Genomic DNA, 70587 nt, shown 5'->3' with positions numbered 1-70587 from the left:
AGACTGTAAAAGGCAAAACAGGTCTGTTATATTTATAGTACTTCCTAGAATTCAGCTTCGATCTCATGTGTGATTGCTGAGCAATGACAGCAGAAGTTGATGATTATGCGAATGGTTAGTTATGCTGGCCCACATGTGGTGGATTCGCAGGGGAGAAACTATGGGCTTTCAGTATCTGATGCGGAGAGTTTAATATTGCTTCTTGTCTGTGTACCCACTGGGGATTGCAGTGGGGGCCTGATGCATAGGAGAAGTGCTAAAGCTATCGCTGCTTGACCTTTGTATGACTTAACTCGAATAGTGAGAGAGCAGCCTTTGTTTCACTTTCCTGCTGTTATGCCTGGTCAGCTGTTAACACTACCTAATTCAAATGACAGCTTACTAGATTTAATTATCCTAGAAAAACAAAGAAAGGCAGGACAGAGACACTGGAAGTTGGAAAATGGCATTTATTTTTCGCTCCAAGATATGTATCATCTATGGCTGGCTATCATTGTATCCTTCTGAAATGGAGTTTAGAATTTTAAAAATACATGGTCTAACTCAAATGTCAAGCCTGTACAGCATTAGTATAGCACAGTGCCTTTGGAAAGTAAAATGATGTGTGCATAAGTTGTAGGAACCAAATTTTACAAACAAAAAAGTTATTGAGTGTAATGGTCTCTCTTGTTACTGTCTGCTTGATAATCTTTTTTTCCCCCACAGTATCAAGCAATACTGAAGGAGCTTTTTTTTCTTGGGGGAGGAAAAAGTGATCTTGCAAAGCTATGCTTTTTGTGTTAGACTACATGATAAATTTGTCATTTTGTATTAGAGTTTTACTATGCCAAAATACAGCCTAGTCAGAAAACTTCATGTTTCAAATCTGGCTTTGTAATTTTATTTGTGTTAACTTTTGCTCATGAGTATTCTCCCTGGAGTCAATGGTAGGAATCCAGCATTAATGAAATCATTTGTTGCTTATTTTTACTTCTCTGGTAAATTTTGTGACCCTTCAAGCAAAAGACTCAAGAAAAGAAACAATCTTCTTTGCTTCTGCACCGGAGCCAGTTCTAAAGAAATGAAATGTTCCTGTATCCTATTGTTAAAAGTATGATACAATCGGGCAAGGAGTATTCATGGGGTATTAAGAAGGTTGCTTGTATATTTCAAATTTTTAAACATAGATGGCACTAGGCATTAAAGCTGGTTTTGGTGGAAGACTTATCTAATGCTGTAACTAGTTGCATCTGCCAGTAAGCTTAAAAGAATCTTTGATAACTCAATTTATCACATGCACAAAAATACTGGATTGATAGAAAAACTAGTAAGTTGTCATTAAAGTCTAGAAATAAAACTATAACAGTAAATACACAATATAAATAATATAGTAAAAATATTTTGCTACTGAAAATCAATAAAACAACTTCAAAAGAATTCAACAGAAACATTCAGGAGGGGTGCAAAAATTGCCCACTTGGAAACATAGGTTTCCTTTTTCCAAAATTGTTGCTTCATATTTTGTATAAAGTTCACAGAGGATTTAGATGAAGTTTATTTTCTGAGGCGCAAGAATTGCTCAGCCCTCTCCCCTCTCCTACTGATATTACTGTAAATTTTATACCATATTTTGTTCTTTTGTAGCAGTGATCAGAAAACATCCATCCTTTTTTCAGACACTGACCATTCCTGCTTGTTTGTGCAAAGTATTTTCTCAAGATGTTTCAAAAACGAAGGTCCCAACTTTAAACAACTTCATAACATTAAATAATCTTGAATAGGCATTTTACTGTGTGTGGTTTGTTCCTCCTCTGTAATATAAAATGATTGTTGTTGACTAAATCTTAAATCGGGGAGAAAAAAAACCCAGGAACATCCTAACAGATTCCCCCCTCCCCCCGGCCCGCCGCGCCCCATGGGGTATGGTCAGTGATGTTAGCGCAGTTCTGGGCTAGAGCTTCAGTAGGATTTGGGGGGTTCGTTTTCTTGGGTTTTTTGGTGTGTTTTTCTTCTGGTGTTTATTTTGGGGTGGGTTTTGTTTAGTTGTCTTTTTAAATTTTTGGTGTGGAACGACTGAGATGTTTTGTCAGCTCTTGTCTCGCAGACAAAGTAGTGCCTGTTGTTTGTGCTGTTAATCTGTGGCATTTGAAGTAGTTTATTTTTAAATGACCTTAAGCTGTGCAGTAGCACCATCTACTTTATTGCTGCCAGTATAGAGAATTCAGAGTGTTTTTCACTAGAGTGCATTATATTAAAGGTCCAGAATTCTAAAGTCAATAAAAAGTAACAGAATTTGAGAGAAAAATAATTCTTTTTTTAAATCCAAAAGCACTGTGTCCAGAGAAAAAGGTGCATCCAGATAATTCCTTTACAAGTAAGATGTGACATTAATCTCTTCCTGTTCCATGTTATCTTACTTTGACAGTAGGATGAGAACGACAACTTCAGCACATTAGGGTTAATCATGCAGGTCTAAAGACCTTCTTTGGGAATCTCAAAGTGGAAATGTTGATTTACTGAATGGAAGCTTTTTGAACATGTTCCGATTTTGGTCATTTGTCCAAACCAAATATCAAGTCCACGAGATGTATACAACCAATACAGGTGGTTGCTGTAACATTTTTCCCCCTGAAAATTTGTTTTTCAGGTGTGTAAAAGGTCTTACTTAAAGGGCCTTATTTTCTTGAAGTGCTTGACTTTCTTCCCTGGTGGAAAATTATTACAAAGGAAAACTCAATCAGACTTTGACTCATTTTTAACTCATTTTGACTCATTTTTTTAATTCTAAGACTGTTTTTCAAAGGAGAAGAGTAATTTTCCAGAAGAGTCCATAGAAAACCTTTTGAACAGCACCAGTGGTTTCTCTGACTTGGGTTTTAGATGCATATTTGCAATTTTATATGGGCTGTAGAATTAGGCTAACAAAACAGTATGCTGGCTATAGCTTTTCTCCTGATCTTAAATATTTTATGAATGACATATGCAGTTTATCGGTTAAATGTCTTTCTCAAATATGATAGAGGTCAGTTGCCTTGTTCTTCTGTGATTACGTAAGTGATCTTAATTTAAAAATCCATGTACATCTTCAGAGAAGGAGGAGGGGAAGATGAAGTCAAAGGACTGACAGCTTATATAGCGTGCTCAAAAATTAAAAAAGTAGAAACACTGGATAGATAGATCTTTAAAGAGTATTAATGGAGACATTTTTATCAACACAGTGACAGTCTTCTATCTAACCAACTGTAAACTAATTGTCTCAAAGGCACTTGGTTGACAATGGCCATGAGCAAAAGAGTTTCTCAGAGAAACTTAGTACAAACTATTTCTAAAAGTATTGTTGGCTCAAAAGCGACTGTGGAAAAGTATAAAGGAAATGTATTTCTGGAAGAAAACTCTAGTTTCGGCTCCCACTCGGATTATTTTACCCTTCAGTACATGTAGGGTCCCACATGGTATAATTTTTCCATCCTTTTAACATTTAGACTCGGGGATCTTCTCCAATTATTTGCTTTCTGGCGTGATTCGGTATTTTTCTCTTATTTTCATTTCTTAAGCTGAAACAAAGTTATTGTGCCACTTATGGGGATAGGCTGAGTGCAATAAATGTATGTACACCTTAAAGAAATTCTAGTGGAAATCTAGTGGTTTTTTGTCTTTTAAACGTCTCCTTTCCTGTGCAGTGGTTCTAGTGGAGGAAAGGGAGCTCAAATACTTTGGTTCTGGGAATTTTTTCTTCCTTTGAAAACCCTGTAACTTGTATAACACATGCACTTTTAGTCCCACCATTATACAGTAAAGAGGCAAAAATTATTGATTTCCTGTTTTGCTACCAGTAGTTCTTTGTCCAGAAGCATATACTATTAATTATGAATACTGTTGGTAGAGATTGGTGGGTTTTGGTTGGCCTTTTTTTTCCTAGTATAGGAGGCTTAGATTCTTTTCCTTCCCTGGCTGTTAGATTTAGGTCGTCTTCTAGGTAAAACCTGCAGTGAATGTCCAAGTAATTAATCTTTAGCCTATACTGGGATAAACCTCCTTACTCTAGTTGTATTTCAGAGTTCTTTCCTGGCTTATGTTTGTTTTTTTTTTAACAGAAAACTTTTTTTTCCCCATTTAGCCTTACTTGTGCCTTTACTTCAGATAACATGGTCATCTTGTGTTAAGCAAAGGATGGCGCAATCTTAACATGATTCTGAAGGTTGTGCATGTGGTCAAGCTGAGGTGAAGCATTTAATGGAAAGTTCCATGGGACAATGAAGCAGACCTCAAGTAAAACCACAGTCTAAATGTACTAGTAGCAATCTATCTTCAATATTACTGGTTGCTTATCTACCTGTAATAATACAAGAAATTCTTTGGGTTGGTAACTGTGTTCCCAAAACTGCAAGGTACCACTAGCCAACAGCAACTTTCCTGTTAATCATGTTTCTATTAATTACATATGACTGGACTGAGAAATTCAGCTTGTTTTAATCATTAGTGACTTCTCTCACACTGTTTTAAAAACACAACTGTTTTGTATTTCCGAAAATGAATGAATTTTAGAAGCTTAAGATTTTTCCATCTTGTTAGTTCTCAGTAAGTCTTGTTTCTAGGAGAGCATGCGTAACTTGGAGTTTTTATACTAAACTGTGTTGATACCTTCTTCGACAAGTACAATAGGGGTGATAAGAATTCACCAGAGAGGAAGTGTACAAAATGTTTTTTCCTTGTATATAGCGCTCAGGCTTCTGGCTTGTTCATACAGCTCCAAACAGCTTCTGTAGGTGTTGCGTGCTCCCATCTGAAGCTAATAATAGGTTCTCTTTATTCAGTGTAATGATCTCATGGAAATCTGACGTCTGTTTCCTGACTCTTTAGCCTGTAAAATTGCAACCTGCAGGTTGTGCCGACGCTGTGGTCGGCAGGAGCCCCCCGGGCCGCAAGGTGGCCGCGCCGGGCAGGCAGCAGCAGCAGAGCGGGGGTTTGCAGCAAATATTGACAGTCAGCTAAAAAGTTTGTGAAGGTTTGTTGTCCTGTTGAAACATAGTTTTCTTTAACAAGTAGATTTTTTTTTTTTTTTTTGCCACTCCATTACTGACAGCTTTCTATCTTTTCTTGAGGGGCAGCTTTCTTTTACTAGGTCTGCTAAATTACCCCATATATTTTTGATTACTTAAGTCCAGAAGAGCTGCCTTATTGTTTGAGGTCATGTCACTTAAGAATTTAAAACAATAATGCTGTTAGATAGTTATTTCTCTATGTTAAAATAAATGTTAAAGCCCCTTAAAAAGAAAATACGGAATACCATAGATCTGAGAATTACTGTGTGATAAGGTCTCAGGGGAGACCTTATTGCTCTCTACAGCTACCTGAAAGGAGGTTGTAGTGAGGTTGGTGTTGGTCTCTTCTCCCAGGTAATGAGTGATAGGACTAGAGGAAACAGCCTCAAGTTTCACCAGGGCAGGCTTGGTAAAAAAATTTTTCCTAATATCCAGTCTAAAAGGGTTGTCAAGCCCTGGAAACAGGCTGCCCAGGGAAGTGGTGGAGTCACCATCCCTGGAGGTATTTAAGAGACATATAGATGTGGTGCTTAGGGACATGGCTTAGTGGTGGACATAGCAATGTTGGGTTAATGTTGGGTTGGACTCTATCTTAAAGGTCTTTTCCAACCGTTTCCTAAATGATTCTATGATAATCTTATGTCTAAATTTGTCTTCTGTTCTCCTTAAAGTCTAAATAGCACAGACTATATTTACACACTGATAATATATGTGTTCATATATATATTGTCCTTCAATTTCCACTTGCAGATCTCTGCAGTGTTAGATCTTGTCAGCATGGCAGTTCATTGTTATGTTCCTAAGTTCCGTTACATCCCTAAGTTCCTCTAGGGAACATTGTCTGTAAGCCAAGGAATACGTATATCCCAGCACAAGTGTACCAGTGGCTAAAATTACGCTGTTATTAAATCTCTTACTTGTCTGTATGTGAAGAATTAGTAACAGCCGTATGAATTTTTGTGTTTAACAAAATAGAAATTGTGATCTACGAAGTGGAATCGAGTGGGGTGTTAGTACTGTGTCTTTCAGCATTGTCCTAAGAAAGATCTTTCAGTACTAGTGTTGAAAATGTGAGAAAAGCATCAAATCTCTGACAGGCACTTTCAGTTTGGGACGCCTGCTTGCAGGGGCATGAGGGTGGGGAGAAAAGCAGTGAGGAATCGGGATGTAAGGAAGCTGTTCAGTCTGTACGAAGTGTTGGATTTTGAGATTCTCAGCTCACAAAATAAAGATTGATTGTAGAGACTACAAGAAAGGCTAGAGACAGAGCAAGACTCCTTTGTGATTTTTTTTTTTTTTTCTGATACTTCTGTGCTTGAAATTCAGCCACGAACAGCAGGAAACTCTGACCAATTATTTAACGCACAACCCTCTACTGGAGTATCTAGATCATTAATAAAATTTAAGCTGTGCCTCAGTTCAAACATTAATTTCATTGCCTGTAAAGTATGTGATATAACCAATCTACAGGTATATTGATTTCTTCAGAATTCTGTCTAGGTTTGAATCATTTAGCCGTATGTAATTGTTAACGTTGTTATCAGGAACATACTTGGAAGAATTTGTGTCTACCACAAATTACCTCTGAACGTCCCTTTCGAAACAGAAGAGTTCTTGGCTCTTCTTTGAACCCCAAAAGCTTTTCTACAATAGTTTTCCCTGAAAGCAAACCCACTGCATTGTCAGGAATTTGTATTTCTGTAGGGTTATCTCTAATTTACACCAACAAATTCTGTAAATGGCTTCTTGTCCTCAAACCTCTTTCAGATGGTAAAAGATGTGATTTTTGACTTGTCTACTCAACCTAGAACAGTCTCAGGTTTTACAGATAATGAGTTGCAAAGTTATATATAAGTGCCTGAATGGTTTCCTGAGCTTCCTCCTGCCCTGTCCGTGATTCAGCCTGGTGGGTGGTCTGTCAGCTGCTGAAGTTCATCATGAAGAATTAGACGAAGCAGTGTGAGAGTTCCCATCACATAGTGGCTGCAGAGCTCTCTAGTATGTAGTCATTACAGAAGCTACAAGCTGCTGTCAGTGTCTTTTCAGTCCTTTCCAGCAGAATAGCCTAGCGTGACTTCCAGTTCAGCAAGGTCACCTTAAACGTTTGCTACAAATGGTGGAACTTCTGTGAAAGCTGAACTCGCACTTTAAAAGATGTACTGAATTGACGTGTAAATCCTAGTCTAAACTCTTGTGAAGTCACCCATTGATTTAATTGGGTTTGGGCTACGATTCTTAATCTTGTGGCAGCTATTAGGGTGCATGGTTTTTAAAAACAAAAAGCCAAAAAACCCCACCAAACCCTCACAAACCCACCCATGGAAAACCACAAACAAACAAAAAAAACCTCTTGAAAACTTGGCTTTGTATCACTCTACCACCCCCGGACATTTCCAGGGCTCACCTCCCATAAATTTTTGCATGCTAAAATATAGAGTTGCTGCAGTGTGTTCTCCCAGAAAGCTATATTTCCAGTTTGCATCTCTTAAGAGGTTTTTTTTTATTTTCTTTGAATTTGTCAACTTTGATCAATATTGATGATGATAAAACTGAGAGAACTGTTGCTGCAGGTGCATTTATATTTTCAGTCACACTTTACTTCTGCCTCTGTGCACCTATTTGGCAAGCAGTAGCTCATTTTCAAGAGACACTGATGGCTTAAGACCGGGTTATTCCCACGGCCGCAGAGCAGCAGTTGAAGACTGCTTTGTTTCAGAGCACTGGAGGCAGTTGCTTGGTGACAGGCAGAGCTTAACATGTTTGAACTGCCTAAAGGGATGAGCTGACTCTAAAGAACTGCAAAAATTACAAAACTCAATAAGCAAACAGGGCCTGGCCCCAAGCCTACATTTCAAAGAGGCTGTGTGACCTATCAGCTAGTGCTAGGATGCAGCGTGGGAATTCCTACGTTGTACGAAAGGACAAAATTAGGAAGGCCTTTTCGCATCCAGTGAGGATACCCAGAGGGCACGCATATATTGCAGAAAGTATATGTAACATGTCATGAAAGTATGGAAAAAACCCAACTGGCTGCTTTCCTGGATGCCTGGCAGCCAGGTATTCAGAAAGGTGGGCACTCCTCTAATGAATAATGTATTCTCTGGGTGCTAAAAGTACTACATACACGTCATTTATTCAGTCAATGCCTATGGCTGTGTTGCATATGTGTAGCGTCTGTCCAGACCAACACAGTGCATGTGAGGGTGATGCAAAGTCCCTCACCACCTGAAGGTTTTATTTGCTGGGTGCCACAGAGGCTGCTAATCTGCATTCTATACAGGGCACCCGGGCTTTGTGGAACGGCCACGTCTGTTCATTGCAGAAATTCATCAGAGTGAGAAGAATAATATTTCATGAAGGAATTGGGCCTGAAGAAAGTAAGCAAGAGGGATTGGCCTTAAAATTAAGGGAGGAGGATTTAAAGATAAATACCAGAATGCTCTGGAAATGCATTTCCCAGAGCAACAAACTTTGTAGGCCAACTTACACAAGCCCCTGCCCCTACTTACTGTTTCTGTGATGCATGCCCAGTCTTCTCTAGGTAGATTTCTTACAGCTATGGATCGCCAGAGGTATAACAGCAGGAACATTCCCAGCACTGGCATGATTTAGGGCATTTACTTTCAAAGGAAATATTTTAATCAGTTCTCAGAAATCTCCTGATCTGAGGGGAAGGGAAAGAATAAAAAAGAAAAAAAGGGTGGAATAAAAAAGTTCAAGCTAATAAACTGTAAATATTTCATTAGTGATGAAGCATTTTTTTTCTGAAGAGGGAACTATTTTTTTTTAAAGAAAAAAGTGAGGAAAAAAATTAGAATCTAAACATGAACAAAGATAATGCAATTAACAGGCTTGGCCAAAAGAAGGCTGAATTAAAGATGTTAAGCGTGTAGAAAATCCCTTTTCCATACCTGCCCCACCACAAAAAAAAGAGAGGTTTCTCTAAAAGCCAGGTATGAGACCCAAGAATGGAGAAGCAACTGTTAGGACTTGGAATGACAGCTCAATATTATTTTTTTTACTTTTATAATTGCCATCCTCACAAATGATTGAAGCAAAGATTAGCTTAAATCAACCTTTTTTTTTTTTTTTTTTAAACTCAACTTAGACCAACTAATTTTCCCTCTGTTCACCACCACTAAATCCTAATGGAGAATATTTTGGGCAAGGCACTTCATGCAATTTCATATTCTCAAAACCAAAGAATTTTGTGGATTCCCAAATTTTTGTCCAGGTGTTAGAGAAAATTCTGATAAACGTGGTATAAACATTACCACATTTCTGATTAAGGTGAGGTGAGTCTGTATCAAGGCTTCTCAGAGATATTGACTGACTTGAATTATGTAGCACTGACTCTGACTTTTCACAGCTTTAATCAAATTCCTCTGTTAAGTTCTTTCTCCTTGAATTAGGATGCCAAGTGTTAGCCTGCATTGCTAAGAAACTTTTAATATTCCTGTCTAGTGTTTCTTTTTATTATTACTCTTTTTTGTTTGTCTGAAGTGGACGAGATTATCTGTACTCCAGCATAAGTCTTCAGAATATCCCGCTATAAAAGATTATGGGACTGAGCCCTATTTTTTTCCACAGAATAAATAACCTTTGAACAAAAGGCTTCACTATGTTAGTCAGATTCTCTTACTTTCCTTGCACCGCTATTAAGCTGAAATGGATAACATTACCTTCAGTAGTTAGAGAGAAGGCGGCAGGTTGAGATGTAGCCAAAAATATCAGAATTAAGAAAATAAGATGTCTGCAGTTAGCCAAGGAAATTATTTTCTCGTAGCAGTGGGAACAGCAGCTCTTACAGAGAAACGAGCCCCAAACCTCTGGCAAAACGAGGATTCTGAAAGCAGCTACAGTTTCCAACAGCAATGTGACTCGGGATTCCTGTAAGGATGGAAGGTTTGTTTAAATGTGGCAGCCTGGTAAAAAAGACTTGTTGGTTTTGATCTTCTAATAAATTTAGTGATTAAACTCAAGTGTTTGTTTAGGTCCGTCTGTAAAAATAACTTAATTGGGATGGAGTCTACAATATAGCATTCTTCTTTTTTTTTTTTTTTCTTGCTCTATTATAATTTTCTGACCCTAATTTCCTGCTTCCTCATTTGATTAAATTGAACTGGTTCATGAGAAAAGTCTTCCCCATAAGGCATAAATTCTGTGTGTGGGCGAATTCATTGTAGATATTTGTTTTATGAATTGGAATAATAAATTATTATAAGACTACTATGGATTTGAAAGCTTCTTTGGCCAATGGTAGCAAGTCTGAAACTTTTAGTCATTATTATTCTTTTTTTGGTGAATCCCACTGTGCAATAACACACCATAAATGGTTTTCAGAGTATTTCATAAGTGTATTTAGAAATTGTAATGCAGGTTATTCTGTCTTGAATCCGTGATGTGAAGTGCATTGTATTCTTCCTGTGAAAAAGTTGGTGGTACTGAATTCAATCAGCCATTCTCTGGCTGCATCCATGCAGGCTGTTGCTGATATTGTTGGCTGTAGGTGCCAATATTCTGTAACACGTTATTCTGAGGGTTTGTATTTACTTTTGATTTTTTTCCTTATCAGGTCAAAGAATTTGATATTTCTAGCACAAAAGCCTGTTTTCAAATCCAAAATTTTAATTTGTTTATGATAAATGTTCTGAAATTCTTCGCAACATTTAATAAAAGGTTTTCAAATTGCAGCTTTGTTAAGGATATGACTAAATAACATAATTTAACCACCTTAAATTCTCTTTGAATGCTGATTTGAATCTCTTGTACACAAACAGGTAGTAATTTTGTTGGACAACATATGTCCACATTTTTTGATGCTCCCAGTTACATGAGCCGTGTCTGAGTGAACAGATACTGTACATATTTAAAGTATATAACTGCAGCTGCTTTTGTGACACAGCAGGTTTTTAAGGCTCCCTTCAAAGGTGCTGCTGGGGATCTTCTAGGCACTGCATTATTTATGATGTTAATGTTGTGGTAACACTGGCTTCAGGGGAGGGACTTTTCAAAGCTTCTAGCTGCTTAACAGCACAAGAGAGTTACGCTTCCAAGTCCCTTAACTACTTCTGAAAATCACATCACATATATGAACCTAACTGTAAGGATAGATAATTGTTTGGGCCTTCAGTTGGATTAAATAACCCCCTTTAGTGTAGAAGAGGGAAAAAAATAGAGAAAAATTCCAGAATTAAGTTAAAAACACTGACTAAGATCTGCAGATATATGTGGGTATCTCCACAGGAAAATCTCTGTGGATCTGGGTGAATATTACATATCAAAATAACTAAAACTTGATACTAAAATATGAATTTTCTAGAAGAGAATAATTTAGTTTTCAGGTTCTGATCTGAAGCCCACTGAAATAAAAGGAACTTTGCAGAGTATAGTGCTTGTGGTAATAATGAAAGGAAGGCTCTCAATGAAGTCTGTAAGATTAGTCATTTAGTGCCTCTAGGGATACAGTAGTAAAAAACATCCTGATCAAGTAAACTATACGTACAATTATTATTTCATCTTGAGTTATTAAAAGAACAGAGTGTATCTTTGGATATAATTTTCTGGCACAAATTCTCTAAAATATTGAGTGTACTGAAATTTGACTGGCTGTGACTAATTTGCAGGAACCGACAAAGTACCTGAATATAGATTTTATTTTGCATTCACCCAGACAAAGCTAGCTTTTCTCGTGTGCTCATGCTTGTTAGTGATTCTTGGTAGACTAACATGAAATCACATCATAAGTATGAAAGAGGAAGGCCTTACATTTTACACATTCTACAACATCAGGCATTGGAAAAATAACAAAACATTTTTCAGCAGACTGGTTAGATTGTTATATAAATCAGTACTTTGTCATCGTTACACTATTACATCTAATCTCTGTAAGTGTTCTTGCTTATTACTTTTTTTAATGAATGCATTTCTCAGTTCTGAGTCACAGCTAGTCTTATGGTTTTAGGAGGGGCAGGTATTGTTACAAACACAGATGGTTTTGGTTCATTTCCAAAGTAAAAATTATTAACTAAGTGTTGGCAGCTGCATCTACCATTTTATTTATATTTAAATCTATTTTATGGTAAGAGTTGTTTGTTCAAGATATAAGGGTGGGAAGCGCGTCTATAATCTGTAAACTAATCAACCTTTGAGTTCACGGTGGCAATCAAGTCCTGGAAAGACATTTTGGTGAGAACAAAGCTGTTGAGGAATTGTCTCGAGTCCTGTTAGAATGATGGCTTGGAATTGATATAATGCCGATACCTGCGTCAAGTCTGTAAAACTCAAGAGAAGTCGTCTTGATTTGGTTATAGTGCTTTGTAGATTTTTCCATAAAACTGTGTTTTGTGGACCGTACAGGCAGATCATTCGGGGCAGTCTCCTGTCATGCTTTTGCACTGACAGCATGCTGATCACAAGGCAGAAGAGTGTTTAGAAGTGTTGTTAGACTTTGAATTGCCAAACTAGTCGTGAGTCTGATCTACCCCCGATGAACACTGACCAATAGCGTGACAATTCCTAAATAATTGCCTCTCTGACCCTGCTGATGGTCGTCTTCAGGGGGCCCCATTTAAGCCTCCAGCCATCACCTTTCCTGGTATAGAGTTCCATAGTCCTCATTCCAGTCTGAGGCCTTAGGCTCTGAACCTCTGTTGTTCATTGCGATCTCCTTCAACAGGTCAGGTCAACACCTGCAGTTCCATTCTCTGCAGCATTACACTACACATGTTTTTCAGAAAAAAACCACACAATATATTATTTAAAATGAAACACTTCAGAGAGCCATTTTTTAAAGAGCATTGTCTGACATGTCTCCACATCCACCTTCCTTAAGTCAGTGTTCTCTCTCTGTAAATGTGAAGACCTGTGCTATATCAAGTGTTTTGAACAAAGTGAAATCACTCCTTCAACTCTCCTGATTAGGGGTGAAATACTGAAAGACTCGTCTCCTCTTTTGTTATCACTATGCTTTAAATGTCTTCACTTCCTGTGGGGTTCTTTCTTTAACTATTTGGAAAACAAATACAATACATGTTGCTGTAACATTCTCAGAAACTTCTCGTCCCTGAGGGGAGGGACGTGGCTTTATAGGTCTTCCTATGCCCTCAAATTTAATTTAATTTTATGCAGATATCAGGAAGATACTTCTTTATTCAAGATGCTAATACACTTGTATGTTAAAAGAAAAAGTCAAAAAAAAGAGATCATTTAGTAGCAAAAAATCAGTAGATTCTGTGTCACCAATTTCTTTGAAGTTGTATGGGTTTTATCACTCTTTATCACAAATTTTTAATTAATGTCTTCCAATATGTAGAAATCAGCAGACAATATGACCCATTGATCAGCTCTTAAACTGCCTTGACAAACTGCAATCTCATAAATATTACCTGTTTCCCTCGAAGCTTGTTCTGAAGCACTATTGCTTCTGCTATCCATTTTTAAAATTTACATTTTTTTTTTTAGTGATTCTTTGCTTTTGAATAAAGATGTTACAGAGCTGTTCTTAACTATCCTTTGTTATGCCTTTAAATTGATAAGAACACTGTTGCGAGTTAATATATTTGACAATTCCTCCTAATGAAAAAAGGAAAAAAGAAAAAAAATGTCCCTATCTGACATGAAAGTCTAATGTTTGCAAGGTTGTGTGTTGTTATGACGTAGAATGCCAGGGAAGAACCCATAAAGAAAGTACAATTGCATGGCAAAATTGGAGACAGTTTCTCTGGGGGAAAGGGAGAGTTCCCACACACATGAGAGATTCAGCTTTTGAACAGCTGAACTCCACACTTCTGCTGGTTTTGTTGGTATAAAATTAATCTCAAACTTTCAACAGCTGGTTTTGCATATGTAGTCTTGAATGAATGATCATGTGACTATGAAATATAGAGTAGAGGTTACCAAATTAGCTTTAAATCCATCTGCTTGGTAACTGCAGTTTTAGACACAGTAACATGTAACACCATGGAAGTTAATTCACTGCTCAAAACAGTAGTTTTATCTGTCTCTGTGTGTATGCGAGGTAAATGGGCTGACATGGAGTTGCTGTGGCTAAACCACTTTCAGTTCTTGAGGTAGTTAAATTAATTTTAAGGTTAATTCATCCATCCCTAGGCTGAATAGCAGGTAGCATTGTATGCAAGCTGTAAATACAGATCTTAACTAGAACCAGAGATAAAATACTGAATACTTAAACGTCTACTTGTCAAGTAAAGATAGTCTGCCCTTCTGCTGAGTACTGAAAATGATCATTACCGCACATCAAACATCTGGGGCTGAGGCCCCCTCTGGATTTTGTGTGTTTACCTATCTTGTTTTAGTTTTGGAAACATCTAATTTATTTTATTTCTATAAAATAACTTGTGGTGATGCTTGGCCTTGCTCATAAATATGCCTGTGGAAGCTCCTTGCTGCACTCGAGCCCTCCATGGGCGCTTAGTAGATGCTATGATGTTCTCCTGGGAAATTTCTGCGCGCAGAGCAAAGAGATGGCATGAGGCTTTCACTGCTGTGGAATATTCTGTAGAGCCAGAGGTGATGAGAGTCCTTCCAGATGGATGACTGACTCAGGTTCCAGTGCAGGTAATGTGCTTAATTTTCAATAAAGCTTAGCAACAGAGAAAGAGACTGCATGGTATAAGAACATCACTGTAACTGGGGCTTTTTCTTTAAACAACTTCTGAAGTGCCTGTCACTTTACGAGCTTCATGTACAGTTTCTTTTTTTCCTGAAAAGGTATGTGATGATGCATCTGAAAATAAGCAACCTCCTTTAGAGCAAAAAAAAGATTTGCAAATATCTCCTTTAGCAGATGACACTTATCAGCTTTCTAATCTCTTTTCAAGATGAAAGGTGAAACAGTCTGACTTGAAGCAAAGAAATAAACCCTATCTTGTCTTTGAACTGTTTGCCAGGGAAGTAATGGGCATTTGGGGTTTACCTGTGCAATGCTGAATTTGGCTGAGAACTGCAGCTTTTAATGAAGCATACAAAAATATTTGAAGTTTAGATATATTTTGGTATGGGGGAAGGGAAAGGACTTTTGAACAAACTGCAATTGTGAAATGCTTCTAAGTATTCAGCTAATAATTCTATTAGTGTTCCAGAGCTGTTCTCCACATATCTGTGTACCTTGACGTACTTCAGTTTTGACTGAGCCTTGTATTCTACAAGTCATTGCTTATATTTTGAAAATTAATATAGTTGCAATAGCCTTAAAATACGGTGTTAATTTCTTCAGAGGCCATATGTGGATTTTAACTTCTTGCTTCTGGGCAACTCGAATCTTCCAGCATTCGTTTTCTAAATACACAGGCTGGTGTATAACATCATGCGTGAAGCTATTCCTATTGATTGCAGCAGGACTAGCCATGTGAAGAAAGGAGGTGCATGGATGTTTGTAGGATTGAAGTGCCATGAAAAACAAAACAGGAGGATAAATGCCGTTACAGCCAAGGTTGTCCAGCAGTTCTCTGCTTATGTATTTCTGTGCATTAATCTTATTAATGCATAGAAAGATTTATGAAAAATATGTATTTGGAAAAGATAAGAGCTGTCCCAGAAAATCTGAAAGCATCATATAATAGGGACTCATAATAAGAAATCCAGATTATTTTGTAGAGCCTTCAGCTGAACAGTAGAGCAATGCCTTCCTGTACTGAATACATCTAATAAACGGCCATGGAAGGACAAAAGGTCAAATTAGATAGACAAATGGGAGCACAAGTAGGTAACAAAAGTTAAAGTTCTTTCCAAGGATGCTTCCTAAACAGTGAAAAACTCTGCTAGGTCTCATACTGAATGAGAAATGTAGGGAAGTGTTTGAAGTACATTATGAATGCCTGTCCTGATATTAGTACAGCCAGCATCCATGAAGTGAAGTTACTTACCTAGGAATTATGAGAAAAGCGCTTCCTTGTCCCCCTCCCTTTTTCCTTCTCTTTTCCTATCTCTATTTCAAAAGTAGTATTTAAAAACACATGGTACTTAACTTTCAGGAAAGCATCAATATGTACTACAGCAACCTGCACATGTCCATCGTACAGAAAGCCTTAAATAGTTATTTTTTGGGTTCTGCTGTGCTTAAACAACCAGAAGACCAAGGAGCACGCAAATTAACATGACACAGCCAGAAACCTATCTGTGCTCTACCAGACAAGGGTCTTTTAAGGGGAAGAATGAGCCTCCCCACATCACATTTAAGATGCTTAAACCATACTGAAAGCTGCTTTCTACTGCCCTTCAGTGAGGTGCTGCTGTTTATTCCTGCATATGTTTTGCAAACACATCATTATAATAATAGCAGATACTGACCCGTTACTTCAGGTGTTCCATTAGGCACCCTGTCTCTCCATTTCAGTCCCCTACAGTCACGCCTGAGTCACCCTGCAGCTGATGTGAGCCACAAGTCTAGACAAAGGCTTTTTTAATCATGGCAATTCTAATTAGTTCTTCAGTTTACTATCAAATCTGCTTACAACAGGTGACTTCAGTACTGTATGCCTCATTGCTAAGCCATCTTACTTTCTTTTTGTGGAAGACTATTGAAATTTTCTCAAACATTCTATTATTGTAAATGGTCCTAGACTAAGCTGCTTTGTGATTAACTAAACCTACTGCGATATTCTGAAGTCTGAAATCTTTACTCACTTTCCATTTATGAATTTACAGGCTTCATGCAAGCACAACAGTATGGATTTCTTCAGTTTCCCTAATACAGTTCAGAAATCTTGTGAGTGAAAAACTGTTTGTAACCTCAGGCGGTGTGGCAAGCATTATATGGTGCCCACGTTAGTTGTTCAGACCCAGAAGCAGCACAGGGCAGAGTGAAGCTGTACCAAAAAACATATTTCTTAAAGCATCCTCATGATTCTGTTGTCTTCATCCTCCTAAGACTCATCATTCTTGCTCACTTGCTTGTTAGCATATACGTTCATGAGAAGAGAGAAGCTTCGGAAAAATATTTGACATTAGTAACACTTCTTGTAATTTAAAACCGTTCTAGTAGCCAAATTGGAAAACAATCTCCACCTTTCTTTTTGCAGTAGCTTAACTACAGCTGAGAACTGTTTCTATGTGTGCCCCTCCCCTGACTGTCTATTCTTTACACTAAACCAGCTTTTCTCTGCCTGCGGACAGTTTGTGAAATAACTGTACAGCCAATATTTTTTAAAGCAGGTATGCTCATATTCATGTGCATGCAAGCAAGCAAAACAGAGAGGAACAAACAGTATTAAATTAATTAAAGGTTAGTCTAATTTTTATTTGATTGAAAGCGGAGACCAGTATGGGAGCATTGCACAATAAATAATACATAATTGCACAAGAAATCCAAGGAATTCTGCATAAGGAATAGCTGATTCTTGGACTGGAAAATGCAGGAAAGCACAGGCAGAACTCCTCCAGATTTCACTCTGCTCTCTCAAGCATGTTTGCAAACATGCTTTGAATCTTTGTTGCTGTTCTAGGCTCTTCCTTCACTTGCTGAGCATTCTTTTTAGACACAGTACTGCAGCAGAGGAAGGATTACTTCATGCATCTTTCAGGCAATACTATTATCCAAACCTATCAACACTACTATTGTTGTTTTGGTGCAACTGTGATGTTGTCTACCCCAGGTTCAGCTTGTGACCAGGTACAGTCCCAGCCTCTCCATTATAGTATGCCAACACACCCAATTATTTACCTCCTTATGCGGTGGTAATAACACAAAGAGCAGTAGAAATCCATTCTATCCCTTCTACAGTGCTTTCATGTCCCAAGGGAAAAATCCACCCCCTTTGGGGGAAGCAGCATTTGCAGCAAAGTGAAGACCGATGGTTCATTTTGGCACATTTTAATCAAAGCAGTTACAAAGTACTTTTTTGCTGTGCTGTATCTTGTTCTGAGTTAAACTCATTCATGCAGATAAGCCCTAGGGCATGTGGGATTTGGCCCTAGTGAGGATTTGAAGGAACACTGGGTAAAGTCAGGAAAGATTCTGTTATTTTTCAATAAGTTTTGAATTAAGTCTCAGTGGGAACTTATTCTAAGGATCCCTACGCATCTGAATTTTATTGCTCCTTCATTTCCGTCAATGCATGCAGAAAGCTGCCAGAGGGCCAAGGAAGTTGTTATTCCCCTGTATTCACCACTTCTGAGATCGCATTTGGGGGCCTGGGTGGGATCCCAAGCTCAGATACTGATGAACGCCTACAGAGGGCCAGCTACTGCTTCGGGACCTAACGTACCTACCACACAAGCAGAGCCTGAGAGAGCTGGGTCTGTCTGTTCAGCCTGGAGCAGAGGCTGCGGGGGCTGTTTTAGTGACCTCATGGGTGGTTATGAAGAAAAATACAGTTCGGTTCTTTGTGGAGGCACACAGAAGACCAGGAACAGACGCAGGTTACAGCAGGGAAAATTCTAACTAGGTAGAAGGAGAAAATTCTTCCAAGTGAGGGTGTTCAGTCACTGGAATAAAGCCTGAAAAAAGTTGTGGAAGATTGGAGATTTTCAAAATTCAGCTGGACAAGATCCTGAACAACCTGTTCTAAACTTGAAATTTTTTTAACTTCAAAGTTAGCCATGAAACTGGAGCAGATGATCTTCAGATGTTTCCTCTAAAATATACAGTATTTTATAATTCTGACATGACCAATGCATGATAAAAGATCTTTCTAAAGATTTTCCTTCTACTGATCTTTTTCATCATGTGGTCCCACAAATGGCTGCATAAGCACATCTGTAGGGGCAGTAAACTATGACATGAAAAAAAATCAGGATGGAAAAGGAGAAAAGTAGTAGTCAAAGGAAGCCTCTGAGACAGGCTCCAATGCTGGACACGTTGAAACTGGGAGCATTTCACCAGGCACTCCTGGTGTTTGTCCTCAATTTTTGCTTTATGCCAAAATCACTATTACAACATGAAGAGACTGTGGATCACTACTCATGGATGCCATATGGGAACGAGATCAGACAAAGGTCATCCTGTGCAGTACTCATTGAATCTGGACAGCATCTAGGGACTGACAGTTCTACATGGAAAATCAAGAATGGTATGATAGAACAGTGCCATGTACAGAGGCCAAGTTCATCAGCATCAATACTCTGTCCCAGCTTTGGTATGAAAAAATCAAAATCTTCATCTTGGCTTCCGATAAGAATCGTGACAAGGAAACACTATCAATCACATCAGTACCTACATCTTAATTAAAAGTGCAGCACTGTGTAATCCCATAGTTCTGTATTTGAAAGACAGGAGGGAAAAAATAGTGCAGTAATCACATTTGAGAAGGGAAGAAAGCACATGTGGAATGCATATGTAGGTAAGTATGTGGGGAGGCTTATTGTGATGCTTGCAGAAATAAGGAAATAGCTGAAAAAAACTGTTGTAACTACTAAAAGCTAGCAATTCCCAATATGAATCTTAATTATTTTTTTTAAAAGCTAATAAATCAAAGTGTCAGTTCAGCCCTTAGGTCATTCTTGGACTCAGTAAAGCTAGGGTTCATTGCAGGACATATGGAGTCTTCTTGTAAGTAATAATAGGACTTACTAAAAAGCCTACCCTGTGACTCAAAATCATAATTTCTAAACTATTATATTCCAGGTGTCTTTACTGGTATGCCCATGAAGACAGTCTATGATAAACTGATGCTGAGGTGTTGTCTGCCTGTGCTTTTACCTGTTATGGTAACAAATGTTTACATCTGGACAAAAGTTTGCTCCACTGCTCTACCTTTCAGAGGAAAACAGAATTTCTCCTGGTTTGTGTCCTTACTTGGGAGGACTTACACAAGGTGAATAAAAAATGTAGTCATATTGGTGTCAGATCCTCATAAAGATGAAATTCTTGAGGTGTTGAAAGCTGTTGCAACCAAATGAGGTGAAGGCCATCTTCAGGAGTCCATTTCATAGCTTTCTTTTAGAATCATAGAATGCTTTAGGTTGGGAGGGACCTTTAGAGGTCATCTAGTCCAACCCCGTGCATTCATTTTAGCGGTTTGCACAATTGCAGTGCAACTTCAGTAGGTAACACCAGTTCACGAACTGCCAATGTAGATAGCCTTGAGTTGCATGAACAGCTCTGAATCACCTGCAGGATCTGTGGCTGAGGACGAAAATGAATTGTAGTCTCATGAAGCACAGGTCCAGTCATTCAAATGCTTCTCTTCTCTCAAGTTTCTTAAGGCAGAAATGTACCTCTTGCAGTTCATGCTTACCTTCTTGTGACAGCAGCACAATGCAAGGATTATAGATCATCTGTTCAAGTTAAGTGCAATTTGGGAATTTCAGAGCCAAGCTCCAGTGACTAGAGATTATTCAGAATAAATAAAAACTTTTTAGGAAATCAGAAACTGCCTTAAAAAAACCTGACCTTAAACTTGAATTCCAAAACCCTTGATTATTGTGTCAGGGATTTCTTTGCAGCTGTGAAACTATATTCTGCTTCACACCCCTCCAAACTACACAACAGGAGTCTGTGCTACTGCAAGAGTTGAGTGGAATAGTATCATTAAGTCTTGGTTATCGTTCTCAACACCTTTTGCAATACTAATGTGAAAGAGAGCTCCCTTTCTGTTTACTATTATGAGTTGGTTTTTTTTTTTTTCAAAGCTTCTGTCGAAGACTGGTTACCGTTTTGCTAATGTTCACTCTTTCTTCTGAGTTCCTCCATAACCCCGGTCCATGTGGAAGCGCTGTAGGTACGGTGCCGCACTAGTTGCATGTATGAGAAACATTTGCAGGCATAACGTTCCGCTCTGGAAGCGAACAAAACTGTTCAGGACAGCTACTTCCTTTTGCCTTTGTCCGCTGTTTTTCCAGACAAGTAATTGCATGCTGTTGTTTATTCTTCTGAAAATGCACTTCTCAAGAGCAGCATTTTTTCCCATGCTTTGGTAGTATTTGCAGACTACGCCCTCTTCTAGCTGCATTCAAAGGAGGCCGTATAAATACAGAAGTATTTGCAAAATGAACTTAAATTCTGCCAGATTTACATAATCAAAAAATAGGGAGATGGATCTGATCCCTAGGATGCTGGGACAGCCTCCCCGATTGAGAGGTGAACAGAGCTTTATGGGGAAAGGGTTTTATTTCCAGTTGGTGAATCTGGGAAAGGCATTGCCCGCTTTACAGCCTCCATTGGTTGTTTGTGAAACAGAAATGAAGATACTGAATTCTGTGAATGGCTTTGAGAGCTGTGGATAAATTATGGTATGTAAGAACGGGATAGAACTGTTCTCCTAGCCTGTACGGTAGAATCTCTGCAGTCCTCAAGGAAGCTGCATAGTTTTACTTCTGGCAACGTTTCAAAAGGAAACAGCCATTTCTGCTTTCCTCTGTGTCTCTTTGTCTGCTATAAAAGAAATTTAACACTAAGTACTGGAGTAATGCCATTGTTTCCAATGGAGGCTATGATTAGCACTGGGCATTTTGAGGGTAAGGTGTGCTACAAAAACTAATGAGCAGAACTTTAAGGGTTGGATAGACTATACAACTGTAATTGAAAATAATTGCCCTTAATAGAAAAATGGAATGCAATCATCATCTTTCTCCTGTTCTAGAGAAATGGGCCAAACGCTGTATGTTGACAAAAACATCTTAATTAAATATTTATCATAAAGGTAATTTTAGTATTTAACATCCCCTTCCCACTCTTAAAATTTGCATTTAAAACTTAAAGAATTACTGCAAAAGTTGGATTTCCAAAAAAAAAAAGGTCAAATTTTAAAGTAATTTCCTTAAATAAAAAAGATATCATGTGAAAGGCAGTGCAGCTAGTAACTTTGGTGTACCAAAAGCCTTGTTATATGAAACCAAGGCTTAAAAAGACTGAGAAGCTGTTATTACCAGACAGCTACAGACCATGACCTGCCTAGCTTTTTATTTATTTATAGTCTTAAATCTAACTGAATTTTTACTATCTTCAGTGCTTTTTCTTTTTCTTTTTTTTTGGGGGTATGTAGCAACATGTGACAGTAACTTGCACAAGCACTTGGACAGTTGTGCAGATACTCTTGGACTAACCTCCAAATCAGTTAAATCCAGACCACTCATGACCATAAATCATTCATGTATGAGGACTTCTCTGTGAGTATGATAAATAACTCTCCATAATCAAAACTAGGGCTGCCACAAGCCTGCACTGGTGGAGTCAGAGGGAAGGGATAATGGAATAAAGAAATTAGACTCTATTCATGTGAATTGTTCTTTCTTTGCTGTGCCAAAGTGTTTCATTTGACACTCCAACATTTCCGTTATTGTTGCCACATAGAGGCATTTTTGTTGTCAGTGAGGCGTCTCCCACAGGAACATCATTGAACTGTGGTGGGGGCCTTTGCCAGCCTTGCAATAAGGAAAATGCCAGAGTGTAGAAGTTTTCCTTGTAGGAAGGTACAGAGTGAGAATGCCGGGACATAGATGGTCAAACAGTGGAAGTGGCATGTTGTAGTCGTGGGCAATTACAAGAGCGGAGTCTCCAGGGAACTGCTGCGCCAACAGCATTACAGAAACACCCTCTATCTTGGATTTATTTATTTTTTTTCACAATGTCTCTCAACCAGAAACTTCCTCCTCTATGTTGACTGAGCTGCCCTTTTCAATGAAATTGTAACTGAAAAAAATTATTCTGTTATGGTTTTGAGAAGCACTTACTATTTTTAGAAGGGAAGGACTGTGTGAAAAGCTATTTAAATCTAAGCGTATATAAAAGTATAACATATTACCTAACTAATTTGGCACAATCTGAAATGCTAAGCATTTAGCTTACTTCCTATAGAAAGCAAACCTTTGCCTTTTAGGTTAACGCTGTGAGTATTTGAACTTTTCAAATATTCTGCTGCTTAGAACCACTTTTTGACAGATGGCTGGATGAGCTAATAATCTTAGATATACTTAAATGCCTAGAAGTGCAGTACAAGCAGGTCGTTAGGTGACAAAGTTCATTCACAAGTTTGTCCTTAATGACCCATCCATCGATGCCTGTAATCGTTCAAGGCAGCCTGCCTGTTTCTACCAAAATCCTCTGAAGAACTGGGGGGTGGGGGACAGGGTTGTATAAATATGCGAGGAATTAACAGAAAAAATGTGTACAATTAAAAGTTTATCTTAAAAAAATGCAAATCCATAAGATGGATCAGTTTTCACAGAATTAATGGTTTCGTGTTCACAATGCTGTAATACATAAGCTTTGAGTGATGTCACTTAGGATTTTCTCCCCACCTTAATCATACGTAAGGCATTTTTTAGTGATGTTTAGCCTGTATTTGTACGAGGTCTCTCTTTGCCTCTGTAGAAGTGGGCATGATACAGCTGTGGACAGTTAGAAGAATTGGCTTTGTCTGTAGAGATTAGAAAGGAACATTTTTGTATTTGAGAAACTGGAATAATAACTGGTTTGCAATACCATTCATATATGATGCTGGTAATAGAAAACATGAATAAATGATAGGAATAATGTCTTTCTAATGGGTCTATATCTACAACAGTTGATTATTTAAAAGTACATTTCAAGTCCTAACAATTACACAAGTTACAGATTGTGAGACTTCACAATTGCAGATGGTTACAGAACAATCAAGTGAGCCCCCTCAGTAAGGTAATTGTTTAATCATGAGGGATTGAGCTAATACGCATGCTGTATAAAATAGGAAGCAGTGTGAGGAGGATGGGAAGCATCTTTGAGGTAGAAACAACATTTTAAGACCACCCTTTGGATGCATTCAGATTAGTAAATAGCCATATTAGAGAAATTAAGCATTTCCAGATTTTTCAAGAAAGTGGTGATGTGATGTTTTGTACAGCATACAATGTTCCTATGGCTTTTAAGTGAAACTCAAGCTTGATAAATATCTTAAGGCTGTTTTCCATAAATGAAATCTGTAAACAGTGGAAGCAGCAGTAGGAGAAACAGACAAAGCACAAAAGGTAGCGAGAGAACAATTTTGTGTAAGAACAGAAGAACACTTGAAAAATAACAGTTGAGTAATGTGGAACGTTAGTTGTCCAGAAAGTTCCTAATTCATACTGTTAGATAACCCCACCACAAAAGTGCTATTAAAGAGGCTGTTTGGACTTTTTTTAAAAAAAAATCATACCTTATTCAGGCTGGGTAAGAAAAACACTTATCAATAATGTTGGCAGTTGTGCAAAAAAAAAAAAGTTGTTGAAAGATTGTACTGACTTTATTCTTGCTGCAGCAGAGGCAACAGATGCTGGAGGCCTCTCTGTTCCAGATGCTGTAGCTGTGCCATGTTCTTTCTTTACCAGCATTTCTTGAAAATTAGGAAAGGGGAGTTTGGAACTTATGTTTCTTCCAATAGACAGTGTTTGTTCTGAAATTGGTAACTTTTCACACAGTGAGGCAGGCACTGTAGAAGCCGTTTGGAAACAGGCACTGCCTTTTGAAAAAAAGAATTACTTACAGTGCTGCATATGTGAAAGTAAAGGCTCTGAGGACTAATTATGAAGACAATGCATGTGACTGGCAAAACACGTTTACTCAGTTTGCTCTGTGAGAATTGGGAGAACACATCTGCAGCATCGATGAAATAAATAATCATTGCAGTAAAATGCCCTGCTCTGGAATCCTCTGCTCGCGTGGCGTAGTGCCGTGTGTCAAGACGGAGGCTTCAGTGCCCCCATTGTCTTCTCTAGCAAACACGCGGCGGAACAGCTTGCCTGATGCTACCTTGCATGCTGCCCTTAATATGTGCAGGATCATACACAAAGCTGTACCTCAGGGGCTGGTTGTGGGCAGCTAGGATGTGCGTTTTAATATTACTGGTACTAGTTACAGATGTTGCAATATTGAGACATTTTTGAGCACGGTGGCATAGTGACACTATGTACATTAGTTTACCTTCTGGGACTGGTTTTTTCCTCCAAGATTCTTGCATAGACTGTACATTGCCAGTAAGTTGCTAGTCAAACATGCCCCTTGCTTAGTTTTCTTTAGGTTTCGGCCTAATACTGCAGGTCCTCAATTTAGATAATGGTAATAACATGTCAGCTTTTCTTTCAAAATGTTTCTAACCCTTCTGCTTGAAAGTACGCAGGGGACTGGAGCCAACCAGCCAAAGCAATACCAACGTTGTTTCAGGACAACCAATACCCACCTGAACGTACAGGCAGCCATAGCCAAAGGAAACAGCGGTTCAAGCCTTCTATGTGCCTGGTTCTGGTGGTGATTCAGAGCAGAACTAAAACACTTAGTTTCATGTGTGCGTGCTACTCTAGGGACAGTATGGTAGCGTTTTGTAGACTTTTTTTTTCTGGTAGGCAACAGATGACCAATTCCTTGAAAATGTTCAAAGAGGTACATTGACAGTTCCACCAAAAGACATTCATCCTCCACACAATCAGAGCACTTATAAGTAAAATGGTTATTTGGAGACAAAACACAGCTTAGGGCTGGGCCCATAAGGGATCTTAACATGGACCTTGCCCTTGGTCTCACTCTAGTGTATGCAATAAGAGCCTAAGTAATTTACCCAAGATCCCATAATGAGATAGTAGCAGAATCAGAATTATGATCTGGAGGTTACTGAACCATCCCCATCCTACTTGAATGCAGGATTTCCTCTCCTTAAACTTTCTTTTTTTCTCCTGTGCTCCTCCAAATAAGGAATTAAATTATTCAATCACTTTGGAACTCTGCTTTAGGAAAGAGTGTTAATCAAAGACAAACCTCAGGATCTGGCACAGGTGTGTTGAAGGTTTTAATTCCTTATCAGATTTGTATAAACAAAGGTTTTACATTTAAGAACTCAAATGCTTAGGTTCAATCTGGTTCTTAATTGCAGTGTCTTAAAAACACTGAAAATGTGACCCTTAGCTGACCCATTGCTCTCCAAATTGATAGCAGAAGGAGCTGTAAACTGGCATCATTGTGAAATTAATGGAATTCTCTTCTGTGATAGATACAGGGAAACAAAACACAGGTTTAAAAAACATTATTTTGATAACTGCATCTTAATGGTATCAGAATTGCACAAATACATGCATAGTTCCAGGAATCTTCTAAAAGAACCCCTGGGATTTGATTTTTATACCTGCTTTACTCTGGTTATGTAGTTCACCTAATCCACTAGCCACTATTCAGTATAGACTGCCAGGCCTGGAACACCAAAGAGAACCATAGTGAGATACGAAGGCATTTCTAAATTGTTTCATCAATTTTTTGGGGGTGGGGTGAAGGGAGAAATTTTAAAAAGACAGTTTAATCAAAATGAACTATGAAAACAAAAATGAAAATTATGTAATTGCAATAGAATGAATAATTCCTGGACCAGTACAGCAGCGCTGCCATTTATTAAATGCATGACCACTCACGAACGTCAGGGAGAGATGGTTCACGCTCTGAGAAACAGCTTTAACTGAAATGATTAGTTAATAAATGTAATTTGTTGTCTAATGGAATAGCCAGTATAACCAGTAAAAAGGAAACTCTCGGCTTCTCTAACTTTATAGCCCTTCAGTGTGTAAATGATCTTGTCTGTATAGGATTTTAAAATATTCATAGGAAAAAATGAAGCTTGAATGTCAAAGACTCCTGATCAACTTATTGTTAAGGGCCTAGAACTTCAGCTCTTGCAAGTCAATACAGTTCCATTTATGTTGACAGGGACATCTGCAGGAAGTTTGAGGCAAGGTACCCATTACTGGTGACCAAATGGCAGCACATGGCAAAGATGTTTGGATGCCTAAAGAAACACAGAGGTGCAGGAGGAGTTTTAGATGGGCTTACAGATCTACCTAATTTCTGAAAGTGGTGCAAACAGGAAATTACTAGCAACCTGCTCTGTTATAAAATAGATAAGGATCATACTGAACTAAAACAAGAGAACTAAGCTAGAAGACCTAGATATGGGGAGCGGGGTTCAACGTGGACACTGGTGTGACTCTAGGCTAAAACCCTGTAAGAGCCCAGGGAGGCGTTTCCCACGGCAGAACAGGAGCTGAGGATTGACCTTCATCCCAAACCTCTGTTGAAGCTCAGCTGTGCTGCTAACTACTAGCAGGGGTCACAGAGATAGCGTTGGAGTGCAAATCAAGGGATGTGGCTCCCAAAGCACTTCTTAAAGTCTTGGGAGTCAAAAATACTTTTTAAAATGTGCTTTCAAAGAAAGTTTGGCAAGATACTGCTGCAAGGTAAAAAAAGTTCAATATGCTTTGTTTAACTTGCTTAATGTATTTTAAAATCTATCAGTCCTGACATTTTGCAGCATAAAGCTCTCCAGATCAGATTACAACAGTATCTTTTCCAGTGTAAAAATCTAATAGTGAAAACACACATTGTTTCCAATCTCAGCTGTTTACAATTTTGCTTGACTACTATCTCAGTAGATTTCAAGCTGTGGATGTAAAGATTTAATATTCATAGGGCTAGAATTTTTTCCTTTTCCAACAATAACTTTTAGCTACATTGTTCAGTCTGACTTATGTTAGCCTGCATTTCACTTGCATCAAAACACACAATTTTGTCATCGTCAAATCACCTTGAACCAAATTGTCGTTGTTGTCCTCAGCAATCTTTTGCATCAAAGTTATTTTTGCCTCCCTGTTCTGAAAACCAACTCCTAAAAGCAACACCTTGGGTATGTGTGAAAGATGCTAGATGCTGCCAGTGGGAGCATCTTTCAGGCTTGAGTGCTAAGCGTCTGTAAGTATTCAGGCTGGATCTGGCAAGAACACATCCCAGAACTGTGGCCACCATTCTTTTGGTCATCATAAAAAGAGTATTATAGCGTGTGTAACATTGCATTCTTCTCTTGTAGCAAGAGAAATTCTTATAAGGTCTTCTTGCTCAGCTGTGTTTTGTGCGAGAGAAAGGCTTAGATGTCAGCCTTGAGGATTTTAAAATCATCAAAAGCATTTCATTCAGCATTTCATTCGGGTGCACATCATGCCAGCAATTTCATGATTTATTATGCAGGAGAAAACAATTCTGTTCTGTATTTAATAAATAGTTGGAAGATACTACTAGTTACCATTTTAAAACAGATGAGGAATGACTTAAATCATCACGGTTTAGCCACAGAAAATGACTTCTGCCTGTGTGACAGAATAACCCCAAATGTATCACCTTCTCCCATTCCTGTGTCTGGTAGGCTTCAGTGTGTTACAAAATAACCCTTAGTAAGGGTGAGAGAATTAAATCAAGGTCTATTTTTAGTTTGTGTACATTTCTTTATAAAACAAAACATCTCTCCCAGTGAAGACAACTAAAAATCAGTTTCTTCTGCTCCTACATGCCTCATTTTGTCACCCCTCTATTGAGATAACAGAGGATCTACAGAAGAGCTTGACTCCTGGGTTTTACAAGTATTTTAAAATACATGGGAAGAATTCAAAGCAAAAGAATGGTATCTCCAAAAGCTAGTACAGCAAGCAAGGAGCCATTTATCCTAATGTCAGGAAACAAGACATGAGCTCTGCCCAGGGATAGTCGCCTAACTTTGTAGGAAGACGCAGGTATCCCCTTTCACGCCCACAGCTTTGACTGCCCTCTTGGACTCCGACATCAAAGCCTTGCACAAGGCACAGCCAAGCAGTAAGGGGTGGAGGTGGTGATGGAGACTGTCGTCTTCATGGCACTTAACCATTCTTTCTGATACGTTTGCCTGAATGGCTTTGCTGGAACGTAAGCCCCATACTTCTTGTCCGTCCTTCTGGGACCAGAATACTGCTCTCCTCTCTGTCGCCACCCTTTGCATTTGACGACTTCATTCACATCTCCTCCCTTCCTCCTTCATCGGCTAAAAACTGAAATGCTTCCAAACCTCCCTTCCATGTTGTTTTCCAGACTCTTGATCATTTGTTGTTGTTACTGTTCATAACTGAAAACTGAACTAGGGAACTAGGAGAGCTATGCAATTCTGACAGAGCAGAGTTATATATAAATGGGTTTACATGGAATAGAGTAAGAACCAGAACTAGTTACAAAAGTAAACATAAGAGACCTCAAAATAATATCCCAGACCGAGAATAATTCTGTGGTATGCCTAACTACGCTCATGTTACGTGTTGAAAGAATATTTATTTCTAACTGCTGCGAATAGTCATTTATGATTTATCACATTTTGAGAGTTGTTTTTTAGTTAAACGTTCACTAGCTGCATACGAAACTAATTTTGTGTATAATTTTTGAGAACAGGATTTCAAATTAGTTTAGTATCTTCTAGTTACAAATTAAAAATAGGTAAACTGAGTCCCTAAGAGCTGAGGAATATTAATGGTGACATTTTCTATAAACATATGAAATCAGGTAGAAAAAAATCTCACGGCCGATAACTATTCCCAGACGGAATAATGGTAGTTCAACTCCAGAACCCAGCACATGTAACTCTCATGTATATGCTGTGGTTGATAGATTTATTTGGAGATATCCACAGTAAACTTCAGATTTTCCATCTTCTGGGTTTAACAGTTACTTCTCATTTTCTTTCTTTTGCTGTATTTGTGACAGACTGATTTTTACATTAGCTGCTAGCGGTACATCGGCACAACGTTTTCAGCTACTGCGCGGAGTCCCAAAACCAAACCACCTGCAAGTGCCATTCGCATAGAAAAAACTTGGATTTTTCTTTCTTGAGGAAAAAGCACAACAGTAACACCCTGTAGCCCACTACTCAAGGGCTAAACTTACCTGTAGGCCAAAGAAAGCAACAAATTGCCTTTCTTTTTTTCTGTGAACATTTCACTCTATTTTTAGAGTGAAAGCATGTGGAACTGGGGAAGGTGTGAATCCATCTTCAAATGCAACATTTAAATTGAACTAACGGGGGGGGAGAGAGTAGAAATCCAAACGTAGACTGAGCAGTTCATCTAAAAGCTGAATTTATCAGTTGCACAGGCACTGACAGCCTTGTTAGCACTTGGGATGTGGGGGGCAGAAAAAATACAATGACGGAAGCTGAAGTCAGTGAACGCGGTTCGCAAGAAGATCTCAGTCCAATGACCGCTGCCACCTCGCTTGTCCCGTGATACAACCTTGGCCAGAGGAGGGTTACATTTACAGCAGAAGGGACACACAATCAAAATGTAACTTTTTATGCATAATTATTATCAAAGATTTTTTTATTACATTTTCATACTAAATTCTCAAAGGCAAGTTTCTCTATCACCTGGGCGTATGCATTTGGGGGGAAATTCCAGTTGGTGGTTATAAATGAACATTAAGCATTCTCCATAACAAAGCTCAATTTAAAAAAAACAAAAACAACAAACTATACAGCGTCTTTTAAAAATTTTGGGAAAATAGTATGCGAAGTTGAAGTGTTTTTATACAATAAATAATCTATTTTCTATAAATGTACAAAATCATTTGTACAGCAAGTAAGAAACTGATATAAATGCAATAACTGAAAGATATATTTAATTTTATAACTGTAATAATTTATTTATGAAATATATCCACATATATATAAAATATATCATATATATTTTGGCAAAAACCTCCCTTTCTTGTTTCAAAGTCTATTACCACTGTTTTAAGCCTATACAATCATTTTTACTGTTAATTTCTTTCCATTTTACTTTTGATTTCCATCTTTCTTCTGATAAAATATAATTTAATGTCATCAGGTTACAGTTTAACCTATGTGCCCTGGGGAAAGTCTGCGTGAAGGTCAGTCAAACAAAAAAAATTTATAATGTCACAAGTTGGGGAATTTTTTCTTTTTAAATAATACAGAACAGGTTTTCAAAAGTTACTTTTTTTTTTTTTTCCCTAGCGTATTCTTATGTCCTCCTATCAGAACAAGTCCATAATTTCTGAAGAAATAATTTACACTGAAAAACGTCCAGGGCTGGATATAATCCTTATCGCCAAGTGATGATGTTTCAATTAAAAGATAAAAATGTGATTTATACTACTAGCAAAGGCGAGTGTATGTACTGTGGATGATAACCTATGTAGGGGCTTAGAGTAGCAAAGAGTCTAGTACAGCAAGTGACTCTGATTCTCTGAAGTTTCATTTGAAATTCCACAGTCCTACCCTTTCATCTTTAGGAAATTCTTTGGGATGAATAATTGGAGTTCTGTTCATAAACTACAGTGCATCCTTAAACAATCACTGTAAATATTTTTGAATGGAACTTTGAAGTGCAGGAATAATTTGTGCTTAAATTAGGTAATCTATTTAATACTCAGTGTATATTCTTAACTTGCTATAGTTTATAATAATGTTTATATTAGCCATTCATATTTATTCTGCATAGAAACTGTCATTTAAACATCTGCCACAAAGTTACAATATGATGATTCAGGCTTGCATACATTAACAAGAGAAATATTTTGTATCTGTTTATTCTTAATGAGAACTCATGTATAGGCGATCTCTCTCTAACTCATCGCATTCCAACTACAGTTGCTTGCATGAAGCTGTGGATGTATTCTCCGGACATATTGCAAGCAGTAATTGGAACAGTATGTTTCTACCGTACTTTCTCAAATCACATAGAAAAATGTTTCCTGAAACTTCGTGGTGCTGAAGTTTGGATCTGCCTTTGAACTTCTCTTCAATAGTGATACATTCCCTGGCAGGTTACGTGATTAAGATTATCCTTTACTGAGACTCTCGCGAGGGGAGCATGGGAGAAAGCTGCTTCATACAGGTTCACATGCCCTCCACGTGGCGCTGTTGAAATGAAAGTGTTGCATGTTGCTGAATTCTCCACTGGCATCAGACTGAAGCATCAAGTTTGTCCATCTAAAGGAAGAGTTTAAGTTCTTGCTTCTGAGCTTCAGCAAATAAACGTTAAAGCTTTAAAAAAAACAAAAACAAACAAACAAAAAAACCAAACAACTGTTTAATTATTCAGAACTAACTCCCTATTACCTGATAGAACTATGGTTCATCTCCTTGATTATGTGTACACAGAGTGAATGCTACCCGGTTGCCTAATTAGCTCTGATCAAATAATGACAGCAATTGCAACTTGAGGACTTCTAATCCAAGTGCTCACCTTCATAGCAAGAGATTTTGGGGAATGGTGTGACTTTCTTTTGTTTTTTAGACTTTTCTAGTTCTAATGGCACTTTATATTATCCAGAACTACAAGTATTTGCTTATCCTGCCATTGTTTTGCATTTTGTATGTAGCAATAGTATTAAGGGTAGATTAGGAACTGGAACTTTTTGAAACTGGCTACTAGCTCACAGTAATGTCTGGTGTCTGACATCTGAAGTAGATTTACTTTTCCCTCCAAATGCCTTTTCCATGAAGTTTGTTCTGTTTCTTTACCTTGACAATTTAAGTTTTACTAAGGCACTGCACTGGGACATGTAGCTTAGGTTGTTGCAGTACTAAATGAGTAAAGACATGATAGACAGGAACAGCCCATGCCCTGGAAAAAAAAAAAAAGAAAGAAAAAAGGGGGTAGTGTTGCTAAACTATGTATTGGCTCATAGCCAAAGAATCCAACTCTTGAAGGAGCTATATCAGCATGAGAAAGGTTGTAGTAGTTCTGTGTATACTAAAGGTTATTTTTCAAAATAAATTAAACCAAACAACTCATGGGCCAAATTCTACTCTTATTTAGTAAGAAGTGATAATATTTAGTTGAAAGAATTTAGAGTTCTGTAAATACAAAGAAACTTTATGGAAAAGTAATTTTTCTTTTTTTCAGTGTTAAACATCTGTAGCATACCTGACTGTTTGGAATCCTCTGAGCTCTGTCTGCTACTGAAGGAAAGTGTGTTCCTCTTCCCTGCATTGGTCTTTCTCTTCTGTCTTTTTCATTGGTCCGTCGTATCTGGGGAAGAGAGATTTTTCAATTTGTCACTGTGATCAATTACCCTTACAGAGCCAGCCATAAAATGACAATGTCCTACCCTTCATTAGACTACATAAAACTTAAAAGCATTCTAAAACAGTGCAATATTAAGCACGCCCCTAACTGGACAGGAGATCTGCTGTTTTAAAAATACCACATCATAAAAAGAAACAGCTAAAAGAAACTCAGAGCAGTACAGCACTGGGTCTGGCCTCTTTCCTTCACCTATTAAACTCTTGACTGTGACACATGAGTGTTCTCGCTTTTGTTCTTCCTATTCATTCCCCCCTCCCACATAAGGAGGAAGTGAATAAGCTGCTGTGTAAGTGCTTGGCTGCTGGCCAGGGTTAATCCACCACAACTGGAGATGAGAATTTTATTTAAAATCAATATATTTCTTACTTGGTTTCATTTGATATATGCAACTTGATTAATTTATCTCCATGAAATAGTCAAATCATGTAGATAGTTTGCAGTATTAAGAAAAGATACCTACCTTCTGTCTTGCATTCTTCTGCAAAACTGCATACACTGTTTGTCGTGAGCATCCAAACAAGAACACCGAAATGAAGACTGCGAAGTACTTTGAATTTGCCCTGTAGACCTTTTGCCTCTAAAACTGCCTCTGTAGTTAGACAGCCCATACGGCACAGTCCTCCTGTTGTGAGAATCACAAATATTGGATATTTTAGGAGCCAATTAAAATGTTAATCCATACTTTTTCTGTAGAAAACAGCTTTATTGATGCAAATCAATAAATAGCAGCACAATAATGAAACCCTATGCTTATGTAAGGCCGTCTCCCTATGACATCGTGACTTCTCTTCAATCAGCTCAGGCTTTCATGAAGTTATAAAGTAGCAGACAATCAGCTTAATGGGCAGAATTAATTGGCAGCTACACTGGCTATCTAAAAAAATTTTATTACCTAACAGCTGATACAAGTATATCCCCAGGTTATTGCTTATTTTACTACTTATTCCTTTATTGAGCTGGTTACCCTCCACAAATGCACAAAATCTGTCATGGTCGGTGCCATAGCTGGTGTGAAGTGACAAAGGAGCTGTGCTGATTTCCAACAGATACGTAACATCACGTCGGTGTTCGTCATCTTCATGATTCAGAGCCTGGTTTGCCCTTAATTTTATCATTGAGAAATGGAGAAAACTGCCACCATGATCCATTTGCTGCATCATGTTTGGAACAGGACCCATTAAGTTATAAATGTGAGAAACAGGTAGATAATCTTCCTCATGTATCTGCTAGTACTTTTCTACACGACAACACACACTGTACCGCAGCACACCAAGGAATACTAAGAGGTAGTTCTCTTTATTTCCTTGCAGCTTGGCATGCTTTAATGGGTTCTTGAACAGGTTATAGTCAATTTTATTATCAGTAAAGCACATGCTTCATCACTGCCTGCTAACATCCCCAAAACGTGTTGGATAGTTTAGACTGATGCCATAAATTATTCTCCTATAAGCTGTTACAGACTCTCAATAGCAAGTGTACGCCATATGGAACTGCTGGAAACCCATAAAAGTTTCTGTGTGCTTAAGGGATGGGCTATGCAACCCACAACTATGCAAACACTAAAAATCTGAAAAGAATATCATGTTCAATATCGAGAAAGAGGAGGGGTGGGGGGGGAAGCAGGGGAGAAGAAGTAAGAATAGATCTAGAAGAGTTACAAGATTACAGAACAAAGCCCAGATAATCAGCCTGGAACTGATTATCTGCTGAGAAGGCCCTGGGGGTGCTGGTGGGCAGCGAGGTGACCCTGAGCCAGCACCGGGCCCTTGAGGGCAAGGCGGCCAACGGTGTCCTGGGCTGCATAACAAGGAGTGTGGCCAGCAGGGTGAGGGAGGTTCTCCTCCCCCTCTGCTCTGCCCCAGTGAGGCCACACCTGGAGGGCTGCGGCCAGTTCTGGGCCCCCCAGTTCAAGAAGGACAGGGAACTGCTTGAGCATCTCCAGCGGAGAGCTACCGAGATGATCAGGGGACTGGAGCATCTCCCTTGTGAGGAAAGGCTGAGAGACCTGGGCTTGTTCAGCCTGGAGAGGAAAAGGCTGAGGGGGGAGCTCATCAATGCTTATAAATATCTGAAGGGTGGGTGTCAGGATGATGGGACTGGGCTCTTTTCAGTGGTGCCCAACGCCAGGCCAAGGGGCAACGGGCACAAGTTGGAACACGGGAAGTTCCACCTCAATATGAGGAAAACCCCTTCCCTGTGCGGGTGCCCAAGCAGGGGCACAGGCTGCCCAGAGAGGCTGTGGGGTCCCTTCCCTGGAGACATTCACCCCCCGCCTGGACGCGGCCCTGTGCCCCTGCTCTGGGGGTGCCTGCTCAAGCAGGGGGTGGGATGGGATGATCTCCAGGGGTCCCTTCCATCCCCTGCCATTCTGGGATTCTGTGAACCACTAACTTCACACAGTTGTAATGCTTTAATTTGCTTTCATAAAAATACCATTAAGCTATTGATTGGAAAGCTGCAAAATTTCCGTTTTCCCTGTGCTCACAGTGGGCTGAAAGGTTCAGAAACACTCTTTTCCTCATCGCTGCAATAATTTTTGATGTAACATCAGTACGGTTGATGCGAAGCATTTATTTAAACCTCTGCACTTATAGTACATTTGAGCTTCTAACAGCACATCTCATCTTTCACAGCCTGAACCAGAGCACACCTACCATATACAGATTTATCATAAAATCATACTGAAAGAAAATCAAGAGCAGCATTTCTGTGTGTCAGAGACCATGAGATGGTCTTTCTCCAGCAGACGCGGGTCTGCCTCACCTAAATGCAGAAACTTGGATATTTTCACTACTTACTTTGTTCTATGGCTACGCCCAGACAATGGGAGAGACCAAGAATATGCATATTAGTCTTAAAAGACTTTAGGACTTGATTTTGGCCCCCGTTCTCAGTCATTTAAAAAGCTTTTTGTTGTCTTCAGGGTTAGGGGTGAGTCCCGTTTTATAATTGAAGAGTATTAATAATTCTATACTGCCATCTACTTTAGAGTAATGAATGATAAATGGCTAATGTTTGGCAATTTCTGATGTAAATAATTACTGTATGGTTATACTTCTTGATATGGTTACGTTATTTATGAAGCAATGGCTTGTATTTAGAGACAGGAACAGGAGGAAGTTCCTTTATTTTTAGGAATTGTGAACCTTCTATGAAAACTGTCTTGTAAAATTCTGTTACTCAACTTCCTGCTCAGATTTAGACTGAAATGAAAAGATGATTTTTGTTTGGTCTAGCCAAACATGAAATCCCTATTTCATGGCAGATAGCTTGCCAGGGAATAAAGCAGCTTTCTACAGCTTTTGCAGATGTCATCCCACATTGTCCTAACAAGATATAAAACACTGCCGTATGTTATTTTCGTTATTTAAAGTGGTTCCTTGTTAAAAAGTCCACTTTTCCAAAATACAATAATAATTTTTCTTACTCTGTCTAAATCAGAATATCTGTGGGACTGAGCTGCGGTTTGTCCCGTGTCAGAGGTTCTGCCTGAATTGCCAGAGAGGGAGAAGGGCAGCACGTGTTTTATTCCTTAGTTGCTCCAGTTTGCAAATTAATGGACTACCTAGAATCGTCACCAACTTCCATTTTTTCTTAATACATCAGTATGTGAACTACTGTGATTGAGGAACAGGCCCATTACCAGTCTGCTGTCTTTCCTAAGAGACAGTAAATTCCAGTAAACAGACAGGGATGGAGAACATGTTATAATTACAAGTGATAAGAACCATGAATCACAGCCCTAAATAAAGGAGAAAACTGATAATTTAGATGCTGTTTCTGATCTTTCTAATGAACTGCCTTATGGTCTACAAAAGTTATAATGCTTATAAGAGTATGCTTCATAGTTTGGAAAATTTATTCAAGACCACCTCCTTCTCAGTGATCCAGAAATACATGCCAATGCAATGACATTTTCAAGGGTGAGAATTTTAACTAGAATGCCCAGGCAAAAAGTTTTACGTAAGCTAATGTGCAGATTCGCCAATCAGAGGTAGAAATATAATAATTCTCCCAATATGCCTGCTTTTGATTTCTAATCCAAAAATTCAAACCCAAACCAGATAAACTTCAATAGGAACCCAGAGTCTTTCCAACAGCATTCAGAAAGAGCTAAAAAATACAGCAGATGTTTATCGCCTGGCAAGTTGCTCTAATGCAACTCGTAAATCACAACATTTAAACAAATGTTAGAGTGTGTATGGTTATCATTCCAGCTACTGAAAATGTTAGTATTTCAAGTTAGTTCATGCCTCTTTCTCAGCACTTCAGAAGTGAAAGGAGATGCCAAAGCGATTCAGTTGAACAAGTATCACCATTTGCCTAGCAGCATGCTTAATCTTAGATTGTTACAGGTGATTAACAAATGCCGCTTTTTATTATTTATTACTATTTTTTTTATGGTGCTGCAATGCTCAGGTTCAAAGGGCGGCAAGTGGAATCACAATTTCTACATGCTGAGTAGGAATTATTTCCAACATGTAACTGTCACCAAGCATTTGTGTTGCTAAGAAGTCTGCTTTCCATTTTAGGTGAGGCATCTGTTTTCTTTAATCAAAGCATGCTATAATTTTAGTATACATAAGGCAGTTTGTGTCTCTACAGTGAAGATGAGGAAGAGCTGAACGAGGCAGAGGCAGATTTGTTGGCTAGCTATCTGCTAGGCTTCTGGGGATCCTGAACAACCAGTTGCCTTACACTGTGTTCCTTATGGTTATGACCAAATCTCTGGTCAAAGTACTGGCTAAGAGCCATTTACAAACTTTCCAGAAGTTTCTATGCAAAATCCACAGATTTTTTTCAAATTTTTTTATTGTTTATATTTCACAAGAAATTTTGAATTTCTGACCTTTAACTCAGTATGCATCATTTCTTCCTTCAGGAGAACAAAATCCTCCTGAAGCAGTGAAATGGGTTTCCATATATTTAACAGCTAATATGTACAGTGTGTCCTTTACGCCCTTCTTCCCTGCAAAGCGGAGAACAAGCAAACCTATGCAATTCTGGATCAGCCTTTCCAAGGTACTACTTTCAACTGGAATCTGTGTGGCAACATACAAACCTGAGACTTACATGGAATTGACCCTCTTTTTTAGAGTTCAGTTACTAGTATGATTATGCAGCTGGGGAACAGGTGCATAAAGGCTGAATGCTCAGTTTTAAAGCACTTTCTAAATTACAGAGGGTATGAGTTTAAGGAAATAGTTTCTGCTTCAGCATAAGCCATTTGTTCAGTATTCTGTATGCAAAAAAAAAAAAAAAAGATGCTAACACAACTCTCCAGTACCTGGAATTATTCCATATAGTGAAATTATGATTAGTCAGTGCAATGGATCTGTTATCTATTATAATTCCATGTATAATATAGAGCAGCACAAAGCTAATCAAAGCACAGTGTGCTCTTGTCATTTGAAACAATCTTTTGATTTCTGCAATGGAAAGAACACACAGCAATCTTCAGGTCAGCCAATGTTCCTCCTAGAATTTTAAAATAAAAAAAAAGCATAGATCTGTGGATTGGATTCTCAGATGCCGAAATAACCTGGATTATTTCTGTACTTTGTGTCCACAAAACACATTTGTAAAACTCTCCCCCTAAAAGTCAGCTAGCTCTTGAAGCAAGTTTTTGCCATTAAATTAACAGAGATAGGCATTTGTTTGCTGAAAACGACAAGAAGTACTGAGTAACAGTGAAACAGCCATTCTGAACCAGTGATATCAGTAAGAATTTCCCACAGAAAAAAAACACCCAGTGAATGACTACTACCTTCAAGTCTGATTGGGTAGCACGGTTTGCCTAAGCCCTGCTCTCCTTCATTTGTACCACAGTAAATTATCAGAATTCAGGCAGACAAATCCAATTGGTTTAATTTTTACAACATGTGGCTGAGTTTCTCATGCTATGTTATAATTGACCTATGAGCTGCTATTACTTTCTACTTTCCCAGCCACTTAAACACAGTAGATACCTCCAGGGCACTTGAGAGTTTCAGCCAAAACAAAGGGATGAGGGGGTTGCAGCAGTCATCTCAGATGCTGTGATTTCAGTATTCAGCAATATATTTTCTGGCATGCATCCAGGCCAGCAAGGCTCCCAGGAGTCTCCAGTATTTTCAGACAATCTTAAAATGTATGAGATCCCTGTAAGGACCACTGAGAATAAAGAATGTGGAAAGAAAGCAAAATCTAACATCCTCCAAGTGAAACAAAATGTCTCCAGAATGAAAGATGCTTGGGGGAAATAACAGATATTTCTGTGTATGCTTTAATACAAAGCTACTGCAGTAATGCTGTGCAGCTCTGTGGATGAAGAGATCATTGGCTGCTCTGAAAGCTGGCTCCAACTCATTCTGTAACAGGTATAGTTTTTGACAGAGTAGTTCCCAATAGGTGTACCTCCTCTATTATCTCTTCTTCTTCAAAGTGCCATACTTGTTGGTCTTCTTTCATTCTAACCACATCCTCCATTCACAGAAGCTGTACTTTTTCTGAGTAGCTTTGTGCAGTTAAAATTGTTTTCAGACGAAACAAACTTTTATCCTTTATAGCCACACCTTTATTTTCCACATTCTCAATCTAGCAGTAGTCAGCGTTCCCACATACCAAACAGGCTACTGTTACCCAAAAAGGTGTACCTCCATGACCTTGCTGGATTTGGTTTAACCTTCACTTTCTTTTTTGTCTTATTCTTTAAGTAACACTTGTTAAGTAACTAGTTAATTACTTATAGCTAACTTTGGTAATAAGCTAAGGATTGCGCATGCCTGCTTCATCATCCACTTTCACTGACCACATGACTTCTTTGATTTCCCTCCTACTGGGACTTTGTGGTACCTGAGTGAAGTATTGTGAGAGAATCCAAAGGCTTTTTATCCCTAGTCATCCTCCTCCTGCAGCTGTCAAAAGGCTGTTACGTATTTTCTGTTTCAAATACAATCAGAGAAATCTCTGAGCTGTTGAGTGAAAAGCTGGGCAACATGTCTTGAGGTAAGAAACAGGAAACAAGCGGGGGTGGGGGGTTGCGGGGTGTTCCATTAACACCCCAAATACCCAGAGAGGCTGCGTAGAGCTCACCTGACCTCATCAGCTGAGCCCTTCTTTCACAGAAATACCTCTCAAAACAACAGTCCTCGTATCCTTCAGTAGCTTGTACCACCCCTAACCTGCTCCCCGTTCTGTGGCATGATATATGATTGTTAGTTTAAATAAATAAACAAAATCACGTGCAGCATTTTTTCTCTGTGAGGCCCAAACTCCCACAATTTCTTTTTCTTCCTCTGACTGGCAGAGAGTCTTATTGGTAAGTGGGCTGGTTCTACACTGAGGTAAATCCCAAAAGGCAGAGCAGCTGGAAAATACAGATGAAAGGAATCAAAATAAGTGTCAAGTAGTAGCTTTTTCACACTAAAATTCAGAGTACATATTGCTGGCTTCTGAAGCCACCATACCAGTGCACACAAAATCTCACACTCTAATGCATGCTTCTACCGCTCCCCACAGTGTGTATAGCTACTCCAAAATCCACTGCTGGTTTGAAAACAAAACAAAAACCCAGTGGGAAATAAACACATGGTGTTAAAATTTAAGACTGATGAAAATGACTGTGGTTTGACAGCCCTCAAGACTGTTTATTCTTAGAATTAGACCAACATGAGCAGCAGTAGTGAAATTTCAAGGCACTAGTTAGTAGCGTGTCTCGTCCCTGACCCCGTCTTCGGCAGGGCCAGCTCCTGCGGTGACGGGGGATTTTAGTCTGCAGAGCCAAATCATTTCAAGTCTTTCCGAGAATACTGCTGTTAAAACATCAGTACTGTGAGTACTATAAATAAGCTCTACAGGAAGACTAAGAGGATATAGTCTACTTTTAGAGTGTGGAGGGCAAGCAAGCTGTGCACGTTTCAGAGTAAGACACTGGAAGTGTGAAGTTGGTACATGATTTAGATATCTAAGAATAGCTATGTTTTAATAACAGGCCTAAAAATCGAATCAGTACGTCCGTGAGAAAACACAACAATAACAGCAGAAGCCTGTTACTATGTTCAGTAAATCTATTTGAACTACTCTCCATCTGATGTGAAGATTTGTGCACCTTTTTAACACCAAGGATCCTCAGATTTTTAGGATTAGAGATGTTTACAATCTGTCATTTAAGTTTTCACAAAAATTTGTTAACTAAATGAAAAAACTTAGAAGGAATTGATGGAGATAAGGAAGATTATCTGCCTTACACTTGGTATTTCTTCTACCAGTAAGTATGACCATAGATTCCACAGCTTTAGTTATTTTAGTTGTTACTAGCTTGTTAAGATTTTTCTTTCTCCTTCAACGTCCAGGCTACATTAGGACATACATAGTCTATGTGCACACACATAGTCTAATCTTGATAGCATCCACACATGTAAGACAAGGCGATTTCAGTGAATACACGGATAGTAAAGTCTGCAAAACGCAGGGCAAAATTCATTCAGGAAAATAAAATCAACGCAACAGAAGATTCATCGCTTCCCTGTTGGCACTTGGTTCTAATAGTTAACCATGTGCACTGTTTAACCAAGAGATCAGCTTCCTCATTTGAATTGCCTGGCTTGCAGCCACCGTTTCATCATCATGCCTTTGGCTAGCAGATATTTTCAGTCTTATCTATTAAGATTATAAGCAAATGCTTAATTGTTTTGCTGAACAAGAGATCTTTAGCTGTGTACTTTTATTTCTAGTAATATACGGGACATCATCTATACTTATATAACGACGAAGATAATTCTCAAAAAATAGGGTAACTGTAACACTTTATAATACTACTTAATATCCATAAGGATGAAAAGCATTTTAAATTGTTATGTGGGCTTCCATCCCACAAAATTCAATCATCAATGAGATGCGGGTAACAAAAATATGTTATGAAGGAAAAGTTAGCCAGCAGAGCATACAGTTACAACAAGAGCTTCCAATTGGTTAAGTCTTTTCTTTTGGAACAGCATCCCAAGACATCATTCCCTCCTATATATGAGCAAAACTATGAGTGAAGCGGTGATAGGGTACAAGTCGTTCCGTTCTGAGTTGACTTTCTGATGGTGACCTAAGCCAGGAGTGAGCAAAGATCATTGACTTGTAACTGTTAGAGAGCTGATTGTATGTGGAATCAGCTGCTCTTGTCTGTTTTGCTTCTAAGAAGTCCCGGACCCCTAACAGACGCATTTGTCAGCTGTTTCAGGAAAGACCAAAGAAATGAAAGTGTATGAAAGGCCTTTCTCACCCCAGCAGGTGGTCACATTAGGTCAGGAAACCAGATTTCTACAGGGGAACAATCTAGAGTCAACCTAGTGCTAAATTTTGACGGCCGCTTAGGAATATCTGACCTGCTTATGTTACAGAAGTGAATTTCTTCTTTATCGAAGTGACAAAACACCAAATCCTTGTAGTGTCACCATGTAACCATGTGCCGTGAAACACTCACCATATCCTCTACCAATATACACCGCGCAGAGCAAAACAACAGGCTACAAGCCAGTGCACGTCCTTTTCCTTCGACTGAGGAAACAGAACATGTGTAACTACAGAGGATCAGAGACGCCAACACAAAGATGTTAGATCAAATCCTTCCTTTCGCTTTGTCCATCCAACACTACTGATTCAGAAACTCATGTAATTGGTGGACAAAACTCTTAGATCATCATGTAAGCTGGTCTTTACAACATGGTCACAGAATTTCATTCAGTTACTCCTCTTTTGAGCATAACAGCGAATACTGAAATAAGACAAGTCATTGAGAAAAAAAACCTTTTGCTTCAATTTAGACGCTTCAAGAAATTATTATTTTTGGTCCTTAGTTTGAGTGAGAAAATAACTTCACCATTGTGGATCTATGCTAATTCTCCTCTGAAACTGGATTATTGCCATAAATTCTTCTTATACTTTTATTTCAGAATTAAAACTGCTTGAGTACCTGATATTGCGTCCTCGTGATAGTATCACTTCCTTATAGTTATCACCTTTTCGTCTTTTACTAATCATTCTGGGCATCTCTAAAGCTTCACACAGCAATATTAATGTCATTAACTGAACCGCATTTTGCTGTCAGAAGCACAAGCTCATACTGAAATACAGGACACCCTTGAAGAAGCGTAGATCTAAAAGAAGTCTTGCCTCTATCTTCTTCTTTAACTTATAGCATTAAGCATCAAGTTGTGGCTGTATTACATCAGTGGGTACTGTTTTAAAAGACAATTCGTCCTTTCCTCTTTAAAACATCTGTAGCTATAGATCAAGATAAGCATAATTAATCACTTGACAAGGCAAAAAAAAAAAGCCTTGCAAACTAATTCCTGAGTAATCAATCTTATCAGGGAGAACAATTTTCCAGCTTTAAATTATCTGTGTTATGCAACCTTTGGCTACGCCACATAATTGTATCACTCTGACTTACCTGACTTGATTTAGGTTGTCTTCTTTTCCACTTAAGGCTCACTGCTCCCAGCATAAAATATTCACTATGTCAAAATAACACCGGTGCGCTTAGTGGTCTGGACTAGCAGCAGTGATTCATGGACAAGTATAAAGCAATACTGAACCACGTGTGCAGAAGTAATTTCTCATTTAATTGGTAATAACTGCAGAGAGTCAGAGGCTGCATATCCTGCAATTTTGTGCTCTTCAACAACTGTCACTCTGCTGATGTAAGTGGTTTCTCAGCAAGAATAGGAATAGACCCTCTGCCGTCACTCTGCCTCCAACAGTTTCAGTAAGAACTTTAACCACTTTTCCAGACAAGGAGGAGAGGCCATGACCAAGATTTGTTTTGAACCTATTACAACAATGCTTAACAGCATCTTCAGTTGGGAAAAGCAGAGGGAAGAAACCAGAGGCAGAAGCAAAGTTTGGTTTTGAAGTATGGAGGAGAGAGTAACCTGGAAACAGAAAATATTAAGGAATTTGTGATGGGAATAAGAAATGATAAAGTGAAGGACATAAATCAGGGGAAATCGGAAAGCAAAAAATAATAAAAAGCAATTCAAGTGTTTTATGTAGGAAATAAACAACGACAGAAAAGATAAGTACCTAAGCAGGAAAAAGATCAGAATCAACAGATGTCAGGAAAACTCCAATCTTTAACACCATCCTGGCCTCCATCGAGTGCACGGTCCTCAAAGTTGCATTTGAGCCAAATTTTTTGGAAATACAAATACTTTAACAACATGGTACAACAACAACGTAACAGCACCATTTACAAACAGCCAGTCTGTACAGACCCAGGGGTTACTTCCACTTAAAAGAAGTTAGCGTAACTTTCTTGGGATATTAAATTGCACAAGCAGGCCTGATTTCTCTCATTCACATCCAGAAGTACCTTTTGACTTACTGAGATGCTGTTCCAAGTAGGACACCAGGCCAGAATTAGTGCCTGTTCATTCAGACATGTGACATGAAATCTTAAGCCTGCTTCTGTTGCACTGATCATGGTCCAAAACATCTAGTATCTCCACACGTACTTATTTCAGTGACTACCTCTGCCCTCACATATAGAAGCATTTCTAGGAAGAATCCTAGGACTTTTGAAAATTGAGACTGCGCTCTTTCAGCTTAGAGGGAGGTTTGTACATCTGCCTGGCCTGTAAACAGAGCTTTTCCTTCCATTGCTCACCTTCCTGGCTCAGAGCAGGGAAGTCTCAAGAAACAGCTGGAGGAGCAGGAGAGCAAGGCAGCCCGGTTCAGACACCTGGCTCTTCCAGCCAAAGTGCACCACTCTTGACACCGCAGCCAGCCAACTTTGAGAGGGCCTCCTTTCCCCAACTTTCCTCAGTGCTAATGAGCATTTACAGATTCCAGAAAATCCTGTTCCTACTGGGCTACTTCCCCTATTTTCCATCATTATCCACTCACTGTTTATCAACCTGAGAGGGCCCCCAGCAATCTAGTTAACCTAGTTCCAACAGTGTTATTAGGTTATGCAGGTTCATGTCTTTGGAGCACAGTAGCTAAAAACATATCATTCTATGTGAATATTTAATATTTAAATTGAATATTAAAATAGAATACATTTGTTCTGTTACTTGCGTAGAAATGTCCAGTCAAATGGCATAAAAATTACGTGTGATAAGAATCAAAATCTCCTCGAACTCAGGTCAAATCGTCACAGGCCAACCTATAGACTGGACAGTGCGGGTAGACTTTACATATCTGAGAGATTTGCTGTTATTTTATGTACAACTAACTTCAGTTAAGAAAGCAGAGACTTATAGCCCCAACTGTTTAATATTTGGACTATTATACGTACTTCATTGCTAATGCTATAGGTATCATGAAAATGTTATATATCTCTATTCTGTATTTTTTGTTCTTTCTTTAGTGATGTTTGCACAAAAGCTTCAGATAGGAAAGAATTCTCAGGATATCCTGAAAAAAAGAAAAGGGGGGGGAGTAAATTAACAGAATTCTATTTATTTGGTGTGTAGAGGAAAAGGAATGTCATTCCATTTTCAGTGGTGAGCTCTGACTTAAATATACTGAGTCATAAATATTTGGCTAAAATAATTCCAAATAATCCTGGGGTGGATTAGTGCAGGTATGGAATTCAAAGAATTGAATGACTTGTATGAATACACGATACTTACAGGTTGGTAGAGGTTCAAAAAACTTGTCCTCAGACATGGCCTCTAGCCAGGACACACATGTGAATTTACAAATTAAGTGCCCTAAACCCCATTTGTCTCAACCTCTTCTACAGCTACGTTCTATTTTCCTATTCCTTTTGTTATTTTAATCTGAATCAATTGCAAAGCTTTTAATCAAAGGCAGATCCAACTCAGTACAAATGTTCCCAAACTGTAGTCAGTGGAATCCTTGATGGTGTGTGTAGAAGTTCACAGTTGTGCAGTCCCAAGATCTTTAATTCTTGAAGTTCATCAAAAGAAATCTGGTTTTAGATTCATCTGGTCTCCTGATTACTTTTTAATGAACTGATTGCTGTGGTTGCTATAGGACTGAAACCTACTAGTCTATGAAAATCTTTACAAATCCTTAAGATTGTTTTAGTTACTCAGAGAGACAGGATATATACAACGGTCTAGGAAAAGGAGGCCTCTAACCTTTAGGGTGTAGGCAATGCGTCACTCTTCCTGGATGATTTCATTAACTGGTGTTCGTACCAGACCCTGCTTTTCTGCATACGTGCTCCCCCCCACCGACCCGTGTGAAACCCAGAATTTCCAATTCATGGGAAATGTTGCGTTTTTCAAAAACTGTTTTTGTTATGAGTTGATGCAAAAGCTTATGTTTGTCATTCCCATAAACCATAATTGCAAAAGATGTTCTTTTGTAACATCTTAAATCTGGTATAGTGAGGTTTTCAAAAATTATCAATGCCAATAATTTTTCCACATGAATTTTTATCAAAAACCGTGCCGTTGCACACGCACAGTGTCCTTTCCTTTCCCAATGAGTGGTTTTTTTTAGAAATAGGTCTCTCCTGCAAAATAACTACCTTTCCCCCCGTGATTGTGCCCCAGTTTTGCTCAGGCCGCACACGCTGCGCGGGGCCAGGAACACCCGCACGGCCGTGCCCCGCCGCGTGCCCGCCGGTGCGCACCGGGAACGCGCCGCACTGGGGCGGGCGGGACGGCGGCCGTTCGCCCGGGGGTGCCCCTGGCCCCCCGGCACCCCCGTGTCCCGCCGGCCGGGCCGCCCCGCGAAGCCGGGCAGGTGTCAAGGCGGCGAGGGAGCGCCACGCCGCGCCGCCCGGGGGCTCGGGAGGCCCCGCCGGCGGAGCCCGGGCTACCTGGCGAGCAGGGCGGCACCTCCCGCCCCTCCCTGACCCCGGCGGGGGGCGGCTCCGCCGTGCGCGGCGCCCCCGCCCGCGCTCGCCCTCGGGGGTCCCTCGGGGGTCCCCCGGGGGGGCGGGCAGGGAACCCACTCCCCCTCCCCGCCCGTTACCGCCCCGCGGCGCGGCCCAGGCCGCCACACCGCCCCCTCGCCTCCCGCCCCCCCCCACCCGCCCGCGAGGGTCGCGGGGCCCCCTTCGCAGCCCGGCCCGCCATTTCGCGTCCCCGCCGCCCGCACTCACTCCGGGGTGTTGATCCAGATGATGTCGAGGTGGCAGTAGTAGACGCACTCCTTGTCCTTGTAGGTGTAGCAAGTGCAGCGCCGGGCTCGGCGCCGCAGCCCCCCGCCGTCCGCCTTGGCCCTGCCGCCGGCCGGCACCGCCGCTTCGCTCTCCTCCCGCTCCTTCTGCCCCAGCGCCGCCGAGCGCGCCTCGCCGCCGGCCGCCAGCGGCAGGGAGCGGGGCCGGGGCCGGGGCAGCGCCGACCCTGCACGGCGGGAAGGCGAGAGCGGCGCTCAGCTCCCCCCTGGGCCACCCACCGCAGCGCCCGGGCCCCCCCGCCCGGCAGCATCCCCCCCCGCCCCCCGCACTCCCTTCCCCAGTGCCTCACAGCCCCTTTTGCAACGAGACCCGTCGCCACCAGCCCCTGAAAAGTTTCAGGGCCGTTAAAAAAGCACTGCTGTACTGCTATGTTTATATTTACTGCAGCGTGGTGGGGCGCAGCCCGAGGCTTGGGGTGCATCGCTAGCGAGTGTTTTTGTTTTAATCCTCCGTGGGGCCAAATGATGTCTTTGGCGTCTCGTTATTTACCGCGCGTCGGAGTGGGCTATTGCTTACAGCCTTTTGGAAGGAGAAGAAATAAAAAAAAAAAAAAAAACCAAAACCAAACCAAACATACACACCAAAAAACCCAGCCTTTCTTTGTGTGCATGCGTGGAAATGGCAAAGAAAGAAAGAAATTCGTGTTACCTGCAGTCGACGTAATTGTAAGTCCAAAGAGGAACAATAAACCCAGCTCCATCAAACCCAAATTGCACGCTTGTTAACTGCAGGCAAAGGTGAACTGCAGGGGCGACTGCACCGACCCAGGAGGAATCACTTCAGGTTGGAGGCAGGGAGTATCCTGGGGCTGGCGGCACTCGCTGCTCCCCGGCGTTCGCTCCCGCACGGAGGTGTGATTAGTGGTTTCCCCTCGCAGTTATTTTCCTCTAGTGCAGACTTAGTCCTGAAGGGGTGAGTGTTGTCAAGAGCAGGGAAGATCCATCGCTTGGCTTTTCCCACACACACCCCCCACCCCACCCCCAAATCTGATCAGAAACCGGAGCTGCTGTTTTCCAGCTGCAGACGCCTCCCACCCGCGGACAGCTGCTGCCTCCCTCACCCCCGCTCCCACCCTCGGCCCCCGCTTCCCACCCCGCGCAGGTAAAAGGCAGGGATAAAGCAGCACATCCTCCCCAGGGACGGGAGGCGCAGCCCTTTTGTTATTGCTAATGCTGGTCTTAGTTCCTCACTTCTAAATGATCTGATCCGGTTGTTCTGTGTGTAATTCCAGGAGGACAGAGGGTTGCTCGCGACGTAAAAATGCAAAATTTTGCCTCAGATCTGGGCTACAGGTTGGGGAAATGTTCGGGGCTTTATTTTTTTCCAGGACTCTGCCTGTTATTTTCCAGGTGATATTAAGTCACCAATTTATTGATGCTTGCTTTTTCCCCACTTAGTTACGAACAGCTCTTTGTGGACAAACCTACCTAGAGAGCAAACTTTAAGGTGAAAGGGCATTTCGTATTGTGTGAAATACCTGACGCTTGTACCTAGCAAAACTCTCCTGCATGTGGCTCCGTTTACTAGCATAATATCAGCTATTAAGCGGTAATAGGTAAGGGTTTAAGGGTTAAGGGAATTGGCTACATCTTCTCTTACAGTAGTCTGTGTAATATGTCCTGTTATAGGAAACGTATGTCGTAGATAGCACATGGAGAAAGGTTAGCAAATTTAATTGCAGATATTTTAAATCAAAACACGATGTTTTACTTAACGTTTCAGTACCAACAGAAAAAGCTGCAGGCAAAATTGTTTTTAGGTACCATGCCGATTTGACACATTCACTAAAATCTGTTTTGTGAGTGGAAAACTAGTTGCAGGATCACTCAGGTTGTGCCGTCTGAAGGAGGAACGCCGTTCTCTACTGCATCACATTCTTCTCCAGCCCTGCCCCTGATTCCAGCTTCTGAGGTGGACTATTCAGTAACAACACTCAGAAAAAAAAAATCTCATTAAGATGTCATGTTTTGTCAGTTTGTCAAACCTCACCTTTTGTCAGTTTCTAAAGATCGAGAGTTTTGTGGGGGAACTTCAGTTGACCGTAGTCCCAGCTAAAGCACGATGGTCATCAAAGTCGGGGTAATAGTTAGAAAGTTCCTTTTTCTCAAGTTTTGCTGAGACCACAGCGCTCTCTGGAAACTTAAATTGCTTTTGTTTCACACAGTTTGTGCAGATGACGAGACTTTGCAGTATAGAATTGGAATGTCAGATGCATGAATCATGCCCTATCTCCGAAACCCAGTTAGAAAAGACAAGATTTCAGTAGTCTTCTAAGGTTTGTACCCCGTGCAGTAAGTGCACTTCACGAGGACGTCGCTGCAAGTGGTTTGTCCAGGTATTGACAACATTCAAGTACTGAAACGGAACCGAGGAAGCGCCTTGTTGATTTTGGTTCTGCTGATTTTAAATAGTTTCACTGCAGTCACTAATGTGCTCATAACCAATACGGCGGGGGAGAAACAGATCCCATGTAAATCACTGAGCTTAGCATTATAGTGAAGTTCATGCCTGATCTAGGAAAGCAAGCGCTTACTTACCTTTAAGGATGAGTAACTGCAGTGACCTGAATGTTTATATAGTTGGCTTTGCTGGATTGTGGGTTTGTGTGTATTAAAGTCATGCTCTCCAAGCGCCAGCAGAGTTACAGTTAGGCTTCACACTTGTATAGCTGCTGCTATTTTGAAAAAAATATTGTGACAAAACATCTCTTGAGAAAATAATGTTTTTGAAGCTATTTCCATGTCTTACATAAGTAGAAAAATCAATTGCTTCAAATCAGGAAGTTCTTGACACTGTACTCTGACACTGTTGGATACAGGCTTTGTTTTGACAAATGCTTATGATTGCATTTTAACTTATCTGAAAAAGGAAAAAAATAGAAATTTATTGTGCAGTTACTGTTTAACAGAACTCTTCACTGCAGTGAGTAGGAAGTACGGGTTATATGTTGCTGGTGCGATAAGTAACAACCATGAGTCCAAGATCTGATTTATCTATTTCATTTTCTTCATTGCAACTTTTTTCTGTTAATGAAGACGTAAATTTATCATAGCAAGAGAAAGTTGAAAATGAGTAACATATAACTGTATCATATGTATAGGTTTGTTATGGCAAAAAAGGTCATGTGTTGTTTTGTGAATTCATTTAGCCTCGTATTTTTAAATGATAATTTGAAGGCCTCTTCTGCATTGCTCTGCTTTTTCTTCCATGTGCTGTTTAATCTCTGAAACACCAGGGGAGGCCATATCAGCACTGATACTCAGTGCTGTGTCAACAGAAGTAGTAATAAAATATATTCTGAAATTAGTTATCAGGGTTCAGAAAGTAAGAAGGGCAAGGTTTTGGTCAAATGACATCATGTAAGCTTTAAAAGAAGATAAGACATAGACTCCGCAGGAAGAAAGAAACTCTGATCAAAGGAAATAATACCTCTGGACATTGCGGGCCTGATTCTCGCAAACATTGATTATTGAGTCATTTGTGTCCCATATTACCTAATGACTTGAGATCTTTTCATTAATAAATATAGGAGTCGCAAAACAAGAATGCTGGTTAAGCAAGTAGCAACAAATAAATTTTAAATATCCGGGGTCCATTTTGAGTTGGGGTAGTAATAAATGGTGTCTGGATATCAGTGTCAGTGATACTAACACGTGATGCAAAATGGTTTTGAATATCTATTTAAGGATTGTATTTTCATTTGGTTAAAGAAAAAAGAGTAGCAGCTGTTGAGGTAGATGGCATAAATTGGAAGCCAAGAGATCCAATGCATTCTATTTTACAGCTTTTCCATTAAAATTGCTTTAACTTTGTAGGTTCCTTGTTCTTTTCAAGATCTTTAGGGTGGATGGGTACTTTGCAAAAATCTTGGGAGCCCTGGACAAAATACGTGGAGTTAATCCTTCTCTTTATACCTTCTAATCTTCCCACCTCCAGCATACTCCTTCCTGCCCTTGCGCAGGAACCGCGCAGCAGTGCCGTAAGAGCCAGCTATACCTCGAGAGACAATGGGGATTCCCCGCGCTAGGACACTTCCTCATTCTTAGGGCCACCCAAGCAGCTTAAGGAAGACAATCAGCAGATCTACCCTGTTGCCAGGCCTAAATATTGTATACTTGAGAACTTCTAATTGACTGAAGGGAAGATACATCTTAGAGATGAGGTCAAGGCTGAAGGAGTCCTGGAATGTGGAGCAGCTGAAACATGATGTTAAGAAAAGTAAGCTCAGACTCCAGATTTTATATTTGAAAACCCTGGACTGCCATTTCAATTAGGAACGTAATCTGAGTTTTGTTTAGTACTTCTCTGCCCCTTATATCCCTGCTTTATAAATACACTCATGTGATTGTGAAGCAATCAGAGACCCAAGCAGTAATTCCACAGCATTTAACCTTCATCATACAGGTGACCACACAAAATAGTTATGAGTTATAAAGAAGTTCCAGATGTGTTTAAATCAGGTTGATTACTGAGAGAAACCACTTAAAAAGCTAACCTTCTGGGATATATTTACACTAATAATAAAGCCTGTATTTAAAAGGTACGGTAGGGTTGCGGCTGCAGAGGAGAATTTTTTGGCACTGATATCTATGCTTAAAGCTTCACAGCAGGCCAAGAGGAAAGGCTGATCAATACAGATATGATACAAAGTAAAGGCAACCAATCTATTTACTGCATTTGTAAACCACTCGTATCTTCTTTCCCACTCTCTTGCTTCCTTCTTAATCACAATGTTCTTTAGTGTTACTAAAAGGAAAGATTATATTAGCTGCAAACACTGTGTATGTAACAGCACACCCTGCATCACTCTCACAAGGCAAGCAACTTAATAGATGGTAGCCGATGTTTGAAAAAATGTGCTGAAATCAGTAGGTTCTCAAGAAAACCTTATCTTCTGATTATTATTTGTTACTTTTTGCTTGGGTTCTATAGCCAGAAAGCTGAAGTTAATCTTGCCTCCCCTCCTGTTACAGACAGCCCTATTCAGAGCCCTTTGATGTCAGTGCAAAGAATCCCATTTTTAGTGGCCTTTGAACCAGATGTAGTAAAAGGGCAACTGAGCGTTTTGTAGGGGTTGCAGTTGGGTAACTTGCTTAAAGGAGGAGAGTCCTGTTACCTATTTCTGTTTTCCAATTCCTTCTATTATTTTTAATATTTATATAACATTAAAAGTCATGTAGATACCTGGTAAACGGTGAAGAGGACAAATGCCTTTGCTCTGACCATATGATAACTTATTTAGCTAAAGGCAAAGAAAAGAAGGAACTGTATGGCTGTTTTTCACCCTTCATAGCAGTAGAGCAATAGCACACAAATTTAATGATTCCTGCTTGTTTCAGCTATTGTGAAATTTGGGAAGGAGTTTGCATAAGATAACATATCCTGCTGTTGTAATACACTGGAGACAGGGCTCAGATCCCTGGATAAGGAATGCTGCAAAAATCCTAAGTGTTGTTATCACTACCCACCACTCTCCCCAGGATCTGAACCTGACCTCACTTCCTGGATCCAAACAATCTCTGTGTTTGTGAAAATAACAGGATTTTACAGGAAGAGAATTTTCCATAATTATTACATGAAACAGTTCTTTTCCTCCACATTTGTTCAGGTTTGGGCATGTTACTGAACAAAGAGGATTCTACATCAAAATATGATCAATCTGAACACTTCTTGTAAAGAATGGATGGAGAGCTGCCAGCAAATAAGAAGGTAGAGGTGGAAAACTGAGGTGGCTGTCTTGCCAAAAGAACTTAGCACATTTAAAAATGAGTAAGGCTGAGAGGCAGACCACTTGGGAGGGACAGCTTGTTTCTGGAGGTGCACTGGCAGGAGGGAGAAAACATGAACACCAAAGCAAGTCATTTTGGGCAGAAGCCAGTCTGGAGGGTGATGAGAAGAGGTGGTGTGCACGTGTAAGGATTTGGATTCTGGCCTGGTTTTCCTTCCTCAGTGGCCTGGTAGTAAACTTGCGGTCAGTTGTTTGTAGTGTGAGTGGCTGGGGAAGCCTGTAGTCCTGAGAGGAAAGGGAGGTGTAAAGATAAGCTGGAGGAAGGTGGCTAGAGACTGGCTATGTCCTGAAGACCATGGCTGGCCCTCAAGCTATCATACGAAAAGTGAAATTCATGTGCTTCTTTGAGAGCTCCCCTTCCTGGAGCACACTGAGCTGAAGCCTGGCTGGATGCCTTTGAAGAGGGCGTTTTTTGCAGTTGTTGGAAAGCCAAAGGATCAGAAGCCGTGAATCAACTGTCTTGTCTGGAGCAGGATCTGCAGGGAGGGTTACACTGGACTACTGGAGAGGTGAGTGCCTGCCATTGCTGTGCTCCTGGGAGGTGGATGGAACAACCTCCTGAAGTGTACAATGATGCTTTTTACGGCACCCTTTGTCCAGAGATGTAGCAGCTTGGGTGGAATAAAAGCCTAAAGGCTGTGTTGCAAATAGTGTGGTGCGTAGCCCTTCTGGCTGTGAAGGGAGCTTTATACCATCTGCTGGATTTTATGCGAGAGCATGGACTGCAGGAATGGTTGGCCTCTTTTGATGGTGACAATTCCTGTTTGCCTACTTAAGCAGTTTTGGTGCTTTTTCCTCAGTGTGGCTTAGTGATGAGACATGCAGGTGACTGCGGAAGTTTAAAAAACCCTGTGTTGGACCACTGATATGCAGGAACATTGTTTTACAAATCTGTAGATGAGATGGGTTTCTTCTAACAGCCGATCTTGTTACATTATAAGGGCAGTCTGGAACAAAGCTTGACAAAATGTGCAGTAGCAAAAAATGTGCACATCAGTAACAAAACCCTAATTTATTTTACATGATGTGCCCAGGTGGACAAGACTGTTAACGTACATGCAGCAGTCAGTATACTGTGTGATAATAATTTATTCACCTATACTTAAACCAAACAGGCTGGTCATAACTACCTTTATTCTGTGGTGAATCTCCTCTTCAAATTTGTACTTAACAACATTAGTTAGAGATTAATGTTTCTGGTGCTGCCTTGTAGGATATTATAAATAAAGGCTCTGCTGCTGTTACCAGCTACTAATGAAGTTAGTGTGTCCTTATTGCAACTTCTTGGTAAATCCAGTTTTCAATACAAGTACAGGTCTGACCATTTCTTTTTCTGGGGGATCCACAGCTGAGACTCATCAGTCTAGCAACAACCTTGACACCGTGTTTGAATATATAACCTTTCCTCTCCCCAAGTAACTTATCTCTCACTGAGAAAAGACTTTCAGAGAGAAATAAACAAGTGTCTGCCTGTATGAACTAGTGAAGGGAAAATAAAATGAAAAATGAACCTGTATTATTTAAACAGTGTGACATGACAAACTGCAAGTGCTGCTCACACCTAGCCCTCTGAGAGCAGCTCTCTCTGTTGATGAGCTTTGATTGAACCTGAACCCTTAGTTACTGAACCTAGCTTTCTGAATACATTACATTTTGCAATGGCCTGATATTATAATCCTCCAGATTTTCTTCAGACCATTTGTTGGGATGAAATCACGCAGATGTCTGAACACAAAGACAAGGCCAAGTTGGGCATCAGCGTTGTGAATGATCTCTCAGTCCTCTGGGAGTATTCAAGTTTGGTGCAGAGGCCGATCGGGTTAAATCATTCTAGTACCTAAAAGGCTGTATCTGTGGGGATCAGGGGGCTGTAGCATGAAACCTGGGGTAACAACTGTGGCCCACCTGTGCAAGGTGCGTGGCCTAGGGCTGGTGCAGGTTTAACTAAATGAGGTTAAGGAAGCTTGTACATTGCCAAAGTGTATGCGCTATGCTCCAACCCTTCCCGCAGCACAGAAATAGGGTGCACAGCTATTTTTGTGCATTCTAGAAATCCATTTAGGTGTGCGTTATGGGCCTAGCACATCTTATGGTGAAGAGATAATTGCCATTCAGGTCCAGATTACCAGGTCATTTTCAGTTTGAGATGCTGTTGGTAAATTAACATACGGCACAGATATCCTAGGTAGCCATAGTTAGGAAATTCATGCCTGTGGCTATGTTGTGTTTAGTCTGATTTGTTGGAAGAACAAGAGTTGGCAGCATCCTTCTTCATGGTTCAAAAAGGACAGTTCTTTCCAGAACAGGCAGAAATTTGCAAAATAAACATAGAGAGTAACAAGATGAACACAGCCTAATGTAAAAGGGGAATTCCTAATCTCTTTAGCTGTTCTCATTGACGTGATGGCACTTACTCTGGAGGGTCTTGACCTCACATTCAGTTTAATAACATAAGCCTGGGAATAATAGCAGTGCAGTACATTAGACATGGCAGGAGTTCTGTACATTTTGTACATTAAAGTTATTATCTTCTCTGTGGCTGAAACATCAGGGTAGGAAGAGAGGTAGAGGAAAAGTAAGTGCACCATACAACCTGCATGTAAGTTTTGAATGCAGATGATGTAGCTTTTGCCTTTCTCACATTTTCCACAACTGCATTTCACCCTACCTTATCAGGGTTGGTAAAGCAAGTGCTAGTAAATCATATTATAAGAAAAGAGTGGGTGCCAAAAGAATGTTCTCCCCTAGCTACTAGGGAAGAATACTGGGGCTTTAACCAAAATAGGACAGGCAAGGTAGTAGTGTTTTGTGGGAAAATAGGGAAGATAATGGGCAAAAACTATAGGCAAAGGAAGGGGAAAAGAGAAAGTGGATTAACTTGCTTTTCACAAAAGTATCTTTCCTATATAAAGACAACAAAAGGAAAAAGGAGGAGGAATTAACAAAAAGTTAAAAAATGCAATAGGAGATTTAATGAGGGAAGTTGAGAAAGGGGATAAAGAAACAGGGTAGAGAAAGAAAATGAGATACCAATCTCTTTCCAAGGGTCAAGTATATCCCTCTAACAGTTAGCATGGCTAGGATTTTGCTTCTGCTTTTTGCCTCTGAGTGCTTCTTTAAAGCAAATAGCTAACCAGGCTGTTTAGATTAGTTGATTGTCATTTGAGCTTCCTAGGTATTATGTTATTTCCCTGGTGAAAATTCTTCAGCTGCAAATTTTCAGGCCATGGTTGTGTTGTTTAGGGCATGGAAAAAAAAGTCAATCTGAGAAAGCTGTGTTGTATGTATAAGGTTACTTTTCATATATTTTAGAAGCTACATTGTGGTAAATGTTGAAAAGTATATTGAGGGAAACAAGAACAAAAGGCAAGTTCAAAAAGCTATTTTATTGATTGACGGACTTGATAAGTGAGGGAATGAAGAAGGACTGGAATTTGTACAACTCTGTTAACAGTCTGGCCACATTCCTTTTTCAGTATTTCTATTGACTTTCGCTTCTAAAGAAACAATGATGCTTCAAGCTGTTCTCTGAAGCCTGGATATACTTTGGTGAACTAATGAGACAGAATGCATCACAGCTGTTAGCAAGGGCTGCATGTGTGTACACATGTTTGTACTAGAAGAACAAAAGAGTTGTGATCATACTTTTCTCACTCTGAAGTGCAATTGTTTCCATGCCTTTTGCGTTTTGAATAACAGCACTTCACACACGTTAGAAGGGCCATAATGAAATTTATTAGCCCTGGCTCTGAAATAATTTATTGTTTCAACATTTTTCTCTTTTACTAACAGACTAGGAATAGAGAATTAAGTCAGACTTTCTGCTTTTGATATTTGCTATTTTGCAACCAAGTTTGACCTAATGTCTATACCAGTTAATGCTAGACTGGTAGTGAGTATCTGTCATAACAATATATAGCTGAAGAGGGAGCAGGACTCATACTCATTTTGTGATGAATCAGAATCTAGGGGCAAGGATTTTATATGTTCACCGTTGTAATAATAGTGATGAGCAGAAATTCACTGTTGTACTGTAAAGTAGCTGCAAAAGGATAATGATGATTATTATAGGATCTAGTTAAATAATATAAAATACGAATTGAGTAATGACTGTCAGTTTTTCACTGAATCTAGTAGGTGTCTGATCAGATAGAGATTCATTCAGATAGCTTTATTTGCTTTTCATTACTTGGTGAAAAGATGCATGGGTTATTAGTAAATTGGAACTAACTGTTGCTTTAATGTATTTCCTTCAAATAGCTTATATTTGGGGTTCTGAAAATGCACCAGGACCTCAAAATTTGCAGAATATAATAAAAATGTTAAAAAGGGTTGGCATTGAAAATAAGGAGATGTGAGCAAGTACAGATAGTTATACTGCCGGAAACTGGCCACCCAGGAAGATCTGGCAGAGAAAGTACAGTATTAATAGCATTATTAATCTACTAAGCTTTACTGCCAGTAAAATAAGTAGAGAAAGCAAGATCAAGGAGGAGCAGTTATGAGGCAGCAGCACAAATAATGTAACAAATTTACATTTGTCTGAGGTATGATGTTTGTGGTCCTGTTACCAAACTGTGAGTATACACAGGGACAGCAGCTCTGCCAAATATCCAGATATTGCATTTCACAGTGGGATAAAGGGTATAGCACTGTTTAAACTCAGTATGCTTGTAATATCATAGAGTCATAGAATGGCCTGAGTTGGAAGGGATCCACGAGGACCATCGAGCCCAGCTCCCGTCCCCGCACAGGACACCCCAAATTCACACCGTGTCTCTGAGGGCCGTGTCCAAGGGCTTCTGGAATATCGCCAGGCTAGTGCCGTGATGCCTCCCTGGGGAGCCTGTGCCAGGGCCCCACGACCCTCTGGGGGAAGAACCTTCTCCTAACGCCCAGCCTAACCCTCCCCTGGCACATCTCCCTGCCATTCCCTCGGGGCCTGGCGTTGGGCACCAGAGAGCAGAGACCAGCCCTGCCCCTCCTCCTGCCCTCGGGAGGGAGCTGCAGAGGCCATGAGGCTGCCCTCGGCCTCCTCTGCTCCAGCTGAACAAACCCAGGGACTCCAGCCGCTCCTCGTACGGTTTCCCCTCTAAACCCCTCACCAACCCTGTGGCCTCCTCTGGACACTCTCCAGTAGCTTTATATCCCTAATATACTGTGGTGCCCAATGCTGCCCACAGCACTCGGGGTGAGGCCGCCCCAGCGCGGGGCAGAGCGGGACAATCCCCCCCTCGCCTGGCTGCGATGCAGGGCTCGGTGCCCCCCGGGGCACGGTTGGCCCTCTGGGCTGCCAGGGCACGCTGGGGGCTTGTGTTCAACTTGCCATGGACCAGAGCCCCCAGGTCCCTCCCTGCAGAGCTGCCCTCCAGCCTCTCATTCCCCAGGCTGTCTGTACAGCCAGGGCTGCCCTGCCCCAGGTGTAAAATCCGGCACTTGCCCTTGTTAATCCTCATGGAGTTGGCAATTGCCCGGCTCTCTAATTTGTCTAATCTTTCTGCAGAGCCTCTCAGCCCTCAAGAGTGTCATCAGCAAACCTAATTAGTATTCCTTCAAGACCTGCATCCAAGTCATTTACGAAGGGATTAGAGTACTGGCCCTAAGCTGGATCCCTACAGAGCCCTGCTAGTGACTGGCCACCAGCCTGATGCAACCCCATTTACTGTGACCCTTTGAGCCCGACCCGCCAGCCCATTGCTCACCCACTGCATTACATGTTTATCCAGCTGTGTGCTAGGCATTTTGTCCAGGAGGAAGCTGTGAGAGACGGTGTCCAAAGCTTTACTGAAATCCAAAAAGGTTACAATGACTGGCTTCCCTTGGTCAGCTAGGTGGGTGACCTTGCCATAGAAATAAATTAAGTTTGTTACGCAGGACTTTTCCCTCATGAAACCATGCTGGCTGGGACCAATGACTGCACTGTCTCTCAGGTGTTTTTCAACAACTCCCAGAATAACGTCCATAATTTTGCCAGGCACAGAAGTGAGACTGACAGGTCTGTAGTTACCAGGGTCATCCCTGTCTCCCTTCTTGAAGACTGGTACAATGTTTGCCAGTTTCCAGTCAACTGGGACTTCTCCAGATTCCCAAGAGCATTGAAAAATCATTGAAAGAGGTCTTGCTATGACATCAGCCAGCTCTTTAAGTACCCTCAGATAAATTTCATCAGGCCCCATCGAATTATAGGGATCCAGCTGGAGCAGCAAGTCCTGCACAAGTTCAGGGTTGATTGGGAATTTATCATTCCCACAGTCATGGTTCTCTAGCTCTGGGGTCCCAGAGCCCACTATCAGTGTTAAAGACTGAGGCGAAGAAAGAATTAAATATCTCTGCTTTGTCTATGTCCATTTGTGAGGTGACCATGCTCGTCGAGTAACAGGCCGATGTTATTTCTGGCCTGCCTTTTGCCATTAACATATTTTTAAAATCATTTTTATTGTCCTTCACAGTTCTGGCCAGCTTCAACTTTAATTGAGCTTTGGCCACACAAGTTTCCTCCCTGCAGTGGTTAACAGCATCTCCATAGTCCTCCCATGTCGCCTGACCTTGCTTCCAATGGCCATATGCTTTCTTTTTTCAGTTTATTTCTAGAAGATCCCTGCTTAGCCATGCTGACCTTCTGCCTTGCCTTGGCCTTCCTACACTTGGGATTGCCTACTCCTGTGCTTTTAGGAGGTGGTACTTAAAAAGCAACTGGCACTGATAGACCCCAGCACCTTCAAAAATCTTTTCCCCAGGGGACCTTACTAATTCCATGAGCAACCTGAGGTCTGCTCTCCTCACATCCAGAGTTGATGTCTTGCTGGCAGCTTCCCTCCTGTCACCATAGATTTTAAACTTGACTGCTTCATGGTCGCTGTGGCCAAGGCAGCCACCAATCGCCACTTCACCCATGAGACCCTCTCTGTTAGTAAGCAACAAATCGAGGAAGGCACCTTTCCTGGTCAGTTCCCTTACCACCTGTACCAAGAAGTTATCATCCAGGTGGTTTAGGAATCTTCTGGACCTGTTTGTACCAGCTGTGTGGTATTCCTAGCTGACACCCAGCAAGTTAAAGTCCCCCATAAGGACAAGGGCGGATGATTTAGAGGCATCCCTTAGCTCCTTAAAGAACAACCCATCAGTGTGATCACCCCGGCTGGGTGGCGACAACATCCTACTTTATTTATCTGTCCCTTAATCCTTACACAGAGGCTCTCAGCTGTGCCATCACCAGCTGCAAGCTCCGTGCATTCCAGCTCCTCTGCTACACACAATGTCACCCCCCCACCTCACCTGCCCTGCCTATCCCTCCTGAAGAGCCTCTAACCATCCATTAAGGCACACCAGTCACAGGACTTGACCCACCAGGTTTCACTCATGGCAATGATGTCATACCTCTGGGTCTGGGCCAAGGCTTCCAGCTGCTCTTTCTTGTTCCTCATGCTGCACACATTTGTGCAGAAACACTTCAAGTGCTGTTCATGGTGCCCATCGCCACATGGAGCAGTCTGAAGAATCTCACTAGCATGCAGCTCCTCAGACATTGGTGTGCCATCCCATTGCTCATCACTGAATAGCCTGGTATTGTCCCTTTCCCGCTTCCAATCTAGTTTAAAGCTCTATCAATCAGCCCTGCTAGCTCTTGAGCAAAATCCCTTTTCCACTTCTGAGAAAGGAACGTCCCAATGGATGTCAGTAGATCTGGTGATGAATAGACCATCCCATGACCGAAAAACCCAAAGTTCCACCAATGACACCAGCCTTGGAGCCACGTGTTGTTCAGCTGGGTGTGCCTGTTCCATTCAGTATTCTTCCCTGCTACTGAAAGCATCAAAGAAAACACTACCTGAGCACCTGATCCTTCAGCCAATCACCCCAAGGTTCTGAAAACCTTTTTCTTTGCCTTTGGACTTCTCTTTGCTACCCCTTTTCTGCCGACATGAAGAACCAATAGCAGGTAATAGTCTGAGGACCATACCAGACTAGGGAGTTTTCCAGTGGCACCCCTTACCCTGGCCCCAGGGATGCAGCAGACTTCCCTGTGGGTTGGGTCCAGTTGGCATATTGGACCCTCCATTCTCCTCAGAAACGAGTCACCTATGAGAACTACCCTTCTTCTTTTCTTAATGTGAGTGGTTGTGATGCAGGAGGTAAGCTGCCCGGACGATCCCTCCATCCCACAAGAGCCTTCATCCACATCATCAGCTGTCTGCCCATCCAGTTCCAGAGCCTCATACCTGCTGTGTACGGGCACCTGGGATGGTGAGGCAGGCTGAGAGTGGATTTGCCTGCTGCCCCAAGCAGGGACCTGCTTCCATTCTCCCCATCTTCTGGGTCCCCTCCTTCTGCCTGGTGGTGAGGGGGTAGGAGGGTCCTTTGTCTCTTGTGGCATGGTTGGCTGGTGCATCTGTCTCAGGGATGGTAAAGTACCATTCCACCAGTCAATCTCCTTCTCTGACTCCCTGATACTCCTCAGCCTGGACGCTTCCTCCCAAAGCTCTGTCACCAGGCTGAGCAGCTCCTTTACTTGGGCACATCTCCCACAGGTGAGCTCTCCGCTGCCATCGGATGCCGACCTGACACCCCAGCACACCCGAGACCTGGGCGGCTGCAGGTTCCCTTGCAAGCTCTGCCTGGGGGGCTGCAGCGGCTCTCGCAGCTGGAGGGGCGCCGAGGGCACAGCCTAGTGCCGGGGGGTACCACGGCTCCTGCTCTTTGCAAGCGGGTCGCAGCCCCCATTCGAAGTGACCAGGCCCAGCTCGCTCGCGCTCCCCAGGGCCAGTTTAAATTTCCCACAGTTGCCCTGCTGTGTCAGCCCCAGCTGCCGGGTCTATCCCTGCTCCCGCCCGCTGCCTCGGGCTCCTTCCCACCCTGTGCTCCCGCCGGCTGAGGAGGTACTACCTACTAAATCCCCGTGATTATTTATGACAACAAGCAGAAGCCATTTTTCATGAGGTTTTTTGGGGGGGAGAGGTTTGAAAGCTGAGTTAGTTGAATGCATTTCTTGTACTCCTGCTCTGCAGAGCTCCAGTGCCAAGGCACGGTGCCGCTGTTGCTTCTCATGTATTTCCCCCAAAATTAAAAGTTGTTTTCCTGATGTGCTGGATAGATTTTTTTTCAGACAAACTTCCTGTACTTGCAGAATGTCTCAACTCCCTCACATTGTCATTCATTAAAAGTTTGGGTCGTGGTCCAAATTGTTTCTAAAATACTGCTCTTTTCCAACCCAGCAGTACTCGAGGCAATGCCACATCAGGCACTGGAAATCTCCATTGTACTTTTTGCATCTATTGACATCAATGCTTTGGCAGAAACGTGTTAGGCTTCAGTGAAGGGGTATGTTTTATTTCTAATGCATGAAGAAAATTCTGCTCTAAGGCTGTGGTTTTCCGTTAAAGTTCAGATTTAGCTGCCAGTTTTCAGTGAACGCTTTTATTCACTGATTTGTTTTGTTGCTCCTGCCTTCCTGACACTCACCATGACTTCATAGCTAAATAATGATCAGCAGAAATTTTTGAGTATATGCTTTCAGAGTTGAAGAACCGACTGTAAGAGCATTCAGCTACACAGGCCTCCCTGAAAATGACATGAAGCTGGGTTTTGGTTTTTTTTTTTTATTTTAATGTTTGGTTTGTAGCATCAACTTAAAGGGCCAAAACAGAAGAAGGATGCAATTGCCAGATACACTGTGTGTGCATAAAAAGCAGTTCCTACCTCCTCCATCCCAATTGTTCCTGGTCAAGGCAGTAGGTTTGCACAGTTGGAAAAACTGAAGGCAGCGATAGGTCAGATGATTTAGAAAAAATTTATGAAACACAGAAAATGGTGTGAAACACCTTTGCCTGACATCAGATAGAATAAATAACTGACAGTAACTTCTTTTTCGTACAGAATATGTTCAGTTTAAGCAATCTCTAGAGGTCCCTCTTTATTACACAAAGTTTGATGAAGCCAAGTGCAATTAAATCCAAAACCTGATCTACCCACTAGAAAATATAGTCTTTCCAGGATATGGCCTAGGCTATTCCTCGTTACATGGTCTAGGAGAGGAGGGAGAAAAAGCCTAACACATTGGTGATTTCAGATCCTGCTATAGGTACATTAGGGGTCCTGTAGGTGGGTTAAGAAAGGATGCAGATTCCAGGCAAAAAGTCCAAATAAATACAATATCTGGGACAATAACTTCAACACAGGAGACCGTAATAAAAAATCCTATCTTTGGGGAAAAAATGCTTGTATTTTTAAACAAACAGATGAGGCACATCAACAAAGTCACATGTAGCTAGATTTTCCTAGAAATATGAAAAGCAGAATAAGAAAAATTAGTTTGGAAAAAGAGAATAAAAACAAATCAGCAGAAAAATTGAAACTTAGTACATTAGCTGTCAGAGAACCATCGCTCACTTTTTGATTCCTCAACAGCAGAGGAGACACAGTGCTTTCCTCTGTTGCTTCAACTTCTTTCCTCTTAGTAAAAATCTGTTTAGTTTGAAATTTCACATCTGTTTTATACAAACTGCATGAGTATTTTAAACCTCATCTATAAATGTGGTTAAGACATCATTTGCTACTCACAGTACGGTTTATAATTGGGATCACGTACTCCCTTCTTGAATCCGGAACTGAAGCCAGGATTCCCTATCTCAGTAATTATCTCAGAAATCAGTGACAAACTGAGTCTCATCTGTGAGCTGGGCTCTGTCAAGGGCGACAGACTGCTGGTCACTACCTGTTACTGCATTAGCTCAGAAGGAAGAGAGGAAGAGGAATGTGCTGGGAATCCAAAGGTACCAGCCGCGGGGGGGGGGGGTGGGGGGGGTTGGCATAACAGATTTATTTTTTTTTTAACTAGTCTGTTTGTAAGTAATTTGTTTGTTTTCAAAATCTTCCTTGCTTCCTTTTCCCCAAACTAAATTAAACCCAAGTAAACATCCTGTTTAAAAGTAAATAAATAAACAAAAAAATCTAGCTATGTAATCAAATCTCAAGCATCAGATTTGCTTATGCAAGTGATTTGAACTAAGTCAGCATGAAAAATCCAGACCTCTGGAATTGTATCCCCTTAAGTCTAAGTTTTGGTTTTAAAAAGATCTTTTTCTTTTTATTGGTGTGTTTTAGAAACCTCTGAAAAACAGTGGCTTTACAGACATAGTGTCTTTTGAGGTTTTTCTAACCTTTCTCCAATAGTGCCGTCTCCTCCTGTCTTTGGGGTGTGTATCTAGCCATTTGCTTTTTTCTCCTTCTTTCTGTTTCTCAGGGTTATTCATAATCTCTTGGGTCTATAAAGCATGTCCAGGTTGCTTTACCATTCAGCAGCTGAAGATAAAGCAATACAGAAGCTGAACCAAACCTTTTAGGTTGAATTCTGATAGAAATTTTCCATTATGATTTAGGAAGTCACCATCCCTTTCTGGTGGCATCTTACAAGCTGGGCAAGTGGCGTATCTTCAGGCCCGTCTGTTTAAGATATCAGCTGTCTGAGGCAAATTCTCCTCGTCTTTTGTGTGAATACTGCCTCGGTGTTTGCATTTTGACTCCTAAGTACAACTGAATTGTAAAATATGTAATGGTAAGTCCCTCTAGTAAGCTCCAGTTTTGATTTATAACTACCACTGAAGATATGCTGATTATTCCCCATCTTAAAGAACTATATCTTAAGCAAGCCAGAAAGTTGAAAAAGGCTGCATCTGGCATAAGCTGTAGCATTCTGTTTCAGTGATATTTTGAGAGCTAAATGTTTTGTTTGAGAAGGATGTTTAGAGTTAAAATTCAGTGTCTTACAGAATAAAGGCTGTGTTTTGGGGCCATTTGAAATGTGCGATTAGTTTTATTTTCTTCTTAATTTTTGTATGCTGGCTGTATTTACATTGTATGCCCAGATGGTTTTCTTTAATGTCGTAGTATAACTTATACTTAACATCTTGCACTAGCGTTGTTTTCTTGATTTATGCGTCTGTGTTTGAATAGTTTGAAAACTTTGTTAGGGCACCTAGTGGGGGAACTGCTTTTTTAACACTGTGGATGGCTGTTCTCTATCAACAGAAAACTGGAAACTTGTGTTTGTGTGTGAAATGTCAGACAATATTATTAGTCGTGTCATGCTTGGTATTTTTTTATTTCATCCTTTAAAGAAGCCTAAAACCTTTACCCCCAATTGAAAGGGCATCCTTTCTTAGCACACTAATACCTCTGAATTAAGGATTAGGTAAGTAATTTATATTTTTCATAAGGGATCATTTCATCCCATGTAATAAAATGCCATAGAAGATGCTAAGGCCAGTATGACTGAGATAAAGGTGAAATTTATGAGCTGATACATGTGACATGAACTATTCATAGAAGCAAAATCCAGTGTTAGGTAGAACTAGAAATGCTCATTGAGTAGATAAAAAGCCTGCAAATACTACTGGCTATAACCATTCTGTACACAGCATTATCTGAAAGAAAAGGTTTACAGTAAAGAAATATTGATAGGAAAAATAAAAATTACTCTGCAACCTGACGCGCAAGTCTGCACCGTAGCAGATAATTTTGTTCTAAGAGCAAAAGTGCCTTCTTTGCAATGGCAGCCTAAAAAATAGGATGTATAGAAATCCATAATGTGTTAAACTGAACTAGCAATTGAGCGTATTCTCAAAAACAAAACCAAAAAACATAGCACAGGCTTCCTTCTTTCTGCATCTGGGAAGGGCCTGAGGGCTTTTGAGATTACTTAAAAGATGGAGTCTAATTGTGAATGAAATTATGCAGCTGGCAAAAGGATTGATTTCTTATCAGTTTTGACTAGGCCAGTTATAAAGTGGTTTAGCTGCAATGACTAACAAGTATTTCTGTTCCACTGTTGAAGAAAATGGGCTAGCAATATTCACAGGCAATGGAGCTTACATTTTCTCTTGAAATGTGCTGTTGCCAGAGGTCCATTTCATCCCCACTTAGGGGAAAGAAGAGTAGAAAACATGTCATTTTTGTATAATGTGAATGTAATAGAAACTAGGCACAGTACATCGAATTTACTGTAAATGTGCTACCTCAACTGGTGAAGCCTAAGTTACACTGGTAAAGTGAAGATATTACCTGGTTACACCTTGCCAACACATTGAGATCTTTTCAGGGAGGCAGGGCTTCTGTGCAATCCCAAAGAGATGAGATCTATTAGAGTAATTATTGGTCACACAGAAAAGTACCTACTTCTTGTCTGAAATCTTTCCACATACATTTGTTTGCATCTCACACCCTCTTCAGACAGTGCTTAGAGGAAAATATTACACTAAATTCACTATGTTGGGAAAACATAATTAGAAAGCTTGAAAACAGTGGTTTTCACTAAATCATGATTTGCAAGTAAGGTTCAATTTTGTAAGCCTGCACTCTACATTCAGACTCACTTTCATCTAAAACATACCAGAACATACAAACAACCTGAAGCATGATCAGATCTGTAGCTTTGAGTGGAAGAACAAGTCTTTTTTTCATTGACTACAATATTTATGTTTGCCGGGGTCATCCTATCTTGCAGACCATCATTGGTAAAGTATAAATTTCTGTGAATTAGTCTTGTGACTTGATTGATTTAGTGGAATAATTTAGATCTTTTTAGTCTGATAAAGGACTATTAGGAGTTCATTGCTTTTAGGACTCCTTTATATTTCTGGTTTTTTGCAGCCTAGCTAGTGTTCTCCCACAAAAAAAAAAAAAACACCCCTAAAAAAAACCCCAAACTTGTAGGTTTAGGAACCCTTGGAGCAATTTACTTCTTTTTTTATTTTTTTGGAGTTGAGTGTGTTTACTGCAGCTTTGTGGTCTGTTTTAAGTTGTGCTATTCTGTGAAGCCTTTGTCTCCCAAATGACGTTAATTCTCCCTGCACTGCATAATTTTGATTTCTCACTTGGTGGAGGAAGGGAAAGTACCTGTGAATACATTTCAGTTCTGCAAGGCTCCTCTTAGGTGTTGCATGCAAATGGCTGCTACTATTGCTACTTAGTTCTCTGGGAGACAGAGGAAGGTCTTGTTGCTCTGATACGGCTGTGGTGCTCTGAGTCTCCTCCTGACACTGCTTGTGCTGCCACTGAGAGAGAGAGGCTTCATGAACCTACACTTTACCATGTGCGTGGGGAATGTTCTTCCTAACTCATGTTCATGGCTTTCCTTTAATTGCTCCTGATCTTGCTCCCATGCCCATTTTTCAGGCCGTTATCTCTGTTGGTTTCAGCACGTGCTCATCAGCTAATCCCCTGAGCCTCTGCCATCTTTCATAGCATGGGAAAGCACCAGAGGTCTCTTTGATGTTCTGTGCCCTAAAAAGGTAGCTTTTCAGCACTAACTCTCTATACTACATCCATGGCTGAATAAGAAGTTTTTCTATCTGAACTTTGCTCTGCAGCTACATCCAGTCTCCCTTCAGCATCCCACTGCTGTTGAGTTCTTGTGCATCATTTCCTGTCTTGAATTCCTGGACTGCAGAATGACGCTTCCTCTCTTTGGTTGTTTGAACAACAGAGTTGCCTTCTGACAGATAGCTATTGCTATCCTTCCTCTAGTATTTTTTCCACAATGACCCGCACCCTAGCCATTTCCCTCCTCACCCACTGGAATGTGGAAATAAAGAACCAACAAATGAATTAAAACTCTACCTGACTGGGTCCCCTTGCTGTTTCTTCAATTCTTCAATTAACATAATTGATGTTAACTTGGCAAGTGAAGATGGACTTGGCGAATGAGAGATTTTGTGAGTAGACTGGAAATATATACTCAGGCCTGAAATATTGCACCAAACTTCATAGTCTTCAAAGATATGTTGGAAGTAGTCTGCTGACACAGCTATTCATTAAATGCTTTGGAATTCCTTTTTTTATAACATTGCGGATGTTCCAGGGCTTCTCAGCAGGGCTTATTGGCTTTGGTGCAGCTCCCCATAAGCATGACTAGACTCTGAATCGGTTTACTTCAAGCCAACTCAATATGTCTGTTCTGCTCGTCCATGCTTCCAGTATTAATCCGAGTTAAGAGAGTTTGGACAGAGCTAGCTTAGTTTTTCCTGAACCTAAAAGCGTGTAGGAATGTCAGTGCAGCATGTAAGTAGGGGGAAAGAGCATGCAAGGGAACTGAGAACAACGGAATGAAGAGGAAAGACACACGATAGTGAGAAATCAACATCTTCCTGAAAAGCCCTCCCAGAAGATGCAGCACTTGCTGTGAACACTCTAGCTGAGAAAAACTTGCTAAGTTTTATGTTTGTTTTTAGTACTAAATGTTTTGGCTGTCTCCAATGAAACTATTAAAATATCAAATTGCAGATTTTAGAGTATCAGAATGCATAGAGTGGAACTAAAGAAGAGCAAGCTATAAACGTGTTCTGCCACTGGTGTACATACACTGAAAAGCCTATTTTTTTTTCTAAGCAAAAGTCAGGCACTAGTTAAATAACTATTGCACATAACTGCCTTTTTTTTTAAATTTCTTTTCAGAAGATGTTTGAAATGAGGCATGTAGCTTGCTACCAGGTTATATTTATGTATATTATGGGAAATAACTGAAAGACCCATTCATGTGTAATTCAAACATATTTCTTTTTTCAACAAAATTATCTGACACACTTAAAGAGGGAATTCAACATCCAAGTTAACTGCCTGTGGGAACAATAGCTCTGAGTCTTCCCAGAAGAATGTAGAATGAATTTAACTTTTCAGAGGGCAAAGATATTTAAAGCAACACAAGCTATGTAAAGAGCTGAGGGATAGTCAACTAAATAGTTTTCTGTTGACTCAAACACTCTTTTTCTTATTGTCACGCAGCATGGGATCAAGGGTGGTGGAAATATGCATGTGAGGAAGCGTGAAAAAATGGCTCGCTCTTGTTGTATATCTTAGTGGCTTTTTTAGACTTGGCCTTACTGCAACATAGTTACTGTTGCTACAGTCCAATCTGAAACCTTTCCATCAGAAACGCTATTTTGAGTACTGACTTCTAAATGTTGTGTATCTCATTGTTCTGAAATTTGTCACATCTAGAGCTTGGGAGGCAAATTAAATCCCATTTAATTTTAGATGGATATTTTGTTATGCTGAAGACCAGATTTGTTTTTGTTATTGTTTTGACTTAAGATTTCTATTGATTGCTGAAGTTAGAAACTTTGTAGAGTTGCAAAGGTGTGTAGCACAGACATCTGAATGGCTCAAGTAACCTGGCATGGGACACGTGCTTTGCATGTAGACTGAGACATGTATTTGTTTTCAAATGTTTGGTCTTTGTCTAATTTTGTTTTAGCTGAGCTGAATTAACAGTACAGTGAACACAATGCTTCTGGAATTCCTATTCATGCAGTACAGATGCTCATACATAGATAGCATCAAGCTAACTTGCTACCCCTTTTCTTCGTTGCACTTTAAACAATAGCAGATCTACATCTTTCAGGTTTGTTTTCGTAAGATGAGTAAAACACATCTTTTGCTCAACATGTGAACCTCCGCCATATCCTGAAGATATTCCCGGGCACACAAAGAGGGTCATGACTGGGAATAGTCAGCATGGATTCATTGCCTTCTCCGATGAAATGACTATGTCTATGGATGAGGGGACTGCAACAGATATCGTCCGCCTTAACTTTAACAAGACTTTTGACATGGCCTCTCATGGCATCCATGTGCCCAACTTGGGACGTTAGTGTAGACAGGTGAAATACTAGGTGGATGCAAAAAATGGCTGGACTATTGGCCTCAGAGGGTAGCAGTTAATAGTGGATACCTGGAGTCCAGTTACCAAGTGGAGTTCCTGAGTCTGTTCTTGGACCTATCTGTGTAATATCCCATTTAATATCTTTATTGATGACTTGGAGAAGGAAATGGAACGCAGCTTGGTTAAATTTCCTTGACGCCAAGTTGCAGGGAGCTGTTAATACCTGTGAAAGTAGCGTTGCTGTTTAGAACAAGCTATATAGCCTGGAGGAACGGACCAAACACCACCTCATGAAATTCAGCAAGGGCAAATGCAAAGGCCTGCACCTGGGATGGGCTGACCTCATTCAGTGGATGACTGGCTGGACAGCAGCTCTTCTGAACAGGATCAGGAGTTCTGGTGGGCTAAACATGAGCCACCAGTATCCTGGGCTGTATCAATAGGAACAGCATAACCAGTAGACTGAGGGAAGTGATTATCCCCCTTTACTCAGCACTCACTAGACCCTTTCCTGATTACCGTCCCTGATCCAAGAGAGGTGGTAAACTTGAGCCAGTTCAGTGCAAGGCCACCAAGCCGATCTGGAGGCTGGAGCCCATGAGCAGTGAGCTGAGGCTGAGATGATGTCTTTCACTTTGAACACCAGTGTGCCGGTAGTTCTGAGGCAGTCACCACCTAACGGAAGCAGACTCTTTACTGAGCTGCATGTTGGGACAATGAGACACAGTAGTCATAAGTTGAAAAAGGAGATTACAGCTGCAGATAAAAAGTGGGGGGGAATCATTCTGAGGATAATTACGCATTGCAACAAGTTTCTCAGAATGACTCTTGAATCTCCATTCATAAAGGTTTTCAAAAATCTGATTGGACAAAGCCCTTGGGTGCTTTCCAGCCTGAATGATTCTATGACATAAATAACATCTAAGCAAATAGAAGTAATCTAGTCCACTTGTCTCCTCAGGAGGGTTTTATTCTGCCTACAGAAACTACCACCAGAATGTGGATCTTGAATATTTGACTACTAAGAAATGTAGTGAGTCAGTCACATTTGTTTTATGAGTTTCATCACACTAGTATAGATTTGATTTAGTCTGTCTAAAAGCAGTTATCTCTATGCAGAGATTTTAGTGGTAAGACTGGAGGAAGGAATCCTAAGGGAAAATCTGGAAGTTGGAAGAGGAAGAATTGCAGTCAAGAA

General features: G+C 40.5%; 1 protein-coding gene across 1 annotated transcript; it reads right to left on the bottom strand.

Annotated features, from left to right (window-relative positions):
* Positions 1-31658: 31658 nt before the first annotated feature.
* EDN3 (endothelin 3) lies at positions 31659-47930 on the bottom strand. Its single transcript, XM_064465327.1, has 5 exons — positions 47596-47930; positions 46870-47113; positions 33274-33435; positions 32652-32756; positions 31659-31765 (listed from the first exon to the last, which is right to left on the bottom strand). Exons 1-4 carry the CDS (start codon positions 47645-47647, stop codon positions 32684-32686), a joined length of 531 nt encoding a protein of 176 aa, XP_064321397.1. The 5' UTR covers positions 47648-47930; the 3' UTR covers positions 31659-31765; positions 32652-32683.
* Positions 47931-70587: the final 22657 nt, after the last annotated feature.

Source organism: Phalacrocorax carbo, chromosome 14, assembly GCF_963921805.1.
Source record: "Phalacrocorax carbo chromosome 14, bPhaCar2.1, whole genome shotgun sequence".
NCBI classification, from domain to species: domain Eukaryota; kingdom Metazoa; phylum Chordata; class Aves; order Suliformes; family Phalacrocoracidae; genus Phalacrocorax; species Phalacrocorax carbo.
Note: the sequence above shows the minus strand (reverse complement) of the source record. Positions and strands in the feature narration are given on the sequence as shown.

Bases quoted from the DNA above. Each gene is read 5' to 3' on its own strand.
- EDN3 (XM_064465327.1), bottom strand. From the start codon at position 47,647: ATGGAGCTGGGTTTATTGTTCCTCTTTGGACTTACAATTACGTCGACT. The intron at 47,114-47,595 runs GTAACACGAATT...CCCGCCGTGCAG, and splicing joins TACAATTACGTCGACTGCAG to GGTCGGCGCTGCCCCGGCCC. The intron at 33,436-46,869 runs GTGAGTGCGGGC...TTCTCACAACAG, and splicing joins ATCTGGATCAACACCCCGGA to GAGGACTGTGCCGTATGGGC.